At 37.4% G+C, this 64985-nt stretch overlaps 2 protein-coding genes and 2 pseudogenes across 2 annotated transcripts; 2 read left to right on the top strand and 2 right to left on the bottom strand.

Moving 5' to 3' along the window:
• Positions 1–16297: 16297 nt before the first annotated feature.
• Positions 16298–17022, bottom strand: LOC122148250 (cell cycle control protein 50A-like). Its single transcript, XM_042774579.1, has 2 exons — positions 16531–17022; positions 16298–16417 (listed from the first exon to the last, which is right to left on the bottom strand). Exons 1-2 carry the CDS (start codon positions 16750–16752, stop codon positions 16298–16300), a joined length of 342 nt encoding a protein of 113 aa, XP_042630513.1. The 5' UTR covers positions 16753–17022.
• A 4443-nt stretch (positions 17023–21465) lies between these two features.
• On the bottom strand, positions 21466–28468 carry LOC109088035 (filamin-A-interacting protein 1-like). The gene is given in 7 exon segments (XM_042774440.1): positions 21466–22318; positions 22422–22856; positions 22858–22942; positions 22944–25130; positions 26064–26242; positions 26450–26626; positions 28012–28468. Coding segments are annotated over 7 exon segments (3519 nt in total). The 5' UTR covers positions 28258–28468; the 3' UTR covers positions 21466–22108.
• Positions 28469–39560: 11092 nt separating this feature from the next.
• On the top strand, positions 39561–44413 carry LOC122148249 (annotated as a pseudogene).
• Positions 44414–49888: 5475 nt separating this feature from the next.
• LOC109078115 lies at positions 49889–59349 on the top strand (annotated as a pseudogene).
• Positions 59350–64985: the final 5636 nt, after the last annotated feature.

Raw genomic sequence — 64985 nt, 5'->3', positions numbered from 1 at the left:
ACATCTTCAAACACAGACTGCAGGTACAGTGTAAACGTTTTATTACATCAGGGTTGGCGCTTGACATTACAATACAATAACTATGAAGCCATTTGCAATGAGAATCACTGAGGGGCAGGCAGGATCTGGTTCTGAGGATCAGACACATGAACAGAGGAGCGTTTTCAAAGCCCTTCTTCTTGAGGCAGCGCTGCATCAGATCAGTGCATTTACGCACACATAAACGCACCGTGAAGAGAAGAAGAGTGCTGGTTACAAGAGCCAACCCATTTACACCATGGTCACCACCTTTTCTACACTGAAAAGAGCACAAAGTAGAAAACCATATGACTTTGGAACACCCTTACAGACATTTAAGCTACATGAAAGATCACTGGGAGACTTGTATTCGCTGGTATGAGTAACTATAAGCCACTGTACTGCTGTTATTAACTTTAGTAAACATCTACACAGTTTGAGCTCGATTATATACAGTCAGAAACTACAGAGCAGCACAGGCAGAGACAAAGGTATAAACATGTTTTATTCTCAAAAACGTATGATTTTTGCCGTTTGTTTTGTGTCACATGACAAGATGTCACTGTGCGTGTGTAGAAGACTGAAAATCTGGATGCAAACATTCAGCAGATTTCTTCCGAGTCACATGACTCGAGTATAGCACTCAACAAACAGAGTTTCTTTACTGTTCATAGATTGTATGGCAGGATCCAAAAACACATTCTCCAATAATACTATAAAGAATATTAGCAATAAAACAGTACAACGTTTAGGAATAGCGACAATTTTTTCTTCCATGTTTAAGAGTGTCACATTCTTTGCCAAAATTAAAAGTGTTAGAACTTTAATTCGTACAATAATAATAATAAAAGAAATTATATATTTTACTAAATAATTATAAAATGATTAAAGCCAGAACCACAATGAATTACAGAATATTATAATAAATAATAAGTGTGAGAAACCATTTTTGATTAGGAAATTTAATCAAATCATTAAAGTTTAAATCATTAAACCATTAGCCATAATGAAGAAAATGTAAAATAGATTTTCATTGGGCCCTAAATTTAAGAAAATAATTAAATAATTCAACTTTTATAATTACAACAGAATCCCATGAAAAGTGAAAAGGGGGGGGGGGGTGCAATCCAAGCCACACAAAAAAATTCAACCATTAAAAAAAATTTTAAACAAAAAAACAGAACGTTATTAATGGAACATATTTTACTGAAGTGATTATCAGTCGGCTACTATTAACCCCACTGATGTCATTCCAAGATTCCAGATAAATCAAAATGAAAGGCAGTTCAAGTAAGACTACTATAAATGGATGCAAAGAGGCCAGTTAATTATCTACAGCTTACCACAGACCAGTACGAGCCATGGTAGCCCTGTAAAAGAGCGCAGTCTGTCGTGCCGTCCCTTCAGATGAAACCGGCAGCCATTGTCCTTCCTGAAAGAAACACATCAGCATTTGGATACATTCGCGAGCGCACTTCTGGGTGGCCACCAACGAGGTAAAGCGTCAAAACAGGATGAAAAGAAAGAGCCGAATTCTGCATATTAGGAAGTATAGAATTCATGCTACAGGTCTCTTTAAAAAAACTCTATGTTTTTAGAAAAGGACTTGTTTTGGTCAGTCTCGTCTCTGTGCACGGCAGCACCAAACACACACCATATAGAACAGACACCCTCAATCATCGCCAGGACCGCCGTAGACAGAAATTGTGGCCAATGCGGCCAGACAGTGATATCACAGTTATGGAATAAGTGAAGCTTTACTCTACTTGTTCTTAAATTAGGACCTTATTCAGCATGACAGGCAAATGCAATGATTAGTAATTACAGCTTCTATTCAAAGTGAACCATATTAGCGAATAATTGATACTTACTTGGTAATCCATCACTGGACCATCCAGTCAGAACCTGGGAACAAACTGGCAGTCTTAACTTTGGTTGTTGACCATGGGCAGGAGTGCCCAGAGAGGACTGGAAAGAAGACTGTGGCAGCTCAATGGCTGCCAGAAATTGATCAGGACTTAACCTGGAAACATTTCAGCTTGGCCAGGGGACTTTATTCTCAGCTGTCTGCGTGCAGTGCTGGACAGGGTCACTCCGCCTGGAGACCTGCTGTTGGGTTTCTACTAAGGGAAAAGGACTCACATTTATGAGTTTTAAATAACAAATTTCATGCTCATAAGAGGAAAACACTCAAATTTATGAATTAATGGTGCATTATCAAACCTGTTCACACCTCTGTAAGATTATATATAATGCCTCATAAGGCCTCAATAAGACTCAAAAAAAAAAAAAAAAAAAAAATACTACGTGCAGTACAGGTCAAAAAGTTTTTTGGAAACATTACTATTTTTTAATGTTTTTTGAAAGAGGATCTCTTCTGCTCATCAAGCCTGCAATTATTTGGAGTCAAAATACAGAAAAAAAACAGTAAATATTGTGAGAAATATATTACAACTTAAAAATAATAGTTTTCTATTTGAATATACTTTCAACATAAAAAAAATCAATTTATTCCTGTAATGCAAAGCTGAATGCTTAGCATCATTACTCCAGCCTTCAGTTGTCAAATGTAACATACAAGTCTATCACATGATCATTTAGAAATCATTCTAATATTCTGATTTATTATGAGTGTTGGAAACAGTTCTGCTGTCTTAATATATTTGATGATGAATAAAAGGAGTTATAAAGAATGCATTTATTCAAAAAAAAAAAAAAAAAAATTCTAATATTCTATATTCTAATAATATATTTTCTTTACTATCACTTTTATCAATTTAACACATCCTTGCTGAATAAAAGTATTGATTTTATTTAAAAAAAAGAAAGAAAAAAAAATTACTGACAAGTAAGTGTGTATTGTTATTACAACAAGTATTTATATTTTAAAAAACATAAGCTTCTTTTTTTTTTTACTTTTTATTCATCAAAAGTATCCTAAAAAAGTATTACATGTTGCGTGAAAAAAAATATTAAGCAGCAGAACTGTTTCCAACTTGGATATGAATCATATATTAGAATGATTTCTTAAAGGATCATGTGATAATGATCCTAAAAATTCAGCTTTTGCATCACAGAAATAAATGATAATTTAATTAGAGGTATAATAAAATTTTCAAAACAATTATTTTAACAAGTTATAATATATCACAATATTACATTTTTTTCTGTATTTTTGATCAAATAAATACTGCAGGCTTGTATGGCAGCACAAGAAACTTCTTTTCAAAAAACGATAAAAAATAGTAATGTTTCCAAGCTTTGTTTTATAACTGTACTGTATATAATAATTTTAATAAGCGCCACATTTTATTTGTAAAAAAAAAAAACGCTTTCAGGAAACTGCAATGTATACGCACCTATGAGAGAGAATGCGTAAAATTATAGATGGATAAGCACACCAATGTGACTATAGAGTGTTTGCATATTTATAAATCAGCTAAACTAAATAGTATTAAAATAATAAGTGAATAAATACTCGATATCGCTGTTAGGAGCAGGAGGTCAGGTCATGAGCGCTGATGCTAGGCTAACGGCGCTGATCTAACTCTGCTCAGGATCTAATCAAGCTGCGTTATGAGGAGAGCAATCCGATCGCTTTCTTCACATAAATGCAAGTTGAGGACAGGCGTAAAGAGCTTAAATCTCACCCTTAAGTGCCACTAACATGGTGATAATTTTCTCCTTTCCAGCCGCTGCTGTTCAGGAAGCCGGCTACCCAGCACAAAGGGCACTTGAAAATGTCCCTTCCTTCTTCCGCACGCTCGGGCTCTGGCGCGAGAATATAGCAAGCGAGGTGGCGCATTACTGCCGCCTACTGGACAGAACGTTCGAGAGGTGGGGGTTCTTTGAGAGAATGCGGTTCGGTCGGACAGATTCGCGGCTTTCATTTAAATGTCTCTCCCCCCCCCGAAAAAAAAGATTCGCGTCATTTTACTCTTTTTTCCGTCCTTAGCGCGAGAGAACATTTTGTTGTTCGTTGATTGTGTCTTTTTTCATTTCTTTGTATGTGTTGTAGGGGGTGTTAATGCAAACAGCATGCCACATTTCGTCACAAATTTCATATTTCACCCTCATTTCGCTTTCATAAAACTGTTTCACATCTAGGTAGGCCTACAAAAAATAGGTTACACTCAAGATCTATGATGAATAAAAATGTCTCCACTGAAACCTGCAAACTATTTGTAGTCCGCAAAATGCCAGTGCCATTTAAGCATTAAAAATTATATCACTGCGTTGTTAAAAGTACGGTTTTCCTTCTGATTGTCACACATTTTCTCGAGTTTGACCTGTGGAGCAAATACTTGCTTTTTTGCTGTTTAAAATAAATTAATAATAATAATTATTACTATTGAAAGTTCATGAGTTTGGATATAGAATTGAAAATTATGTTATTATAAGTGTGTGGGTATTGGTATGTGGTTTGTTTGTCTGTTTGCATTGGAAATCGTGTTGCAAAGGGTGTGACGTATGTATATTATTTATTTAGCTACTGCACACAAAACTAACAGTGCATCAAAATTAAATGTTATTGCTAATAATTGGCATATGCATGACTGTAATTAATCCCCGGAAAATCTGCATAGCATTAAGTATTTGGAAATGAGATTTTGCTCTATCCACTGAATAGTATTACTGATAAGCTTGTTTATTTTACGACTCACAAGAGAAAGGTTAAAGAGCTTGAGGAGGTTACACCTAAAGACCAAACCTCTTTCTTAAGGTGCTGCAGTGGCACTGCATTAAATACTTGAAGAGGTCTTACACACACTAACTGAAATCTTTATACAACATCTACCCTGTCATTTCCATCCACAGTTTTTTGGTTGGTACAACAGTAGGAACGAGTATTCATGAAATCTACCAAAAAAAAATTGTAAAAAAAGTTGTAGCAACAGGTGTTTTAAAATACATTTCAGTGGGAAATCAAGACTTTTCCAGACAGAAAAGTCAACATCCCAGAGGCCGGTATATTGTGCTAAAGTCCTAAAAGCACCACAGCACCGTCTCAGCACTCATTCGCTTGTTGTTTATTATCACACAACTCTTGAGTACATGACATGATTTTGGCTCAACAACAGACATGAGCTGGATGAAGGATTTCTCAGCAGTTGCAAAACACACACCTATCCTTATTAAATAGGCGACACATTGCACTGAACAAGATTTTCAAAGCACTAAAATAAATAATAATAAATGAACACGTTAGCATTAAGCATATCTAGATGCTCCACAGTTTAGCACTCCAAAAAATACAGTAACACAGTCCTTGTTGATATGAAAATCAATCAAATCAATTCAAACTATCAGAAATAATGCATTCTCAGTATACACAATATATAACTCACTGATTAAAAATCCATTGATGTTGGGATTGTACATGACCATTAGCAATAATCCCCACAAAGCCTGTCAAAGAAACATATTTATGACCCTGGAGCACAAAAAGCAGTCTTAAGGTCTCTGGGGGTATATTTATAGCAATATCTAAAAAAATACACTGCTTAATGGCCGTTCAAAAAAAATATTGATTTTTCTTTTTATCGCCCAAAAATCATTGGGATATTAAGTTATTTTGTAAATTCTCCTACTGTAAATATATATTAAAACTTAATTTTGATTGGTATTATGCATTGCTAAGAACTTCATTTTAGCGAACAATTTAAAAGGTGATTTTTCTCAATATTTATATTAGATTTTTGCACCCTCAGATTCCAGATTTTCAAATAGTTGTATCTGCGGACGAAATATTGTCCTCCTAACAAACCCATACATCGATGGAAAGCTTATTTATTCAGCTTAAATCTGCATCACGCAATATATAAAACGTCATTATTATTATTATTATTTTGGTGTTAAAATATGACCTGGACATGTTTTGTACACGGTATGATTCGTCCGACATATATGACTACAGATCATCTAGTTTACTCAAAATACTTAATGTAGAAAGATCATAGGTAAAAGCTTTGGGTGTAGCCATGAAATAAATGACTTAAAGCACTGCCAGTGCCATACACAATAAGTTTGCAAGTAGTCCCTCCGTGCACCTGTGTGTGTGTGGTTACAGCAGCATGAGCTGTACGACTGGACTGCAGGTGTGCATGATAATTACGTACGTTAATTAGGAATTGTCAGCATTGTTGTTGCGGTTTGCGTAGTTTATGGGTGGATGATCAGTAGCACCACTCCCGGGAAGAAACAACCGGAGCCAACGGTGATGTAGGCAATGCCCAGGAAAGGGTTCTTCCCTCCCAATCCAGGAAACGTGCTGAGGATCACTGCGCTTGCTGGCCATCAAAGCTGCGCTGCTGGGTAATCTCTGGGTTCACATTAGTAAAGAATCTCCTTCGAATTGTTTCAACATCACATTTGTTCCCTTTCAAACATATTTTAACATGTTGTGTATTTTTTGCATTTATTTCATTAAGGAAACATAAAGGAATGACATTCTGTCATCTTTTGCTCACCTGTCATGTTGTTCCAAACCTGTATGAATTTCTTTCTTCAGCTGCACGTAAAAGAAGTTTCACAATATTTTTTTCCATGCTTTGACGTCAAGTGGGAAACAGCACAACGTTTGCGTTTACCAACATTCTTCAAAATGCTCTTCTTTTTGTTTTCCGCAGAAATAAAAGAAATTAGGTACAGGTTTCGGAACACACCTCAACTGTGGGTGTCAGGTAGAAACATGGCAGAGTTTTCATCCCTGTAAGGAAAAACACCACCAACAGGTGAATAGTAGAAATCACTATAACTTTTCCAAGCGAAAATGTTTACATGAAGAGTAGCTATTTTTGCAGAAAATCTGTGTTAAATAAGAAAATCAGGCATTGTCTAATTAAATATGCACTAATTCATATGACAGTTTCCATAAAGCCAGACTCAAAAGTGTTTGATATATGTATGCCCAAGTAGTCAAAGTTTGTACAGGAAGGGGGATTTTGGATTACCCAGCTGGTTTTATCACTCTATAAGTCAGGATTATGCTTTCAATACGTCAGGAAAAAAAATAAATTTTAAGCTTTGAATTTAGAATTTACAGACCCTCTGTTAATAAGCTAGGGCTGCATGAATAAACGCGTGTGATTAGTCAAAGCGCTGTCTAGTCAGTAAAGCCGCGTTCTGTGATTAGAGTAAATCTACCAAGCACATGCTTTCAGATGGAGCGGCATTTACTATATAATACTTTCGAGTTATGCGATATTGCATAGCTTGTCAGCGAACTACAGCTCTGTGTAGTAAATGCTGCTCCATCTAAGAGCACTTGCTTTGGAAATTTACTCCTAATCACAGGAACCGGCTTTACTGACGAGATTGCGTCCTTGACACTCCCATGCTTGTTCTCGTGCAGCCCCAGGATAAACATTTAAGAATAAAGCCAGGGATAAAACTGTTGAATGTACGGAAGCATGTTTCTGCCACTGAATAAAAAATAAAAAGATAATGTGACGACTTTTTATCTCACACGTTCACTGACTTTTTTTCTCCGTCATTGCAAGGTCATACCTTGCATTTCTGACTTCAAAACACACAATTTTGAGTTATAAAGTCAGAATTGCGAGATATAAAGTCGCAATGCTGAGTTTTTTTCTCGCAATTGCAAGTTTAAATGAGAAAAAAGTCAGTTATAAGCGAGTTATATATCACACAATTTTTAAGGGAAAAAAGTCACCTTGTTTTATTTTTTATTAAAGTGGTGGAAATGGGCCTCCATAGGAAAAGTCTCACAGCCTTTATAAGATACTTTTTTTGTTTGTTTTGTTTGTTTACTTTATAGATATGTAATTACTTTATAGATATTTAATCCTACAGACATAAAATAGATAAAAAGTGCAATAACTTTATAAACGAGTAAAGGAGGATTTTGGACCCCAAATTCCCCAGTGCCTGAAAAAAGTTTTTGTCTGTAGTGTCTTGGCTTAAGTTATAACGTGAAAGCTGGTTTAGATTGCATATGCTAATCTCATAGAGACTGTTTCCAACGGCTACACTGAAGAAAAAAACAAAAATAAGTGGTGTAGGATTTATTTTAAAAAACTGTTTTCACTCAATCAAAAAATTGCTAGTAAACTTCACCAAATAATTGCAAAAAAAACAGGCAAGTAAAACTTTGAAATAAAGGTTAAATTTTGAAGTTGAAAAAACAAAATCAAAATATTTTCTTTTTTCAGCATACTAAGTTCTGGTAATTTATGAATTTGACAATAAAACACTTCTTAAGAAAGCCACAGTAAATCCTGAGCATTTTAATCTGAGTCTTCATTTTGGTAATGCGTTTTCTCAAGGATACAACCAGATCACTTCCAGGCTGTTAGTTTCCTGGCACGGTAATATTGGTACGTCATGTTGTCCTTCTTCTTCTGAATGATGCGGTGGGTGATTGGTTAAGTTTTCTGAAGATTGGGGAGGGCAGCGGTTCTCACATCCTACCACGATGAAATACCTGTTGATGAAAACCGTTTGTTGTCAGGATTCAGACGGGTCCAGCTTCGTAAACGGGTTTGGTTTTTTTTTTTTTTTTTTTGCTTTTTATTTTTTTTTTTTTTTTTTATTCAGGTTTACTTTTTTTATCTGTGATTTGACGCCCCGGCTTATAGGTTACTCGTATCTGTGATGGACATTAACAGGTACCAATAGTTAAGACTGAACGGATATTATATTGACACATCGGAGGCTTTTATGGCTCATAATAGAGTCTGACCCACAGTAAGAATATGAACGAACTAAACACCTCGGTTTTATTCAGAGGCTCAACCTAATCAAAAATGTGCACATTTGGTGATATATTATATGACCAGAAAGTAAGCTGAAATTCCGTACTGCGGGTAAGTGTAATTCAATGAGAGCTTTAAAACGAGCTATATTGCATAAAAAAGATAAAATTAGTCATCATCTAAATCTCCCAGTAATATGTTAGATATATTTAACAATGGACCTTGTTTTATGATCCAACACCTAATGCAAGGTGCCACTAAAAATACGCTTGAGAGATGACCAACTCAATGTTCCTTTTACTTGTAGTAAAGTCTACAACTACAATCAGACGACAGAAGCCATGAGCCGATGTGTGTTGCAACGGGTTTTCAGCAAAAGTTTTTGAATATTTAGAGGCCTTCAGGAATATCTGTGTACCAGCAGGATATATAGGGTTCAGCTTTCTGCACTTGGAACACAACTGAGGAGGTTGTTGTTGTTTTCTCCTGGGGTTTATGAACTTCAATGCTTGTCAGTCACCAAAGCAAGGCCCGGGTCTTCCACCAGATGAATAGCTATTCTGCTTCCGTTGGTGGATATAAACAGTCAAAGTTTACATGTGAAAAACAAATGGACAGATGAGTACCTTAGAGCAGATGTCTGTTTCAACACAGCCGTGTTGTAAGCAGTGATATTTCTTTTAAGGCTCATATTACTGGCTACAGCTTCACGATTGCACAGTTAGGAAGCAGCAGAGTTTTACAACCACAAGGCTTAATGCACCGATCCTTTATATCTTCGGAGCAATCATATCTGGAAATTTTTGGGGGGGGGTGGTTTTGATTACACCCTCAGCAAACTGAAGATTCCATGGCTTTCACTATAGCACCTCAACTGACCTTCTGACCTTCGAATGAATCCTTTTGCTTACTTTGGAAAACAAATTAAGCTTCTTTAGCTTTTTATTTTTTAAAAATAAAACATTGAGGAATTTACATCCTTTGAAAGTGCTCAATAGGGCGCTTTTTCAGATTGAAAACTCATCTTAACAATTTACAATTCCAGATTTGCTTTGCCTTCCCCCACCCCCCCGGTGAAGACCCGCACACTTTGGGCTCAAAGAACTTTTGGGGTTACATAGAGCATGACTAAAACAGCGTAGATAGATGGGATATGTATGTTTTATTTTATGGTAATTATTACGCTTTATTATTGTTTCCTTGTTATTATTATGATTATTATTATTATTGACTATACGACTGCTAAACAATGTAAACATATTTAATATTTTATATTTTCATATTAAATAATATATAATAAATAGTTTAAAGTACAACTAAATTTAAAAAAATATATTCATACTTATTACTATTTAAATTCATTTTTAATATTTAAATGTATTTAAGATAACGATTGAGAGATGAACAAATAAATGTTCCTTTTACTTGCTAGTAAAGTCTAAACTATCAATCAGACGACAGAAGGCATGGAGCAGATTGTGTGTGCGGCGGGTTTTTCAGCAAAGAAGTTTTGATCATTTGGTACTTAGGGAATCTGTGTACCACTTGGGATATATAGGGTTCAGCTTTCTGCACCTTGAACGCACAATGGAGAGGTTGTTCTCCTGGGTTCTGAGCTTCACATGCTTGTCAGTCCACCAAAATGCCACGTCTTCACCAGATGAATAGCTATTCTGCTTCCGTTTGGATGGATATAAAACAGCTCCAAAGTATCTACAATTGTGAAACAAATGACAGAACCTTAGAGCAGGGTCTGTTTCACACAGCTGAAAGCAGTGATATTTTGCTTTAAGGCTCATATTAACTGGCTACAGCTTTCACGTTGCACATGTTAGTGAAGCAGCAGAGTTTTACACCACAATGCTTAATGCACAGATCCAATCTTCTGATGCAACTCATATCTGATATGTGTTTGTATTAAACCCTCAGCCAAACTGAAGATTCCACTGGCTTTTACTATGAGCACCTCAAATGACCTTCTGACCCTTCTGAATTAACTTTTGCTTACTCTTGGAAAACCAATAAGCTTCTTTATTGTGTTTTTTTTAAAAATAAAACCTGGGAATTTACATCCTTGAACGTCTAAGTTAGGGCGAATTTTCGCATGAAAACTCTTGTAGACAATGTTTATAAAATTCCAGATTTCTTTGCTTTAGGATGCACAATTTGGCTCAAATTTTGTGGTTACATTAATAAAGCTTAATAAAATAGTTATATTATATTCATTTATGATGTTGTATTATTATTTATTATTATATTACTACTACTACTGTAACAAGGGAAAAATGATTTAATATTTTGGTAAAATTTCAATTTCTTCTTCAGTTTACAAACTCATCACTGAACTTTTTTTTGACAGAATCTGCAGTCATCCTTACAGCTTCTGTATTGTTTACAGCCAGCTGGTTTTAAGCTAGCATTTCTTCAATAAAAACTGGGAAGTATATGGGTTGGCCAGAGAGGAGGGAGTTAGTACATGTTGCAATTCCTCTCTATGAACCATTAACCAGTGAACAAACCCCTCAGAGAAGATTGCCGAGAATCGGATTTTCGTTCTAATTAAGTTGCTTAATCATGTATGTTTAGTCGATTGTTAATCCAAAACCTTCAAACTACAAAAGGTCATTAAATTTTCATCATAAAAGTAATGCCATGAGACTTCAGTGGTTTTAAACCAATCTTTATAAAAAGCCATAAAAGTCTATCTTATTTCCACAAAATACTTTTCTGAATAGCTCTTACAGCACGGTCAGGGTGAGGAATCATGCCTGTTCCCGACGGAGTCGATACAACGCACCCCCAACAAGCACTGCACAAAAAAAATGCATCTCCTCATTTACTGTTGAAACTCTGCAGACAAATGGGAACCCCATGGACCACAAGACCATCATAACCACAAGGTTCCATTTTAATTTATTCATCATCTGAAAGCGGAATAAATAATCTCTCCTCCTGGAGGTAATGGGTTTTGCTTAGGAGTACCATATTTGGTCGAGATACAACTATTGTGAAAATCTGGAATCTGAGGGTGCAAAAAAAATCAAAATATTTGAGATAAATTCGCTTTTAAAAAAGGTTTAAATTAAGTTCTTCGCAATTCCATTTTACTAATAGAAAACTTAAATTTTTAATATATTTACAGTAGGAATTTTTACCAAAAGCTTCAATGGAACATGATCTTTACTTATCTCCCTAATGATTTGGGTCATAACAAGGAAAAATCTATAATTTTTGGGCTATTTGCTACAAATAGACCCCCAGTTGACGTCAGACTTGCTTTTGTGCTACGGGTCCATACAGTATTGGTTACAAAAGCCTGTAGTGTTTGGCTCCATTTGTGTACAGGCGGTGGCTTTTCCTCTGGCTGTAAACAGTGCAGCGCTTATGTAAATGGTTGTGTCACAAGATCATCCATTCACCTGAGATTCTCTTCCTAAACATGCCACCACAAGTGAAGATATTTGTACACTAGCATGGCGAGTGTATATTGCATCTTATGGAACATAGCGTTAGAATTGGTCTGAACCATTGAAGAGACTCGTTTATAAGCCATCCTGGCCCCACAGGGAGGAATGGCCTTCTTAGCACTCGACTTCGAATATGGGATTCACACACGTCTTTACTGTGTGGTTCTGGCAGAACAAGACTGAACACTTGAAACGATTTGACATTCTGTGCTTTCATTCAATGACCCAGTTTTACAAATTTATAAGCTATCCCGCTTGTCATGATTGGCATCACAGGCTCTAAGAAAAACGACAACTGTTTAATGAAACAAAAAGCAAATAAAGAGATTAGATATCGGGACTAGGGCTGGGCGCAAATCGAAGTTTATATGGATACATATTTCTTCCTAATGATATGGAATGAGGCAATACTGTTTTATATCGATATACAGAAGTCTGATCGAAAGTGCATCTGAAAAATAGCAGAATACACATGAGCTGCTGCGGGGAAGAGCGCATAATCCGAATGGTTCTAAACATGAGATGTGCTTTATATTAATGGTCTAAAATAACTGGGTAGATATAGTTAACACGTGTAGTTTAAAGCGGTTTGCCCCATCAGATGCTCTGACAGACTCATGTGCATAACTTACATTTCTCACAGGTATATTCTAAGTCTGTAAAATGTTTGCAATTTATGAAAATATTTCCATTATGCTGTTAGGAGAGCATGAGCCTTCTGTATGCGAGGTCTCCACTCTGTGAACGAGTGTCAATAAAATAGGAGCACAATGAATTCATCTTGACTAAAACATACATTTTGCTAAAATATTTGTAGTTGGACAATAAACGTGCCATATGTAGAATTTTAAACCTACAGTAAGTGTATTTTTATGACATTAGATAACTGTAATGAGGACTAAAACAAATTCTTCTGCACTTTTTGTTTTATTACCGAGATATGATTTTTGGCTATATAGCCCAGCCCTATATCAGACATTTCATAAAAAATATAGTTATAATGTTCAGCAAAACCATGTCATTATACACAACAAAATTAAAGTACATTTACAAACTGAATGCCTAGGAAACCATGTTACTTGTGTTTTAGACAGTCATCCATAAAGATCTCAAATGTCACTCACCAGTATAAGAGCTTTTATCTCCATTCAGCTGACTGTCATCTCTTGATTTGACATAACGTCAGATGGGTTTTGATAGAAGTTGGAGAGTCCATAGTACATAAAAAAACATTACTCTACAAAAATGAAAAGATGTTAAGTGCATACAAAACCATCAGGTGACAAGGCACAAAATCTTTTGTCCTGGGGCTATTTCTGTTATTTAAAGACGCACATTCACAGGCCGTTTGATACATAAGTGTAAATCTGAAACCTGTTAATGTATGAGCGGGAAAACAAATCTATTTTAACCAATTGAAAAGCATATGATCAATAAAATCTCTCTAAAAATGCTAATGCATAATACATGAGAGCTAATGCCACATTAGATGATATTTTTGGCCAGCATAAAACTGTCCACAGACCAAAGTAAATATTGCAACCTAATGGACCTACAGATAAATTATATCCAACTATAAAAAGCTGCCTCTGTTTACAACAGTATAGACAAGAAATGCCCAAAACAGACTCAAAGTTGAGTGATGACCTCAGGCCATGTTACTAGAGGAAGGGGGAAAATAGGAATTAAAACACTACATTGGAAGCATATATCATTTCTAATATATATATGTGTGTGTGTGTGTGTGTGTGTGTGTGTGTTTGTAAAGTGAATTTGACTGAAAAAAAACAATATAAAAATATATATTTACATTTTTAATTATTTATTTTTAATTTAAATATTTTTAATAACCATATGTTTGGTATAATGCAATATTACTTTTGGCCCTCAATCAAGTTTTTTGGACTTTCATATTCGAAAGTTTAGGCACCCCTCTGTTATAGACATACTTGGGCATGCCATATTTAATTTGATTTGAGGTATCAAATGAAATACTGTGGTAATTTTCCCATTCACATTGTGCAACAATTCGAAGTATCACATGTTTTTTATGACTGAAACTTTTTTGGAAAGATAATTTATATAATTTTTATGTTATTTTTGGCGGAAACAATCAATAGCAAAGCAAGCAACAGTACAAAACCAATAAACAGACTATTTACCTTAATGTCAAATTAAATATTGCAGTTCAAGAGTTTGGGGTTTGTATGATTTTTTTTTTTTTTGAAAGAAATTAATACTTATATTCAGCAAGGATGCATTAAATTGGTCAAAAGTGACAGTAAAGACATTTATAATATTACAAAAACTTTCTATTCATCAAAAGAATCCTGAAAAAGTAGACTCACGGTTTTCACCAAAAAAAAAAACAGCAGCACAAGTGTTTTCAACATTGATAATAATCAAAATGTTTCTTTGAGCAGCAAATCAGTATATAGTATATATAGAATGATTTCTGAAGATCATGTGGACACTGAAGACTGGAGTAATGATGCTGAAAATACAAGCTGTGCATCACAGGAATAAATTAGATTTTAAAATACATTATATACACATAGAAAACAGTTTTTTTTTTTTTAAGCAAGTAATAATTGTTATAATATAATGCACACCCAAAGTGCAGATGCAGCCAGGTTGCCAAGCGGAGTGTGCCTCATGTGTGCATTAATTTCTAATAATTCAACCAAACTGGATTCAATTATTCTGCTTATAATACGATTACCACACACCTCAAGACCGTCTTCAGATGATGTATTTCAAGATATTTGTCTTGTGTGTAGGATTCATTTCTTACGCATCTCATCGCACGCCTCTGTTGTTAATTCCAAAACACAATTTCAGCCCTAGTGATGAAGGCTTGAGTCATTGATAGTAATGCAGTTATTAATGCAGTTGTATGAGAGAGAGAGAGAGACGAGAGAGAGAGAGAGAGAGACAGAGATTAATCACCTGAGTCTGTGGTGTCTCTCAACAGCGATCAGGCAGAAAGCATTTCTACTAATAGTGAAACTGTAAAGTTCATCTGCTTCAAAACACCGTTATTACCTCGTTAGTGAGAAATGACAAGTAGCTTTTAAAATGCTAAACTATTTTACTAATAAAATCGTCAAAGCAGCGCTAACAGCACGTTTCTGTGCAAGTGTGTGTTTCCGTGTGTGTGTGTGCGAGTGTGTGTCCGTACTGTATGTGTGTGTGTGTGTGTGTGTGTGTGTGTTTGTATGTTGTGTGTGTGTGTGTGTGTGCGTTTGAGCGAGAGAAAGAGAGTATGTGCTTTCCATACACAATAAAATTTAATTTTCTGGCAAAAACATGGACACAAGTTGTCGTTTATATCCTATTATTTTCTATATTTATTGCTTGGTCAGTGTCATTGTGGCTTTTGGTTCTTTTGCTGTTATAAGCCACAAGGACCTTTGAAATTACTGCAATCATTTGGTGAAGTGATATGGACATGTAATGCGGTCAAGACCTGCCTGGAACTACCTTCGCCGTGCATTTCCCTCAAAGCAAGTGCACACCTTAGATCCAGTGTTGCCAAGTCTGGGGTTTTCCCGCGGAATTGGGCTAATTTAACACTGTTGATGCGGGTGCCTTTTCATGTTCGCAGGTTGAAGCGACACCAATAACGTGATATTTAGCCTCTGGAATGCAAATTTTACTGGAGGATCATCGGCAAAAAACATGTATTTTACCACCCGGAATGTGATTTTTGGGATTCTCTGGGAACAGGGGCTAGTTTTGGGCTAGTTTTGAGTAGCAATTGGGTGGGTTTTGTTGCGAAAACGGCTGGCAACCCTGCTTAGAAAGGCCTGTAAACATGAATTTCTAATATATTTAGAATATCCCAGACTGTTCATCTGAGTGAGTCCACAACACCGCTCCGCTGAAGCTGTTCTTGATGGAGAATGGGTTTGGTTGCTGTTCCGGTTGATCACTCTAATGATCTTTAAGTTACTAATTGGGTCTTTATTTAGTTATAAGAAGACATCTGATCGCCAAGTAACCAAATTTATGCAGAATTACAGAAAGTGTTCAAGTCTTTTCTAGTGTGGTGCAGGAGGATGGTTTATAAATGAGGAAGTGGGTAGTTTACCCTCAAAAGGCTGGTCTAGGGTGAAGGGCACAGAGCAGGTGCACGCGCTCGTGCTGTTCCAGCTGTAGCTCTGCGAGCAGTTGAAACACGGGCCTGAACATGTCAACACCAGTGTAGTCGATCTACAACAGACCCGACACGAGTTACAGTACCACAACACAAGATGACATGCGCCGTGCACGAGCACAGAGCCCTAATCACGCAGTTATGACGTTGCTATGGCGACGGCACGCACCTCAAACTCTTTGATGTTGTTAGAGGTGACGAGGAGTCCGATGCCGATGGGGATGAAGATGAGTCCGATCATGAAGAAGGCGGGCAGGACGGTGCCCGCGGTCAGGATGGGCTGCCAGGCAGGCAAACGCTGCTGTTTAAAGGCCGTGTTGTCGGGCTTCTTGCTCTTGACGGCGCCGGGGCCCGCCGGAGCCCACCGATCCCGGAAGATGACCGTCCTCATCCTTCGCGTTATAGCTGGACGCCATCATCGCTCTTTAATCCTCTAAAGCCGCGAAGACAGCGAGCACACTACACGACAGCTTCAGATATGACGGCTTGATTGACAGCTGTGTGTATTAAATCGCTGCCGTCGCTTGTGCTTATCGCGCCATTGACAGCAATAAAGATTATTTCCGCAGCTATGTTCGCAGCGGACTGGAAGATAAACAAGGAAGTACAGCAGCCTGAAAGCGACGTCGTGACGTCAACAAATGACGCCCCTCCCCCCACGTGTCATCTCTGCAGTGTAAAAAAAAAAAAAAAATTAAATAAAAATAAAAATATCTGGTACTCATGAATTTAAACAATACTGTAATATGGTATATAAATATAAAAACAAAACAAAAAAAAACTCTCAGGACTTCATAACATTATCTGCAAATTTGAAAAAGACAAGTAAACTGTACCGTCTTCACTATTTTAGTTTGTTTTATTTATTTATTTATGTTTTCTTTCTTTCTCTTTCTATTTTTTTTACTTGTAATCTTATGTACTGATGTATTTATATGCAAAGATCTAATTTCTCTCCTTACAATAAAATATCATTGGGAAGGTTAATATTTAAATATAACAAGTTACACATTACAAAATACAATAATTAAAGTAACGGGAAGGTTACTCTGGAAATGTAATAGTTACAGATTACAAGTTACCCTGTTTAAAATGTAATAAGTAGTGTAACTATTTCAATTACTTTTTTATTGTAACTGATTAAATTTGATTACTTTTTGATTACTTTTCTAAATTTCTAACGAATGCTTTCAAATGTTAATAATTTTGAAACATTTAAAGCAGGACTCAACACTAATCACCGTCAGACTTTTGAAAACCTTTAGCACTTGAATTAAGATTATATAATGTAATTATTATTTATTAATTATTAGAGTCAGTTTAATAGCTATGACACTGTTTTTGAAATCAATCTATGACAGGAAAAACACAGGCATCTAACAATTAATCATAAAAAAAAAAAAAAAAAAAAAAAATTTATATACCCAAATAGAAATAAAACAGGTATCATATAAAGATGTCCTATTTTGTGTCCTGGACACCTGAAACATTGGTGTCTCATATTTAAGAGCAGTCGATGAAATTTGGTAAAGAAATCAATCAAATCTGTATGTGGGTGTGTATGATTTTTTTTTTGAAGTAACTGTAATTTAATTACACACTCTGTTACATGTAACTAGTTACTCCCCCAACACTAATAATAACAGATGTATTGTCCAGATACAGTGTTTTAAGTCAGCATTAATAGTGCTGGGTAATAACTGATTATTATGTCTAATCTGGATTGCGTCCAAAAATTAAGTAGTAGCCTACTTGTGATTATATTACATTACATTTTAAAATACTCTTTATCAGTTACTTTTTTATCGATTAAATGATTAAATATTATTCATACAACTGGAATCATTCATATTTTACTGATTCTCCCTAATTCTTCTTTTTCTCCCTAACTCTTCCTTCCTAGAATAGACTGAGGCTGTATAATTACACAGAAAATAGAGAGGTCACAGGGCATTTGACCGCTGATTTTACAAAAATCATTTCAGTTTTAAGAAGTGTTTTGCATCAACTACTGATGAACACATTAATGTTTGTTTGAATTATCACTCAGAGGGTTATTTAACAATGCTTTTGAATGATTTTAAGGTTATAAGTTAATAATAATTAAGTAACACATTACTTAAAAAAAAAAAATATATATTTCACCTTTTTTAGTTGTTATATGAAAATGATTTGTTTTATTTTTACATTTTTATGATTTAATTAATTATTAGCTTTTCGTTAAACTCACGATCCCCCCGCAGTTCCTCCATGAACCCCAGTTTAGGAAACCTCCAAGTAATGTTATGTTCAATGCACTACATTTTGTTAATAACAACGAATGGAATATATTTTCTTTGTCTTTGTGTTTTTAATCTTGTAATCTAAAAGCAATCATAAAGTAGTTTGATTGTATTACCTTAAATGTGTAATGTAATGAATTACGCTACTAACTACAATTTTTTTTCATGTAATTCGGAATCAGTAATGGACTACACTTTGTTAATAATTATTATTTCATGTCATGAAAATAATGGCCACAATACTAAAAGGTAACTGTATTTCACTTGCGTTTTCCTTCTGCAAAAGATAATTTATTATTTATTTGTCTGTTTGTTTGTTTGTTTGTTTGTTTGCTTGTTAATTATTCACTGTACTATTCCGGTCTTAAAAAGAGTGACATTAAAAATCTTTCCTTTTTTTTTCAATATCCATGCAAATATCAAGTGTAATTCAGTACTATTACTGACCAATACCATTACTTCACCACTTTACTATTGTAGTAAACAGACCCTCTGTTTGCTTTTGTGGTGCTACATAGTAATATGTATTTGTAGATTGTAATTTCACTTTTGAAATGAAACTTTTGCTGCCTTAGGTACAATAAGGCTTAAGGGTATGATGGTGATAGTTGAAAGACATTTGATTTTAAGCTTAATGGACTTGTTCACATGATTTGAAACAACTAGGATCAGCAGTGTGTGTGTGTGTGTGTGTGTTATAATGATTTAAAATTAATGGACCTTAACCATTCAGTGTTATTTACACTTTGACTTTTCCAAACTATGGAATGTATGTTTGTAGATTGCTATTTTCTATTTGTTTTAAAAGTGCACATTAAAAGCTGATTGTCTGTTTTCAAGTTATTAAATATATATATATATATATATATATATATATATAGATATATATATATATATATATATATATATATATATATGTATATACAGGTCCTTCTCAAAAAATTAGCATATTGTGAAAAAGTTAATTATTTTCCATAATGTAATGATAAAAATTAAACTTTCATATATTTTAGATTCATTGCACACCAACTGAAATATTTCAGGTCTTTTATTGTTTTAATACTGATGATTTTGGCATACAGCTCATGAAAACCCAAAATTCCTATATCAATAAAATTAGCATATTTCATCCGACCAATAAAAGAAAAGTGTTTTTTAAAACAAAAAAAAGTCAACCTTCAAATAATTATGTTCAGTTATGCACTCAATACTTGGTCGGGAATCCTTTTGCAGAAATGACTGCTTCAATGCGGCGTGGCATGGAGGCAATCAGCCTGTGGCACTGCTGAGGTGTTATGGAGGCCCAGGATGCTTCGATAGCGGCCTTAAGCTCATCCAGAGTGTTGGGTCTTGCGTCTCTCAACTTTCTCTTCACAATATCCCACAGATTCTCTATGGGGTTCAGGTCAGGAGAGTTGGCAGGCCAATTGAGCACAGTAATACCATGGTCAGTAAACCATTTACCAGTGGTTTTGGCACTGTGAGCAGGTGCCAGGTCGTGCTGAAAAACGAAATCTTCATCTCCATAAAGCTTTTCAGCAGATGGAAGCATGAAGTGCTCCAAAATCTCCTGATAGCTAGCTGCATTGACCCTGCCCTTGATAAAACACAGTGGACCAACACCAGCAGCTGACATGGCACCCCAGACCATCACTGACTGTGGGTACTTGACACTGGACTTCAGGCATTTTGGCATTTCCTTCTCCCCAGTCTTCCTCCAGACTCTGGCACCTTGATTTCCGAATGACATGCAAAATTTTGCTTTCATCCGAAAAAAGTACTTTGGACCACTGAGCAACAGTCCAGTGCTGCTTCTCTGTAGCCCAGGTCAGCGCGCTTCTGCCGCTGTTTCTGGTTCAAAAGCACACGCCTGTGCACGGTGGCTCTGGATGTTTCTACTCCAGACTCAGTCCACTGCTTCCTCAGGTCCCCCAAGATCTGGAATCGGTCCTTCTCCACAATCTTCCTCAGGGTCCGGTCACCTCTTCTCGTTGTGCTGCGTTTTTTGCCACACTTTTTCCTTCCCACAGACTTCCCACTGAGGTGCCTTGATACAGCACTCTGGGAACAGCCTATTCGTTCAGAAATTTCTTTCTGTGTCTTACCCTCTCACGTGAGGGTGTCAATGATGGCCTTCTGGACAGCAGTCAGGTCGGCAGTCTTACCCATTGATTACGGTTTTGAATAATGAACCAGGCTGGGAGTTTTTAAAAGCCTCAGGAATCTTTTGCAGGTGTTTAGAGTTAATTAGTTGATTCAGATGATTAGGTTAATAGCTCGTTTAGAGAACCTTTTCATGATATGCTAATTGTTTGAGATACTGTATGATTAGCTGTATGCCAAAATCATCAGTATTAAAACAATAAAAGACCTGAAATATTTCAGTTGGTGTGCAATGAATCTAAAATATATGAAAGTTTAATTTTTATCATTAGATTATGTAAAATAATGAACTTTTCACAATATGCTAATTTTTTGAGAAGGACCTGTATATAGTGTTTTTATTTGTGTGTAGTAAGTGGAAAGAATATCTATGATATATTTTGACTTATCTGAAAGCAAACATTTTTTGACTAAATGAAAACAGTAATAAAACATGTCTTCCGTTACAGATCGTACTCATTGGTGAGGCTCTGATCAATGCATTTCAGTTCACAACAATATTACACAGAAAATGCTTGGTCTGATATGTACATTCCCAGAAAATGCTAAAATTATACACCCATTAAAAATCATAAACAACACTATTAAAACATAATTTAGCAGATATCATTTGTAAATAAAAGTTTTTCGTTTGATATAAACCGTTTTCTTTGATTTGATTTGATATGTCTTTTTTTACTGGATAAATATTCTTCAAATACATTATCTGTTGCCACCAGAGAGGTTTATAATAACTGGAGAGATCTGTTACATGACCTGCTGTCATCTTTGCTCGTGGACACTCAGTTTTGAACACTGAATGGCTGATTGTGTATCAGGTCAGTGGTTAAATCAATCTCAATGTATTGTCATATTTTATTCTTTGATATAAAATATATTGGTTTGTGTTTTTTAAGTTTTTACTTGTCTTGAAAAAGTGTCTAAATGGCACTTCAGAGGTTGTTGGATATTAAATGCACCACACCGAACAGGTAAACTCATCTACATACTAGTCACTTTAACAGCCTCATTGTGTTTATAACTGTGCTCTTGCAAACTATTCTAACTCAAACTTTCAGGGAATTTCTTTTTTTTTTAATAAAGAAGTTAAATCAGGATGATGCTAACTTATGGTTGGCCTACAAAAATATGTCATTATTACTGCAGCATTTGTCCTGCATTAAAACCCCAAGTCTCCTTCCCTATTTCATTCCCGAGAAAAATCAATGTGTCTTGCATATAACAACTGCAGAAAGTGGCAAACATTAAGTTTCTTTGACTGTAGACTTATATGTAAACATGGATGTTATTTGCTCAGTTCTGTCAGCCTTTCCCTCCACCCTGCAGGGCTCCATAAATGACAGCTGGTTTTTTCAGGTCAGTGTGCATGGCTTGATTCTCAGCATTTGTTTCCATTTTAACTCCTGTGGTGATTCCCAAAGCTCCAAGCACAGCTTTACCAGTTTTCATCCCCCGAGACATTGGAATACGACTGAGCCCTGATCGTGCTGATGGGACATCAACGGTGGGCTGCTGTTGAGTAACAGAGAGGAAAGGAACAGGATGTAATTCTTGGCCTTTCTTAAAGTATTGTTTAATCATATCCCCGAATATATGGTTTAAATGAGACACTTACCACTGAGAGTGTAGGTCTGGCTGGTGCTTTAGTGACCTGCGTGATGGTGATGCTGCTCATCGCTTTGCTAGATGTTGATTTGCTGGCAGTCACACTGTGTGGTGAGCGTAGCACAGTTCCAGTAGAAACTTCATTACAGTCAGATGATACGGCAGTAGATTTAACCATGACGACTGAGCCATGATCAGTGGTCTTCTTGAACTGTGATCCTAAGTGAATGTGAATCTTACTGTCTTCTGTGGTAATGACATTAGCGTTTGACTTCTTGATAGGTGTGGGGACCATTCGTTTTTCGGGAGTCTCCTTAAACACAGCTCTACCTGTTATCATGTCCACAGACTCTTGGGAGCTGCTGATGGATGCAGTGGATACACGTGATAAAGATTTGTCCATAGAGGGAGACCTCATGTTCTCTGCACTCTTTACTCTCGAGATGGGAGGCAAAGGTCATTGGTGATCGAACTCTTTCAGGATTATTTGGCTCTTTGGTTCGTTCATTTCTAGGAATGAGGGTTGTCTGGAGGTTTTGAATTTCTTGTGATAGTTTGGGAGAACATTGTGTTTGGTCAAGTCCTCAGAAAGGCCATGCAAATCTCTAAGGTTGCCTCATTGTTCTGAATATCTGGGATCACCTGAGCGTGCAGTGGATGGTTATACTTTTGGGACATACTGACTTCAGAAGATGCAGCCTCCCCACTGGTATCCAAAGAGACTTCAGAAGCGCTGCTGTCTTTCTTCCTCATCCAAGGAATCCAGGACTTCTTCACAGTATAGTCACTGACTGTTGGAGGGTAAAGTTCACGCACTGTCTGTCTCTGCGCTGGCTTCTTTAAGCTCCTCTGTTGCAGACTACTCATGATCCGGTTCTCCTCTTGGACGGACTTCTTGATAAACGCAGCAGGTGTGTCACTGTCAGCTGTCCTATTTTCTACTGAATCGGTTTGTACTCCAGTTGACGTCACTGGAACATCCATCATCCGGCTTCCTTTGGTGCTGGGCCGTAAAGTGCGGCTGTAGCGCTTGGTGACCTCAAGTTCTTTGGTAAGGTTTAGAACTTCAGTGCTTATGCTCTTTTTCTTGTCTTCCTCCTCTAGAAACCTCTGGTGCAGAACAGAGTAATCCACCTGTAGCTGGGATAGCTCGTCTTCTTTGTTCATGAGATCGTGAATCTTCTCCTTCAGGGCTTGCACATCTGCTTGAAGGTCTCTGGTTTTGGCCTCCTCCATCATGAACCGATGTCTCAGCTCAGCCTCTTGACAGCCTTCCTCACCTTGCTCTATAACCTTACTCAATGCTGTTTGACTTATTTCTTGTACCTGCTGTGGGAGAAAATGTGCCTTTTCCTTCTCAGTTGCTAACAAATCATACTCTGGTTTGATCAGGTCTCGCTCAATGGCTTCCAGCTGTTGAAGACGGTTCTTCAACCTTTCAATTTCCAAAGTCAACTCCTTAACTTTATTCTCATCTTTTCCATGTGCATTTGAGACACTCTGCAGGTCCATCATCTTTTGAAAAGATTCCCTTTCTTCTTTGTTCGTGGTACTGTGCTTCATTATACCATGCTTGGAGCTCAGAACTTTACACTGTTCTTCTGCTTTAGTAAGCTTTAGCTTTATTTCATCTCTCTCCTTTACAAGAGCAGCTAACTTCAACTCCATCTCTGACTTTAGTTTCAGACGCTTCTTGCTCTCCTCTATTAACCTCTCAGTAACCTCCATGACTTTCTCCTGCTCTGCCTTGTAGAGTTGGTTCAGTTCATCTCTCTTCTTTTCCTCAGACCTAATTCTGTCTGTCATGTTCTTGTGCTCATTAACCATTATTACAGTAACTGATTTGAGTTTCAAAAGATCCTCTTTTAAATCTAATTCATCCTTTTCCAGTTTCAGCTCAGACGATTCGAGCTCCTTCATACGGATTTTAATGCTCACAAGTTCGTCTGTTAGGTCTTTAGTCAAGCTTTTCTCCTTTTCCAAAGCTGTTTGCAACTGGGCACATTCTGTCCTGCCCATGTTGAAGGTCATCTCTAGTGTCTCTAACTGTGTCATTCTCTGTTGCAGTTTTTCCACCTCTAGCCTCAGGTCCTTATTGTGAGTCTCCTCAACAAGAAGCATCTTCTTCAACTCATTGCATTTGTTCTCAGTTTTGGTGATCTCTGCATCTTTACCCTCCATTTCCAGAATTCTAGTGCGCAAAGTCTCAAGTTCTGCCATCAAATTTGAGCTGCCACATTCACCCTTTCTGATCTTGTCCCTTAACGCCTGGAGCTCCTCTGCTGATTTCTGAAGAGCTTCATTGGTTTCTTCAAGCTCCTTGAGTTTGTTTAACAATTCCATGTGTTTCTGGGACAGCTGCTGATGTTGAGATTCTTGGCTGGACAGTTTTGCAGACATCTCCTCTTGCTCGTTTGCAAACTTAGAAGTTCTTAGCTCCAGCTCAACCTCAAGATCAAGGATTTTCTGGTTGTCTTCCTTTGCTTTTCTCTCTGCCTCATGCAGTTTCTTCTCCTTTTCATCGAGTTTCTGAAGAAGATCTTGTATTTTGTGGCTCTGTTTGTCGATTTTCTCCAAGTGAAGTTCTCGCTCATCAACCATCATGAGTGCAAAGGACTTCAGCTTAACCAGCTCTCCTGATGCTCTTTGCATACGTTTAGAAAATTCTTTTTCCTTCCTGATTTGGTATGTTTTTTCTTGTTTCAGCAGCCACTTTAACCTATTGAAAAATAAATAGTAAGTATGACTGACTTAATGTATTGACTAGTCATGCTTGCATTATCTTATTTTGCAAACACATAATAATTATGAAAAACGAAGAAAAAGGGTAACTAACTGGGCCATGGGTTTGTATTGACGATGTTGTGAGTTGGTAATTTGATTTATGAAATACTGAGCATTTGACGTCCTAGTTACATGGTCAATTAGTAAGTCATGAAATTACCAAAAAGTACCAAGTAACTGGTACGTTGTGTATAAGCTGGGTTACTTTTTATGTCATTGGTTGTGCACACATTCAAGCTTCGAAGATCTTCCATTCTTGGCTCATTTTGAAACAGACTTGTGAATTCACTGAATTGCTAACAGAAGGATTGCTCTGACTGGTTCATTTGAATCAGTGAGTTGTTGACTCGAGAACAGCTGCGATCCAATCAGTCCAATTCACAAATGAATCATTCAGTGCAATTTATGAATTCATTTAACAGGTTCAATGAAAAGAATCAGCTCGTTCATGAATAGGACACTGCTATTACATCTCGGAGTGGGTGATGATTTCTCCAGTTCAAAATAATGAGGAACAACATGTTTTTAAGAGATGTAGTGGAGTTATGCTTTGGAATGTATTGAACTAAAAGTTTCTCAAAATAAAAATACTTTGATAAATAACATATTCTTTAAAAATGGACCTAAGCACACGACTAGATATTACATGTTTAAATATGAAACCTCTGTTATTCTTATAGTACATCCTGACATACTGTACTTCTTTGGCAGATATGTCAGAAGTATATTTATTTTTCTATTGCCACATTGTTTATTCCTGTTTAAACTGTACTAAGTAAGGTTTGAATAATGTCATTTCAGAGTTACATACAAGAAATGTACAATTCAACATTCCGTTTTCTTCCCTGCTATTTCTCTCCTCTCTCACCTCTCTCGTTCCTGCTCCAGGAGGTTGGTGAAGTCATCACTCTTGTTCATGTAGTCTATGTGTTTGCGTTTCTCAGTGTCCAGCTCATAGACAGTGCGCCGGTGGCTTTTTTCAGCCAGTAAGAGCTGTTCCAGCATACGCCGGTATGAGTCCTTCTGCTTATCCCGCAATCTGTCCAGCTGAGACATACAGACAGTAAAAAATATAATTATAAGCCTAACTAACAGAGGGAAGGACTTGCACTTTTTAAGTCTAATTGTTGACTAGAAATAGTTCATCCAAAAATGAATATTCTGTCATCATTTATTCACCCTTGGTCCAAACTATGACAGAATTTTCTTTATTGGGTGAACTAGTCACTGTTATTCTTTTCTCTGTGTGTATACCTCTGCCATTGGCTTATCATACACATTTTCGTGTTGTGCTTGGATGTTGCTGAGCGTTCGGTCTCTCTGCAGGGCTTGCAGAGGTCGGGTCGGCCCCGATAAGCCGTAACAGGACTCCAGCTCCTCTGGTCGACTCAGCAGCGCAGACCTCAGTAGATGGATCACATCTTCTCGTGCCTGGGTGACAAGTAAAATCATAAATGTTTTGGGATATATTCATGATGCGAATTATGGGGGAATTTGACCTAAACATAGAAAATTGAAAGTGTCACTGAATGATCAAATTAACCCTCTTTAACTTGACTTTGTCAAACTATACGAAGTACTGCTTGCTGAAATTTCGACAACATCACCACTAAAAAAGAGCATTACTATCCCAGATAGCACATGTACTGTACGTCTGCAAGATGTCTGTTAAAGATCGATTCATCTGGAAAGCATCTGCTGTGTCCAGACATCTGATAGACATTCATAAATCATGAACATCTTAAAGACATCTTCTAAATGTCTATTTGACATCTGATAGGAAATGTCCTATAGATGTATTGGAGATAAGCAAACACTCTTGCAGATGTAAATGGAGATGTCAAATAGTTGTCTCTGTGATGGACGTGTGCTAACAGGGTATAGCAACAGTTGATTCCTGGCACGGTTTCCAGTTTTCTTTGGTATTTTATAATATGATAACATGGGCTACAGGTTATTTCATTCTGAATCCTACTCTTACCAGACATTAAAAATGTTAATGTTTATTGCAACCCCTTTGTTGGACTCTGATTTGAGAGCAGCACTCAATAAACAAAAACGTCCAAATAATTTTGCTGGACACCAAATGGCACCAGACAGACCTAAACGTCAAACTGGACAGACCATATCAAACCAAATGAAACCATTTATATATTTATAGAGAGAGAGCAGTGTTGCCGGGTCCGTGGTTTTCCCGCGTATTTGTGCTACTTTAATTTTTACTTGGGGAACCCCCAATAAAAAAAAATAAATAAAAAAAACATGATTTTTTTATGTTCAAACTTTGCCTAGTTTTGAATAGCAATTGGGTGGGTTTTGTTGTGAAAACCTGGCAACCCTGAGAGAGAGGGAGAAAGACAGAGATGTTCGGCGTGGTAAAAAACACCTCTTGTTATCAGTGTCAGGGTAAAAATCTTCTAAAATGTGCTACAAGGCATTTAAATGATGAATAATCTCTCCCTCTTCTCTTTTTCGAGCGGTAACAACAGTAAAAATTGCATAGCTTATAAAAATGATACTGACACATTGACTTGTCAAATGGCTTGTGAGAATTGTGGATGAGGATCAATGCCTGACTGGCAGAGGAAGTAAGAGGATCCTGAACCAAAACTTTGTAATAACATTTATGTGACAATGCTACATGTATTAACACATTAAAACAATATCACATTAATACATTTTACATTACAAAATATCTGCAGCTGAGGTACCTCAATCTGAAAGTACCAAAGTAAAAGTTGCACAGATCAACACAGACAGGTTGTGATGACAGATGATAATCTTTCATTTTCACATTTCATGAATAAATATTTTACCTGAATCTCTCCTTCCATGATCCCAAGGAGTTTCAAGAGGTTGTTTTTGGACAGATCTTTGAGCCCAAATATTTGGTCGTCATTGTGTGGTGATTTATCAGCATTATTCGGTCCGATTTTCTCTTCATCATCCACATGTTTAACCCTGCTAGTCTTTTCTGTCTCCAGCATTTTCCCCTCCTCTTCTTCTTTGACATCATGCACATCATTAACCACACTGTCCACTGTGTTATCGTTGGACCTCATTTTCCTCCTGAGGAAATAAACAGATTTTAATGCTTGCCAGTGATGATTTTGTATTTACAAAGTTCCAAAGCAACTGTAGTGCATGCAGATGTTTTTTAGAGAAGTTGCTGATGTTTACATGGCCAAAAAGTAAGATGAAAGATGATCTTTTTAAGAGTATAACAGGCTACTACAATTGTTTTTCTATATGTCCCAATAATGTCTTATTAAGATGATGCCTTATTTGAATGCTTAGTTCTACAATCAAAACTCTGTCATTTTTTATTGTTTTGAATATCAAATATGTATTGAAAACTGTCTAATACAGTACTGCGAAAATAACAATAAGTGCAGTTGAACTTTTGACTCAAATCTTGATAGTAAGATATAACCCATGTGACAACTATCTCTCATTATCTCTCCATTGTTGTTAATTCTGAAGTAAACTGTAAGTGAAAATACTAAAACACTATTCAAGAACATCATATAGACAATAGAGTTTATTAAGGGTGCTGTGATAAACACTGCTTTGGTGCTATTTTTCATTGATCTGTTTAAATCCAACTGGCAAGATAAGGCTAGGAATAACTTGTGTTTATACAGTGCTGCTGTATTAAATATCTGTCCAAGCTCCAAAGTCTCAACAACATGAGTGGACTAGCGAAATGGTTTCTCAAACCTACGTTTATGGTTGTCATTTCTAGTGTGGAAATGTATTCAAAGAATGGTTTAAAAGTTACTATTCAAGCTGTTACACTGGGGCGTATTAATGGAGCACAAGTGGAGCATATTTCTGTCTAAACGATTTGTAAAATTTCTCTTACATAAGTTGTTGCATTCATTCCAGTGGAACAGATTATGTAAGAATGGATTTATGAACAGATCGTTCAGAAATTCATTCTGTTTGTCTTTCATGATAAGGCCCATCTGACTAGAAAAAAAAAGCAATCTATCATCAATATTTTAGTGAAGTTCTGTCAGTTTTTAAGTTAAAGAGGTAATGCTTTGCATTTTTTAAAATTGAATAATGCTTCCTTGGGTGCACTTATAACATTAGTAGGTTTTTTACATCAAAATCTGTTATAATTTAGAAATAAAATGTCATTTTCAACCCTGATTTTGTCTCTCTAATTTAAATACTCTGTTTAAAGGGTCGTGTCTCCTTTAAGACTTCAATGTACAGTACATGCCAATCCCTGCTATGATTGGCTAACACTTTGCATACTGTATGAAGTAATGTGCCCTTAGGGTGCCCTTCAGTCAGAAATATTATAATTACAAGTTCCAAGCATATGGCAAAGTCATATTTATGGGAAATTCAGGAATTCGAGATGATACACAAGTTGTGACATTAGAAGGAGTGTGTCAGTTTGAAACATTACAGGAAATTATTGATCTAGACATCAGAAGACTACAGAGAACTACAGAGAACTACAGAGAACTACAGAGAACGGTTAGGACTGCTGAAAGGATTATTGGTGCTCCCCTGCCCACCCTTCAAGAACCGTATACATCCAGAGTGAGGAAAAGGGCTCAGAAAAACACTCTGGAACCCTCTCATCCAAGTTACCCCCTTTTTGAACTTTTGCCATCTGGCCGGCGCTTCAGAGCCGCAAATACCAGGACAGTCAGGCACAAGAACAGTTTCTTCCCCCAGGCAATCTACCTCATGAACAGTTAATGTTCCCCACTTATGCAATAAAAATGTGCAATATTCTTATATTTATTTGTTACCCCTCCATCCAAGTACATCCCTGCATCTCACTCTATTCTATGCTATTATCATCTATAGTACAACTGTTTATACATTATTAATTATTTGCAATTTTATTTAATTTTTTTTATTTTATTTTTGTGTGTGTGTGTGTGTGTGTGTGTTTGTTGTCTCTGTGTTCTGAAAGCTTATGTCACTAAAACAAATTCCTTGTATGTGTAAGCATACTCGGCAATAAAGCTCTTTCTGATTCTGATTCTGATCTGATCTATACAGATAATGTCATATAATGTATTTATAATCTACAGCATATCTAGAGATCAGTGAGGCAATAGTGAATTACAATGCATGCTTTTTCAGGTTATTTTAAATTTACATCCTGTATTTTAATCATTTTAAAGGGATAGTTCTCCCCAAAAATCACCCTCAAGCCATACAAGATGTGGGTGACTTTTTAATTCAGTAGAAGAGCAAAGTAGATTTTTAGCTGAAATCATGGTCCTTGCTGATTCATAAAATGCCAATGGCTCAATGACTTTGAGAGTCAAAAAAAAAAAAAAGAAAAAAAAGCATAACAGGCAACACAAAATTCATACCCATGGATCCTGACAAAATATTAAGGCCTTATATTAAGTCTGAACATTATTTAAATAATTATTTCCTGTAATTCAGAGTCTCAGGCAAATGGGGAAATTCTTTTCCACTAACAGGTTCTTTCAGACAGTTTGATTCAATGAACTGATTCAAATGTAATGACACACAATTATATTATTAAAGCACCTAATAATGATGTGAAACATGGATGTTTTACATGTTTAAAGTATATAAAGTGAATAGACAAGTCTTAATCAACTCAGCTTTTTTACATAAACAATGAGAACCCTAAAAACTTTAATTTGGCCCCTTCATTCAAGCTCTCGGTTCACACATGCTCATATAATCGGTTCATTGGTCTTCGGTCCGAGTCGAACTGTTTTCTCAGTTCAGTGACTGCTGGAGGAACTGAAGCGCTGTATGAGTTGGCAAAAACCAGCATCACAGGATCAATTACTCCGGTATATTTCAAAATTTAAGTCTGAGTTACAGTTGGGCACATCTGAAAGCTTGTGAACCGGATATCACTCCTGACCGTTTGCCTGAGGCTCTGGATCACAGGTAATAATGTAGTAAATAATGTTCAGTTTCTTGCACAGACCAATTGTTTCATGTCTCACCATGTTATGTGGCCAGGAGCCATGGGTTTTAATTTTGTGTTCCCTGATATGTTTTTTTTCATGTCTTTGAGAGGTGTCAGCACTCATAGTAAAGTGCTATTTATAAACTGTGCCTGACAGTTGCTTTAGCCACTTGTAGTAACTATGTTGGGTGTTTTTAAGACACAGCACTGGGTGAGGTTTCTTGGCAAAAAAATAAAAGTCACAATCATTCCATTTGTTTCATCCAGTGTGGTGTATATCCTATTACTGCTTACAGATTTACACACTGTACATGTAAAGATGTACATATCTTAATACCACAGATAATATAATCCCTAAGAAGGAATTTATAGGAAAGTTAAGCCATATTAACAAACCGCCCCAAAACCTCCTCACACCAGATCTTTAAGACTGAATTTACAACTCATTTATTCACTATGTTGTGCTAACTGATTGTTTCCTTTCATTGTCTGATCATTATTGTCTCCTAATTTGGTCTGCTCTTGAAGATAACCAAGAGACCCAGCTGGTACCAAAACTGGTACTCACAGCTGTCCAAAGTGTGCATTCCTGTCCTGCAAATCAAGAAATGAAAGGTTCTAGAAGATCTATCACATGATGGGTTCAATGTGTCTAAATAAGGGCTAGGAGAGTCATGGCATTTGTGATTGTGGCTTTGGCCAGACATGGAGTCTGCACACATGCATGGTGAACTTAAGGCTGAAGTCTCAGAATTGCGTGCCTGCTTGGCTTTAGAAGGTGTCCATGTAAACATAATCTAGAACCAATCTAGAATACAAAAAAGAAAAGAAAAAAATTTGCAACTTCTGATGGAGACTGCAGTCAGAACTCTGCAGGTAACACAATACACATGACCTGGTTGATGGACACTTGTTCAGAGAGGAGGGAAGAAGGTCAAAGTCTAGTTCCCTTTCACTCTGATAACAGAAAAACAGAGACAGATATTACTCAGCACACAATCTATCTTTTATTATTTTCTTCTATATAATTTTATGATCTGCAAATCAGTTTCTATCACTGTATGTATAAATATTTCCCAGTTCATCTTACTATATACAGTCATCAGCTTCTATTAATATCAGCCATCCATAACTTATGTTCAGTTGGAGCAGGTGTGTTATTGGATTTCATCTTGTAGTATGTATGGGATTACAGGCAAAGTTTTTAAAAGTGCACAGCAGTTTTGGGGACAAATGCAGCTGAACTGATATTATCCAAAAAAATTAAATTATAGAATTCATTATAAAAGCATTTGTGCATAAATTCTAAATGCATAAATTCAAATGTAAATTTATATATATATATATATATTTGTTTCGGTATTCTGTGATGAGTAGAAAGTTCAGAATAACAGCATTTATTGAAAACAAAAATCTTTTGTAACATTATAGATGTCTTTAAATTTAATTTAAATTAAATTTAATGCATTCTTGCCAAATAAAAGTATTTATTATTTTTTGAATCTTAATTACTCCAAAGTTTTGAATGCTTTTGTTTTTTGAATGCTTTAAATGTTATCAACTCCCGAACCCCTTTGCTTCGTGCCAGTGTAAATACCCATCTTTCTTGCTTTCTTTCTGCACTTCATATTTGTTGTTGACCCCCCACCGCCTTTCAAACGTTGGCTACGATATATTACTGATCCTACCCCCATCACTCCTTCGTTATTGGCCCTCCGCCCTGCGTCCCTCTTCAATTGTCCGTCCATATTGTCTCGCTTACGAGAACCATCTAGAATTCTGCGTTCCTAACAATTCCGCTTTGTTTCAATTGAGCTCATATAAGAAGCATGCTGGTCTTTCCACGACCACTTTCTCACTCCTCACTTTATCCTCCTGCCTAACGTTCCGAATCACATAATCGTCTATCACTTTCACATTTGCATCTTATGTCTTTAGTATTTCTGCACAACATTGTGTTTATCTGATCCTTCTACTTAACGTTAACTTTTTGGAAATATCTCAGTTCAGCTGAGTTTGTCGCCCAAAACTGCTGTTGCACTTTCAAACACCCTGTGCCCGGTAATCCCATACCTCTCAAGAATGAAATCCAAACACACCGCCTCCAACGCACATTGTTTATTGGATGGTTGCTATTTCATAGAAGCTGCCCCACATGACTTGTTTTTATTTTATTTTTGAGTATTAGTTTGATTACGTGGGACACCACCCCAACTGCCCCCCACCCCTCCCCCATACAGCCTCCCGATCGCCCCCCACACACTGCACCCTTTGCAAGATACCCTCAAACCATTCCTAGAAGACACAATCCCACTTACAAGCTAGGATTGTGTGCTGCGTATCGTATGTGTCTGTCTCTGGTTTGTTTCTGTTATCATGCATGTGAAAGGCCACTAGACTTGACTTTCCTGCTCCTTTCCTCTTGATTAAAACGTTTGTTCCCTATAACACCGGTACATTGTGTATTGTGGACCTGCAGAGGTCTGGATGCAGTCTTCCATCAGACGTTGCAAACTTTTTTCTTTTCTTTCGGTGTATTCTAGATGCCTGTTCTAGGACTAGCATTAGTTTATAGGACACCTTCTAAGCCACTCGTCAGGCACGCACTCTGACACTTCAGCCTTAATTCACCATGCAGTGTGAGATCCATGTCGGCCAAGCCCAATCACACAATGCCATGACTCTCCTGCCCTTTTTAGACCCATTGAACCCATCCTGTGCTAGCTTCTCTATCTGGAACCTTCATTTTTGCTTTGCAGGACAGGACTGCACCCACTTGGGACAGCCTTCTTGTGAGTACCGGTTTTGGTACCCGCTGTGGTCCTGGTATCTTTTAGAGCATGATCCAAATTAGGAGGACAAATAATGATTCAGATTCCTAATGAAGGCACCAACCACTCACCCCCGTTACGCCACAAAGAGTGACCATATATGAGTGCACAGAATCATGTCAGTCTTAAAGATTCTGGGTTGTATTGGAGGTTTTGGGCCCCCCGCCCGCGGTTTGTTCACTATGGCTTTTTCACGTTCTCTCCCTTCTTCTTAGGGATTCTTTATTGTGGTATTAAGAATGTACCTCTTTTCCCTGTAACATGTGTCCTCTGTCGCCGTACTAGGATATACCCCCCCTGGCTGCAATAACTGGACTGCTTGTGACTTTTATTTTTTTTGCCCCGACACCTCCCCCCGTGCTGTGTTTATACACCACCCCCCATCGTTCTCCCCGTGGCACAGACACAACTGCCGCGCACAGTTTATAAATCGCCTTTACTTATGGTCTGACACCTCTCACAGACCGACTTTGCGTGATTAAATACAATAACCTAGTGCCTGTGTATCACACCTTACACACCCTGGTCCTGCCCCCCCTGGTGAGGACATGTCACTTCCAGTTGGTTCTTGTGCCCCGCGAAATGCACTATTTCCTCACCTTCTCACTTGCCTCCTGAAGCCTCGGCCCCCTACGGTTTCAGGCCTAGTTTGTTCGGTTACCCCCCGCGTCCTCTGGCCGGCTTATCTCTGTACTCCGCGTCCAATTCTGGAATCTACGGGAATGCTCGTGATGCTGGTTTTTGCACCTATCACAGCGCCCATGTCAGTCCCTCCCCGTACTGCCTGACGCCGAAACCCAGTTCGACCTCGGCTCGCACCCCAAGCCCAATGCCAACTTTCTTTTCCCCCCCGCCATTCTCTGAGCTGTCTGTGAACCGATTGATCTTCGCTATCGCTGCGGTATTTCAGGTCTCGTGATACCTCACCGTGTTTGTGGTGTTCTCTCTGTTTCTGTCCCCCGCTGCGTGCATTCGAGCCTTGTTGCTTCATTTTCGCCTTTTCCTATCCCTTCATCCTGTACAACACTCCCCCTGTGTCCCCCCCCCCGCCAACACTTCATTATTAGTGCTTTATACTTGTTTTTATGTGTGTCTTCCATTTGGACTAGTTCCTTGCATCCCAACGTCTGACGCCTGTTCGGGAAACGATAGACTCTTTTCCCCTTTGCTGAGGACTCTGATTACAGGAAATATTCATGTCATCATGGTCGAATTATCGAGTGCTTCAGCTTTCTCGCTACAGGATCTTCCAACGGCGTTGAATTTCGTGTGCGACTGTCTGCTTGTTGTTTTCTTTTGTTGTTTTTTTTTTTTTGACTCTCAATTTTCGAGTTTAATCTGCGCCCAGTGGCCAATTTATGCTTAGCAATGCCCTGATGTTTCTGATACCGACATTCCTTGTTTTACTCGCCTTAACACCACGTACACACACCTACGTATGCGCTCTGCCGGCGTACCCCTTCTCCCCTTTGGCGGCGCACTATCCCCTTAGTAAATGATTAACATTACAGGTGTCCATTTTCACACCTTACCCCCATGAACACCACCGCAGCACCTTGTAACTTCCTAGTGCTCATGTCCTCCTGCTGGGCTGTAGACTTAACCACCCCTCGACCCCGATCTTACTTGTTCTCGTCTTCTCGAATCATGCCTCAGAACTCAGCAAGCAGCTCTCCCTATTCCGTTGGAGCGTATGCTTACACCTACAAGGCATTGGTTTCGGGCCTCAGCTTGTCACCCCACCGACACCACACGCACACCCACCCCACCACCCCCCAACCCCCACCCCAACTACAAGGACACACCACACCTTCAATACACAATTGCAAATCATTCCTCCTGTCTCACCCGTGTCCTCATAGATGCTCCTCGCATAGAACACGAAGAGGAGAGTTGCAGGCCGCCGTATTGGATGGAGGGGTACAACCAATAAACCTTAAGCCCCTCCATCTGCCCTTTTATTGCCTAACGGCGGGGCAACTTCACTGTCCTGCGGTACACCGGACCCGCGCAGACTCTGACACTGGGCGCAGCCAAGAAACTGCTCTCTCTGTGCACCTCGATGTACATTCCCCTCCCGCGCTATTTGGGCTTCCTCGAGCCGCACCACGCCCGATCGGCCAACGTTCCCCCAAAGGGCGGTAACTTGGATGGAGGGATCCGACGGTTTTTCTGAGCCCTTCTTCTCCAAACCTGGATAGTTAACTACAGTTCGCAGTGACCCGGCCCCACCCCACCGTGCGACGCCAACAGGCGCCCCCCCCACCCCGCACCATAATTCATTTCACGCAAGTCCGAACAGTTCTATGTGTTACTCTGTAGTATCTACTGTAGTTCTCTGTCACGTCCACTCCTGTCGTATAGATCAATACAATTCTGTATGTTTCAACCTGGCCACCTCCTTCTAACTGTCACCATGTGTCTCACTCCGAATTCTGAATCTTCCCATCAATCAGACATTTCTGCCAAAATGCTTGGAATGTAATCTCTACATATTTCGACTGACGGGCACCTAAGGGCACAGTACTTCTACCCGCCTGCAACAGTGTTAGCCAATCACCTAGCCAGGGATTGGCATTACTTGGTCCATGCCCTCCAGGGACCGCCCTTTAAACCAGGTCTTTCACATCGCGGCGCCCAACTTCAGGGTGCACCTGGACCTTTTCTTTCTAAATTCTACCCGCTTTGCTTTGTACAAAACCTCCTCAGTTTAGTGCCCCCCGGCACGCCTTTCTTCACTTTTAACCCCTGCAACGCATTACCTTACTTTACCCTGACCGAAACTTCACTAACACTCTGATGATAGATTGCTTTTTTTTCTAGTCAGCTGGGCCTCTCAGGACCGCAAACAGCATGAAAGTTCTGCCCGATCTGTTCTCAACCCTTTCCCCACTCACTCACTTGTTGTTCACCCTCGCGCCGCCGCAAACCCCCCCCCCCACTGCGTTCTCCTTTAGCAACCCACAACCTGGCTAAATGTTTTCCTGTTTTGTATTCCACTATTGATTATAGCAAAACCTTGTACCAACTCGTCCCTTCGACCACTGCCACATACCAGGCTCCACCCCATTGCTGGCCCGTGTCCAATTGAGAAGCACGCCACGTGTACAGCCATGGACCCCCCATAACCCCCGCGCATCTTTTTTTCCACCAAACTTTCTGTCTTGACTGACCTATCCATCCCCCATCAGTCAAGCAAACCCACGGCAACCCCACACCAACTTCGCTACACCTGAAATATACGCTCCGGTTTGCGACCCCTTCGTCGTCACTCCTTTTGTTGGCCTTTCTGGCGCTTGGACAAGCTCTTTATACAGCAGCCCTGTAAAACCCACCGTTATTCCTAGAGCCGTCTCTTGCCAGTTGGATTATTCAAAGTCCCCTGCAACTAGCACACCAAAGCAGGGATTTCCTCCCACCCACGAAAACCTTCCTCCAACCTCTCATTGCCTCCCTCTGACTGTTCACGAGCAGACATAGCCTGTCTTTACCCGCGCTTCCACTTCAGTTTCCTCCGCACACGATATCACCTTAACCAAACAAGCTCGACCGCCTCGACGCAACTGCTGCGTCGTCCTCAGTAGTTGTCCCATTGCGGTCTATCTCTTCCTATCACAGCTTTGTTTTTTCTCGCTCTAGACTGCCACCCCCTACTCCAGTGCGCGACACCTGTCATTATCGTGTTTTGTATTTCTGCAGGTGTGTTAGCCGTACTGGATTAGGACAGTTTCAATACTATTTTGATATTCAACCACAAGACAAAATGAAGAGTTTGTCGGATATACGAGTGTAGAACTTATAGCCTTCACATACGCAATCATTTATAGACATATGGGGGGACATATAGAAAACAACAATTGTAGTAGCGTTATACTCTTAAAAAGATTTCATCTTTCATCTTCTTTTTTGGCCATGTAAACACAGCAACTTATCTAAAAACATCTGCATGCACTACAGTTGCGTTGGCCCGTTTGTAAATACAAAATCATCCTGGCAAGCATTAAAAATCTGTTTATTTCCTCCGGCGGAAACAAAAAAAATGAGGTTCCAACGATAACACCATGGACAGTGTGGTTAATGATGTGCCTGCTGTCCACAGGAAGAAGCAGGAGGGGCAAAAGGCTGGAGGCCAAGAAAAGGACTAAGCCCGGGTTTCCACATGTGGCGCTGAAGCAGGACCATCGGACCGAATAACCGAATAATGTTTTATACGGATAAATCACCTTTATTTCTTTATTTTGCATTTATATGTAGTATACCCCCCTCCTCTCTCCCTTTCTCTACCATTCATCTATTTGCGGCTCAAGATCTGTCAAAAACAAACCTCTTGCAACTCTATTGGGCTCATGGAAGGGGAGATTCCGGTCAAAATTTATCTGAAATGTGACAAATGAACTTCATGACTTATCATTACTGTCCGACCATATAGACATGCTGTTGTGTCTGATCTGTGCTAATTGACTTTATTTTCCTTCTTCTCGGTTACCTTTTCAGATTGAGGTACCCTCAGCTGCAGGACGTTGTATATTTTTATTTTTTTGTATTTTTTTTTTGTTTCTATTTTTGTTTTTTTTTTCAAAACTTCTTTTTAAAGTGTCATTTTGGTTCGGATCTCGACTTCCTCTGCCAGCAGGCATTGATCCTCATCCACTTCTCACAAAGCCATTGGAACGTCAATGTGTCAGTATCATTTTATAAGATAGTGCAATTTTTACTGTTGGTACGCTCGGAAAGAAAGCGGAGAGATTATTCATCATTTAAATGCCTGTGCAAATTTTAGAGTTTTTTTTTACCTGACACTGATAACAAGAGGTGTTTTTTACCACGCAGAACATCTCTGTCTTTCCCCTCTCTCTCAGGGTTGCAAGGTGTTCACAACCAAAAACCCAACCCAATTGCTATTCAAAATAGGCAAAGTGTGAACATAAAAAAATCATGTTTTTTGATTATTTTTTTTTAGTGGGGTTCCAATGTAAAATTAAAGTATAGCACAAATAGCGGGAATACACGGACCCGGCAACAACTGCTCTTCTCTATAAATAAAAATGGTTTCATTTGGTTGATATGTCTGTCTCAAGTTGACGTGTAGGTCTGTCTGGTGCCATTGGTGTCCAAGCAAACTTATTTGGACGTTTGTTGTTGTCTTGAGTGTGCTCCAAGCAGCAGTCCAACAAGGGGTTGCAATAACATTAACATTTTAATGTCTGGTAAGAGTCGGATCAGAATTGAAATACCGTAGCCCATTTATCCTATTATAAAATACCAAAGAAAACTGGAAACCGTGACGAATAAACTGTTGCTATACCTGTTGCAACACGTCCATCACGAGACACACATTTTTGACACTCCATACACTGCAAGAGTGTTGCTTTATCTCCAATACATCTATCGGACATTTCCCTATCAGATGTCAAATAGACTTTAGAAGAGTACTTTTAAGATGTTCATGATTTATGAATGTCTATCAGAGGTCTGGACACAGCAGCTGCTTTCCAGATGAATCGATCTAACAGACATCTGCGACAGTACACATGGTATCTGGATAGTGTAATGCTCTTTTTTAGTGGTGATGTTGTCGAAATTCAGCAAGCAGTACTTCGCGATGTTGACAAGTCAGTTCTTAAGAGGGTAATTTGAGCATTCAGTGGGACAATTGCAATTCTATGTTTGGTCAAATTCCCCATAACTAGCATCATGAATATCCCAAAAAATTGATGAGTTTACTTGTCACCCAGGCACGAGAAGATTAACATTCTAATGAGAGTCTGCGCTGCTGAGTCGACCAGAGGAGCTGGAGTCCCTGTTCCGGCTTACGGGGCCGACCAGACCTCTGCAAGCCTGCAGAGAGACCCCTCGAATACGCCCTCAGCAAAATCCAGCACAACACGAAAATGTGTATGATAAGCCAATGGCCGAGGTATAACACCAGATGAAAAAGAATAACAGTGGGATCGTTCACCCAATAAGAAAATTCGTCATCGTTTGGACCAAGGGTGAATAAATGATGACCAGAATATTCATGTTTGGTGAAACGATTCTAGTCAAACAATTAGACTTAAAAAGTGCCAAGTCCTTCCCTCTGTTTGTTAGCTTATAAATTATATTTTTTACTGTCTGTATGTCTAAGTGGACAGATGGCGGGATAAGCTAAGGACCATACCGGCGTCTGATGGAACAGCTCTTCGGCTGAAAAAGCCACCGGAGCCCATCTGTCTGATGAGCTGGACAATGAGAAACGCAAAACACATAGACTACATGAACAAGAGTGATGACTTCACCAAACCTCCTGGAGCAGGAACGAGGAGAGGTGAGAGAGGATTGAGAAATAGCAGGGAAGAAAAAGGATGTTGAATTGTAAATTTCTTGTATGTAAAACTCTGAAATGCATTATTCAACCTTACATTAGTACAGTTTTTTAAACAGGAAACATAAACAATGTGGCAATAGAAAAATAAATATACTGTGAAAGATCTGCCAAAGAAGTACAGTAGTCAGGAGTACTATAAGAAGACGAGGTGTCATATTTAAACATGTAATATCTGTCGTGCTGTGCTTAGGTCACTTTTAAAGAATCTGTTATTTATCAAAGTATTTTATTTTGAGAAACTTTAGTCTTCAATAACATTCCAAAGCATACTCACTACATCTATTAAGAACATCGTTGTTCACATATTTTGAACTGGGAACTCATCCCCACATCCGAGATTGAATAGCATGTCATATCATGAATTCGAGTTTATGATTCTTTCATTGACCCTGGTAAAGAATTCATTTAAATGCATGATGATTCCAATTTGTGAATTGAGTGATTGGATCGCCAGCTGTTCTGACGTCAAAAACTCACTGATTCAAATGAAACAGTCCGAGCAATCTTCTGTTAGCCAGCAGTGCTCACCAAGTCTGTTTCAAAATGAGCCAAGAATGGAAGATTCTTCAAGCTTGAATGTGGTGCAAAACAATGACATAAAAAGTAAAACCCAGCTTATACACAAGTACAGGACTTGTCCGTTTTGGTAATTTCAGCCTTAATAATGACCATGAACTAGGACGTATCAAAATGCTCGTTATTTATAAATCAAATTACCCAACGCACAACATCGTCAATACAAACCAATGGACCAGTTAGTTACCCTTTTCTTCGTTTTTTCATATGTATTATGTGTTTGCAAATAAGATAATGCAAGATGACTAGTCAATACATTACGTCAGTCAACTTACTATTTATTGTTCAATAGGTTAAAGTGGCTGCGAAACAAGAAAAAACAATACCAAAATCAGGAGGAAAAAGAATTTTAAAAGTTATCAAAGAGCACAGGAGAGCTGGTTAAGCTGAAGCCTTGCACTTCCTGATGGTTGATGAAGCGAGAACTTCAACTTGGAGCAATCGACAAAACAGAGCCACAAAATACAAGATCTTCTTCAGAACTCGATGAAAAAGGAGAAGAAACTGCATGAGGCATGAGAGAAAAGCAAAGGCAAGACCACCAGGAAAACTCCTTGATCTTGAGGTTGAGGTGGAGCTCTACGAACATTCTAACTGTTGCAAAGAGCAAGAGTGAGATGTCTGCAAAACTGTCAGCCAAGAAATCTCAACTCAGCACGCTGTCACCAGAAACAATTGAATTGTTAAACAAACTCAAGGAGCTTGAAGGAAACCAATGAAGCTCTTAAGAAATCAGCAGAGGAGCTCCAGGCGTGAAGGGACCCCAAGATCAAAAAGTGTGAATGTGGCAGCCTCAAAATTTGAGGCAGAACTTGCGACTTTGCCCCGCACTAGAATTCTGGAAATGGAGGGTTAAAGATGCAGAGATACGCAAAACTGCGAACAAATGCAATGAGTTTGAAGAAGATGCATATAATTAGTTGAGGTTGCTATTAGAATCAGCAATTACATAGGGACCTGAGGCTAGAGGTGGAAAAAACTGCAACTAGAGAATAGACAAACAGTTAGAGAACACTAGAGAGACCTTCGAACATGGCAGGGACAGGAATGTGCCCAGTTGCAACCAGCTTTGGAAAAAAGGAGACAAGCTTTACCTAAAGACCTGAACAGACGAACTTGTGAGCATAAACAATCCGTATGAAGGCGCTCGGCATCGGTCTGAGCTGAAAATGGAAAGGATGAAGGTAGATTTAAAAGAGTATCTTTTTCTTTACAACTCAAATCAGCTGTACTGTAATAAATGGGAATTTACTGCAACACAGAAAATGTCTACCACGTCTACAGATTCCAGTGAAAGTCTGAGAGCCACAGAGATAGAGGATGCAACCTTGACAACTCAATCTCTCACAAGGCTCTCTTTGCATTCGTCAGAAAAGTCACGGAGGTACTGAGCTGCGAGTTAATAGAGGAAGAGCAAGAAGACGTTCTCTGGAAACCGCACTAAAGTGGCGAGAATAATGAGTTGAAGGTAAAGACTGCTCTCTGTAAAGGCTTAGCTAGATGTCCCTTCCCAGCTAACAGCTTACCTAAAGCAGAAGAACGTGTACAGTATCTGAGCTCCAAGCAGGGTATAATGAAGCACAGTACCACGAACAAAGAAAGAAGGGAATCTTTTTCAACCAAGATTTCTGTGACCTTTCAGCGTGTCTCCAAATGCACATGAAAAAAAAGTGAGAATAAAGTTAAGGTAGTGACTTTTGGACAATTCGGACAGGTTGAAGAAACCAGAACCGTCTTCAACAGCTGGAAGCCATTGAGCGAGACCTGATCAAAACAGAGTATGATTTGTTAGCAACTGAGAAGGAAAAGGCACATTTTTCTCCCACAGCAGGTACAAGAAATAAGAGACAAACAGCATGAGTAAGGTTATAGAGCAAGGTGAGGAAAAGGCTTATCAAGAGGCTGAGCTGAGACAGTCGGTTCATGATGGGGAGGCCAAAACCAGAGACCTTCAAAGCAGAAATGGCAAGCCCTGAAGGAGAAGATTTCACGATGCCATGAACAAAGAAGACGAGTCTATCCCAGCTACAGGTGGATTTACTCTGTTCTGCACAGAGTTTTCTAGAGGAGGACGACAAGAAAAAGAGCCATAAGCACTGAAGTTCTAAACCTTACCAAAGAACTTGAGGTCACCAAAGCGCTACAGCCGCACTTTACGGCCCAGCACAAAGGAAGCCGGATGATGGATGTTCCAGTGACGTCAACATGGAGTACAACACCGATTCAGTACAAAACTAGGACAGCTGACAGTGACACACCTGCCTGCGTTTATCAGAAGTCGTTCCAAGAGGAGAATTTCTGATCATGAGTAGTCTGCAAACAGAGGCTCTAAAGAAAGCCAGCGCAGAGAAGAGCACAGTGCGTGAACTTTACCCTCCAAACAGTCAGTGACTATACTGTGAAGAAGTCCGGAATGATTCCTTGGATGAGGAAGAAAGACATCAGCGCTTCTGAAGTCTCTTTGGATACCAGTGGGGAGGGCCTGATCTTCTGAAGTCAGTATGTCCCAAAAGTATACCATCCACTGAACACGCTACAGGTGATCCCCAGATATTCAGAACAATGAGGCAAACCTTAGAGATTTGCATTGGCCTTTCTGAGGACTTGACCCAAACAATGTTCTGCCAAACTATCACAAGAAATTCAAAAACTCCAGACAACCCTCATTCCTAGAAAATGGAACGAACGTCAAAGAGCCAAAGAATCCTGAAAGAGTTCGATCACCAATGACCTTTGCCTCCATCTCGAGAGTAAAGTGTGGAGACTGAGAACATGAGGTCTCCCCTCTAATGGCCAAATCTTTATCACGTGTATCCACTGCATCCAATTAGCAGCTCCCAAGAGTCTGTGGACATGATAACAGGTAGAGCTGTGTTTAAGGAGACTCCGAAAAACGAATGGTCCCCACACATGTCAAGAAGTCAAACGCTAATGTCATTACCAACAGAAGACAGTAAGGATTCACATTCACTTAGGATTCACAGTTCAAGAAGACCACTGATCATGGCTCAGTCGTCATGGTTAAATCTACTGCCGTATCATCTGACTGTAATGAAGTTTCTACTGGAACTGTGCCTACGCTCACCACACCACAGTGTGACTGCCAGCAAAATCACATCTAGCAAAGCGATGAGCCAGCATCACCATCACGCAGGTCACTAAAGCACCAGCCAGACCTACACTCTCAGTGGTAAGTGTCTCATTTAAACCATATATTCCGGGGATATGATTAAACAATACTTTAAGAAAGGCCAAGAATTACATCCTGTTCCTTTCCCTCTCTGTTAATCAACCCTGAGCAGCCCACGTTGATGTCCCATCAGCACGATTCAGGCTCAGTCGTATTCCAATGTCTCGGGGGATGAAAACTGGTAAACGCTGTGCTTGGAGCTTTTGGGAATCACCACAGGAGTTAAAATGGAAACAAATGCTGAGAATCAAGCCATGCACACTGACCTGAAAAAAACCCAGCTGTCATTTATGGAGCCCTGCAGGGTGGAGGGAAAGGCTGAACAGAACTGAGCAAATAACATCCATGTTTACATATAAGTCTACAGTCAAAGAAACTTAATGTTTGCCCACTTTCTGCAGTTGTTATATGCAAGACACATTGAATTTTTTCTCGGGAAGAAATAGGGAAGGAGACTTGGGGTTTTAATGCAGGACAAATGCTGCAGTAAATAATGACATATTTTTGTAGGCCAAAACCATAAGTTAGCATCATCATGATTTAACGTTCTTTATTAAAAAAAAAAGAAATATTCCCTGAAAGTTTGAGTTAGAATAGTTTGCAAGAGCACAGTTATAAAACACAATGAGGCTGTTAAAGTGACTAGTTGTAGATGAGTTTACCTGTTCGGTGTGGGCATTTAATATCCAACAACCTCTGAAGTGCCATTTAGACACGTTTTTCAAGACAAGTAAAAAACTTAAAAAACACAAACCAATATATTTTATATCAAAGAATAAAATATGACACTACATTGAGATTGATTTAACCACTGACCTGATACACAATCAGCCATTCAGTGTTCAAAACTGAGTGTCCACGAGCAAAGATGACAGCAGGTCATGTAACAGATCTCTCCAGTTATTATAAACCTCTCTGGTGGCAAAACAGATAATGTATTTGAAGAATATTTATCCAGTAAAAAAAGACATATCAAATCAAATCAAAGAAAAACGGTTTTATATCAAACGAAAACTTTTATTTACAAATGATATCTGCTAAATTATGTTTTAATAGTGTTGTTTATGATTTTTAATGGTGTATAATTTTAGCATTTTCTGGAATGTACATATCAGACCAAGCATTTTCTGTGTAATATTGTTGTGAACTGAAATGCATTGATCAGAGCCTCACCAATGAGTACGATCGTCTGTAACGGAAGACATTTTTTTTATACTGTTTTCATTTAAAAAAATGTTTTTGCTTTCAGATAAGTCAAAAATGTATTTCTACCCTCCACTTACTACACACAAATAAAAACACTTATACATGTTCCTATTCACAAATATATATTAGCATATATTGTGAAAAGTTCATATTTTCCATAGATGTAGATACATGATACTCAAAAATAGCAATTAAAATGTTCATATATTTTCCAGATTCATGCACATAAATTAAACTTTCAACTGAAATATTTCAGGTCTTTTATTGTTTAATACTGATGATTTTGGCATACAGCTAATCATACAGTATCTCAAAAACAATTAGCATATCATGGAAAAGGTTCTCTAAACGAGCTATTATACCTAATCATCTGAATCAACTAATTAACTCTAAACACCTGCAAAAGATTCCTGAGGCTTTTAAAAACTCCCAGCCTGGTTCATTACTCAAAACCGCATCATGGGTAAGACTGCCGACCTGACTGCTGTCCAGAAGGCATCATTTGACACCCACTCAAGCGAGAGGGTAAGACACAGAAAGAAATTTCTGAACCGAATAGGCTGTTCCCAGAGTGCTGTATCAAGGCACCCCTCAGTGGGAAGTCTGTGGGAAGGAAAAAGTGTGGCAAAAAACGCTTGCACAACGAGAAGAGGGGGTGACCGGACCCTGAGGAAGTTGTGGAGAAGGACCGATTCCAGACCTCTGGGGGACCTGCGGAAGCAGTGGACTGAGTCTGGAGTAGAAACATGCCAGAGCCACCGTGCACAGGCGTGTGCCTTTTGAACCAGAAACAGCGGCAGAAGCGCCTTGACCTGGGCTACAGAGAAGCAGCACTGGACTGTTGCTCAGTGGTCCAAAGTACTTTTTCGGATGAAAGCAAATTTGCATGTCTTCGGAAATCAAGGTGCCAGAAGTCGGAGGGAAGACCTGGGGAGAAGGAAATGCCAAAATGCCTGAAGTCCAGTGTCAAGTATCCCACAGTCAGTGATGGTCCCTGGGGTGCCATGTCAGCTGCTGGTGTTGGTCCCACCACTTTTTTATTTTTATCAAGGGCAGGGTTCAACGCAGCTAGCTATCAGGAGATTTTGGAGCACTTCATGCTTCCATCTGCTGAAAAGCTTTATGGAGATGAAGATTTCGTTTTTCAGCACGACCTGGCACCTGCTCACAGTGCCAAAACCACTGGTAAATGGTTTAACTGACCATGGTATTACTGTGCTCAACTTGGCCCTGCCAACTCTCCTGACCTGAACCCCATAGAAATCTGTGGGATATTGTGAAGAGAAAGTTGAGAGACGCAAGACCACAACACTCTGGATGAGCTTAAGGCCGCTATCGAAGCATCCACCTGGGCCTCCTATAACACCTCAGCAGTGCCACAGGCTGATCGTGCCTCCATGCCACGCCGCATTGAACGCAGTCATTTATGCAAAAGGATTCCCGACCAAGTATTGAGTGCATAAACTGAAACATAATTATTTGAAGGTTGACTTTTTTTGTGTTAAAAAACACTTTTTCTTTTATTGGTCGGATGAAATATGCTAATTTTTTTGATATAGGAATTTTGGGTTTTCATGAGCTGTAGTGCCAAAATCATCAGTATTAAAACAATAAAAGACCTGAAATATTCAGTTGGTGTGCAATGAATCTAAAATATATGAAAGTTATAATTTTTATATCATTACATTATGGAAAATAATTAACTTTTTCACAATATGCTAATTTTTGAGAAGGACCTGTATATATATATATATATTATATATATATAATATATATATATAATATATATATATATATATATATATAATTATATATATATATTTTAATAACTTGAAAAACAGACAATCAGCTTTTAATGTGCACTTTTAAAACAAATAGAAACTAGCAATCTACAAACAAACATTCCATAGTTTGGAAAAGTCAAGTGTAAATAACACTGAATGGTTAAGGTCCATTAATTTTAAATCATTATAACACACACCACACACACACACACTGCTGATCCTAGTGTTTCAAATCATGTGAACAAGTCCATTAAGCTTAAAATCAAATGTCTTTCAACTATCACCATCATACCCTTAAGCCTTATTGTACCTAAGGCAGCAAAAGTTTCATTTCAAAAGTTGAAATTACAATCTACAAATACATATTACTATGTAGCACCACAAAAGCAAACAGAGGGTCTGTTTACTACAATAGTAAAGTGGTAAAGTAATGGTATTGGTCAGTAATAGTACTGAAGTACACTTGATATTTGCATGGATATTGAAAAAAAAAGGAAAGATTTTTAAATGTCACTCTTTTTAAGACCGGAATAGTACAGTGAATAATTAACAAGCAAACAAACAAACAAACAAACAAACAGACAAATAAATAAATAAATTATCTTTTGCAGAAGGAAAACGCAAGTGAAATTACAGTTACCTTTTAGTATTGTGGGCCATTATTTTCATGACATGAAATAATAATTTATTAACAAAGTGTGAGTCCATTACTGATTCCGAATTACATGAAAAAAAAAATTGTAGTTAGTAGCGTAATTCATTACATTACACATTTAAGGTAATACAATCAAACTACGTTTATGATTGCTTTTAGATTACAAGATTAAAAACACAAAGACAAAGAAAAATATATTCCATTCGTTGTTATTAACAAAATGTAGTGCATGAACATAACATTACTTGGAGGTGTTCCTAAACTGGGGTTCATGGAGGAACTGCGGGGGGATCGTGAGTTTAACGAAAAGCTAATAATTAATTAAATCATAAAAATGTAAAAAATAAAAACAAATCATTTTTTCATATAACAACTAAAAAAAGGTGAAATATTTATATATTTTTTTAAGTAATGTGTTACTTAATTATTATTAAATTATAACCTTAAAATCATTCAAAAAAGCATTGTTAAATAAACCCTCTGAGTGATAATTCAAACACACATTTATGTGTTCATCAGTAGTTGATTCTTGATGCCCCAAAACACTTCTTAAAACTGAAATGATTTTTGTAAAATCAGCGGTCAAAGGCCCTGTGACCTCGATATTTCTGTGTAATTATACAAACCTCAGTCTATTCTAGGAAGGAAGAGTTAGGGAGAAAAAGAAGAATTAGGGGAGAATCAGTAAAATATGAATGATTCCAGTTGTATGAGCATAATATTTAATCATTTAATCGATAAAAAAAACTGATAACTGATAAAAGAGTATTTTAAAATGTAATGTAATATAATCACAAGTAGGCTACTACTTAATTTTTGGACGCATCCAGATTAGACATAATAATCAGTTATTACCCAGCACTATTAATGCTGACTTAAAACACTGTATCTGGACAATACATCTGTTATTATTAGTGTTGGGGAGTAACTAGTTACATGTAAAAGAGTGTGTAATAAAATTACAGTTACTTCAAAAAAAAAAATCACCTACACACACCCACATACAGATTTAATTTAATTTCTTTACCAACAATTGCATTGACTGCTCTAAAATATGAGACACCAATGTTTCAGGTGTCCAGGACACAAAATAGGACATCTTTATATGATACCTGTTTTATTTTATTTGGGTATATAAATGTTTTTTTTTTTTTTTTTTTTAAGATTTAATTGTTAGATGCCTGTGTTTCCTGTCATAGATTGATTCAAAAACAGTGTCATAGCTATTAAAAACTGAACTCTAATAATTAATAAATAATAATGACATTATATAATCTTAATTCAAGTGCTAAAGGTTTTCAAAAGTCTGACGGTGATTAGTGTTGAGTCCTGCTTTAAATGTTTCAAAATTATTAACATTTGAAAGCATTCGTTTAGAAATTTAGAAAAGTAATCAAAAAGTAATCAAATTTAATCAGTTACAATAAAAAAGTAATTGAAATAGTTACACTACTTATTACATTTTAAACAGGGTAACTTGTAATCTGTAACCTATTACATTTCCAAAGTAACCTTCCCAACACTAGTTTTTACTGTATTTCAGTAATGAGTACGAGATTTTTTTTTATTTTTTTTATTTTTTGCATATGAATGACATATATAACAAAAAGAGATGATACCAACTTTGCATATAAATGCATCAGTACATAAGATTTACAAGTAAAAAAAAATAAGAAAGAGAAGAAAAGAAAAACATAAATAAATAAATAAAAACAACTAAAATAATGAAGACGGTACAGTTTACTTGTCTATTTCAAATTTGCAGATAATGTTAGAAGTCCCTGAGAGTTTTTTTTTTGTTTGTTTTATATTTATATTACCATATTTCCAGGTATTGTTTAAATTTCATGAGTACCAGATATTTTATTTTTATTGTGGACATTTTTTTTTTTTTTTTACACTGCAGAGATGACACGTGGGGGGGGTGGGGGCGTCATTTGTTGACGTCACGACGTCGCTTTCAGGCTGCTGTACTTCGACCTGTTTACTTCCCAGTCCACGGCCGACAGAGCTGCGGAAATAATCATTATTGCTGTCAATGGCGCGCGGATAAGCACAAGCGACCGGCAGCGATATAATACACACAGCTGTCAATCAAAGCCGTCATATCTGAAGCTGTCGTGTAGTGTGCCGCTGTCTGCGCGGCTTTAGAGGATTTTAAAGAGCGATGATGGCGTCCAGCTATAACGCGAAGGATGAGGGACGGTCATCATCCGGGATCGGTGGGCTCCGGCGGCCCCGGCGCCGTCAAGAGCAAGACAGCCCGACAAACACGGCCTTTAAACAGCAGCGTTTGCCTGCCTGGCAGCCCATCCTGACCGCGGGGCACCGTCCTGCCCGCCTTCTTCATGATCGGACTCATCTTCATCCCCATCGGCATCGGAGCTTCCTCGTCACCTCTAACAACATCAAAGAGTTTGAGGTGCGTGCCGTCGCCATAGCAACGTCATACTGCGTGATTAGGGCTCTTGTGCTCGTGCACGGCGCATGTCATCTTGTGTTGTGGTACTGTAACTCGTGTCGGGTCTGTTGTAGATCGACTACACTGGTGTTGACATGTTCAGCCGTGTTTCAACTGCTCGCAGAGCTACAGCTGGAACAGCACGACGCGCGCGTGCACCTGCCTCGGTGCCTTCACCCTAGACCAGCCTTTGAGGTAAAACTACCCACTTCCTCATTTATAACCATCCTCCTGCACCACACTAGAAAGACTTGAACACTTTCTGTAATTCTGCATAAAATTTGGTTACTTGGCGATCAGATGTCTTCTTATAACTAAATAAAGACCCAATAGTAACTTAAAGATCATTAGAGTGATCAACCGGAACAGCAACCAAACCCATTCTCCATCAAGAACAGCTTCAGCGGAGCGGTGTGTGGACTCACTCACGATGAAACAGTCTGGGATATTCTAAATATATTAGAAATTCATGTTTACAGGCCTTTCTAAGCAGGGTTGGCCAGGTTTTCGCAACAAAACCCACCCAATGCTACATCAAAACTAGCCCAAAACTAGCCCATGTTTCCCAGAGAATCCCAAAAATCACATTCCGGGTGGTAAAATACATGTTTTTTGCCGATGATCCTCCAGTAAAATTTGCATTCCAGAGGCTAAATATCACATTAGAGTCGCTTCAACCTGCGAACATGAAAAGCAATCCGCGGCAACAGTGTTAAAGTAGCCAAATTCGCGCCGGGAAAACCCCAGACCTTGGCAAACACTGGGGATCTATAGGTGTGCACTTGCTTTGAGGGAGATGCACGGCGAAGGTAGTTCCAGGCAGGTCTTGACCGCATTACATGTCCATATCACTTCACCAAATGATTGCAGTAATTTCAAAAGGTCCTTGTGGCTTATAACAGCAAAAGAACCAAAAGCCACAATGACACTGACCAAGCAAATAAATATAGAAAATAATAGGATATAAACGACAAAACTTGTGTCCATGTTTTTGCCAGAAAAATTAAATTTTTGTGATTGTGTATGGAAAGCACATACTACACACACACACACTAAACGCACGCACACACACACACACACACACACACACACACACACACACACACACACACACACACACAGTACGGACACACACTCGCACACACACACGGAAACACACACTTGCACAGAAACGTGGCTGTTAGCGCTGCTTGACGATTTTATTAGTAAAATAGTTTAGCATTTAAAAGCTACTTGTCATTTCTCACTAACGAGGTAATAACGGTGTTTTTGAAGCAGATGAACTTACAGTTTCACTATTAGTAGAAATGCTTCTGCTGATCGCTGTTGAGAGACACACAGACTCAGGTGATTAATCTCTCTCTGTCTCTCTCTCTCTCTCTCTCTCTCTCTCTCTCTCTCATACAACTGCATTAATAACTGCATTACTATCAATGACTCAAGCCTTCATCACTAGGGCTGAAATTGTGTTTTGGAATTAACAACAGAGGCGTGCGATGAGATGCGTAAGAAATGAATCCTACACACAAGACAAATATCTTGAAATGCATCATCTGAAGACGGTCTTGAGGTGTGGTAATCGTATTATAAGCAGAATAATTGAATCCAGTTTGTTGAATTATTAGAAATTAATGCACACATGAGGCACACTCCGCTTGGCAACCTGGCTGCATCTGCACTTTGGGGTGTGCATTATATTATAACACATTATTACTTGCTTATAAAAAAAAAAAAACTGTTTTCTATGTGTATATACTGTATTTTAAAATCTAATTTATTCCTGTGATGCACAGCTGTATTTTCAGCATCATTACTCCAGTCTTCAGTGTCACATGATCTTCAGAAATCATTCTATATATACTATATACTGATTTGCTGCTCAAGAAACATTTTGATTATTATCAATGTTGAAAACACTTGTGCTGCTGTTTTTTTTTTGGTGAAAACCGTGATACTTTTTCAGGATTCTTTGATGAATAGAAAGTTTTTGTAATATTATAAATGTCTTTACTGTCACTTTTGACCAATTTAATGCATCCTTGCTGAATATAAGTATTAATTTCTTTCAAAAAAAAAAAAAATCATACAAACCCCAAACTCTTGAACTGCAATATTTAATTTGACATTAATGTAAATAGTCTGTTTATTGGTTTGTACTGTTGCTTGCTTTGCTATTGATTGTTCCGCCAAAATAACATAAAAAATATATAAATTATCTTTCCAAAAAAGTTTCAGTCATCAAAAACATGTGATACTTTCGAATTGTTGCACAATTGGATGTGAAAATTACACAGTATTTCATTTGAAATACCTCAAATCAAATTAAATATGGCATGCCAAGTATGTCTATAACAGAGGTGCCTAAACTTTCGAATATGAAAGTCCAAAAAAACTTGATGAGGGCCAAAGTAAATATTGCATTATACCCAAACATATTTTATTAAAATATTTAATTAAAAATAAATAATTAAAAATGTAAAATATATATTTTTATATTGTTTTTTTTTCAGTCAAATTCACTTTACAAACACACACACACACACACACACACACACACACACACATATATATATTAGAAATGAATATATGCTTCAATGTAGTGTTTAATTCCTATTTTCCCCCTTCCTCTAGTAACATGGCCTGAGGTCATCACTCAACTTGGAGTCTGTTTTGGGCATTTCTTGTCTATACTGTTGAAACAGAGGCAGCTTTTTATAGTTGGATATATTTATCTGTAGGTCCATTAGGTTGCAATATTTACTTGGTCTGTGGACAGTTTATTGGCCAAAAATATCATCTAATGTGGCATTAGCTCTCATGTATTATGCATTAGCATTTTAGAGGAGATTTTATTGATCATATGCTTTTCAATTGGTTAAAATAGATTTGTTTCCCGCTCATACATTAACAGGTTTCAGATTTACACTTATGTATAAACAGCCTGTGAATGTGCGTCTTTAAATAACAGAAATAGCCCCAGGACAAAAGATTTTGTGCCTTGTCACCTGATGGTTTTGTATGCACTTACATCTTTTCTTTTGTAGAGTAATGTTTTTATGTACTATGGACTCTCCAACTTCTATCAAAACCATAGACGTTATGTCAAATCAAGAGATGACAGTCAGCTGAATGGAGATAAAAGCTCTTTACTGGTGAGTGCTTTGAGATCTTTATGATGGACTGTCTAAAACACAAGTAACATTCCTGGCATTCAGTCTGTTTTAAATGTACTTTAATTTTGTTGTGTATAATGACATGGTTTTGCTGAAGCATTATAAAATATGCTTTTTATGAAATGTCTGATATAGGGCTGGGCTATATAGCCAAAAAATCATATCTCGGTAATAAAACAAAAGTGCAGAAAATTTGGTTTTAGTCTCATTACAGTTATCTAATGTCATAAAAATACACTTACTTGTAGGTTTAAAATTCTACATATGGCACGTTATTGTCCAACTACAAATATTTTAGCAAAAATGTATGTTTTAGTCAGAATTATTGTGCTCCTATTTTATTGGGACACTCGTTCACAGAGTGGAGACTCGCATACAGAAGGCTCATGCTCTCCTAACAGCATAATGGAAATATTTTCATAAATTTCAAACATTTACAGACTTAGAATATACCTGTGAAATGTAAGTTATGCACATGAGTCTGTCAGAGCATCTGATGGGGCAAACCGCTTTAAACTACACGTGTTAACTATATCTACCCAGTTATTTTAGACCATTAATATAAAGCACATCTCATGTTTAGAACAATTGGATTATGCGCTTTCCCCGCAGCAGCTCATGTGTATTCTGCTATTTTTCAGATGCACTTCGATCAGACTTCTGTATATCGATATAAACAGTATTGCCTCATTCATATCAATTAGGAAAGAAAATATGTATCATATAAACTCGATATTTGCCGCCCAGCCCTAGTCGATATCTAATCTCTTTATTTGCTTTTGTTTCATTAAACAGTTGTCGTTTTTCTTAGAGCCTTGATGCCAATCATGACAAGCGTATAGCTTATAATTTGTAAAACTGTCATTGAATGAAAGCACAGAATGTCAAATCGTTTTCAAGTGTTCAAGTCTTTGTTCTGCAGAACCCAAGTAAAGAGTGTGAACCCTATCGAACGAGTGATAAGAAGTCCATTGCTCCCTGTGGGGCCATTGCTAACAGTCTCTTCAATGGTAAGACCAATTCTAAACGCTTGTCCCAAATGATGCACTATACACTCGCCATCTAGTGTACAAATATCTTCACTTGTGGTGCATGTTTAGGAGAGAATCTCAGTGAATGGATGATCTTGTGACACAACCATTTACATAAGCGCTGCACTGTTTACAGCAGAGGAAAAGCACCGCTGTACACAAACTGAGCCACCACACTACAGACTTTTGTAAACAAATACTGTATGTGACCCTGGAGCACAAAAGCAGTCTGAAGTCACTGGGGTATATTTGTAGCAATAGCCAAAAATTATAGATTTTTCTTTTATGCCAAAATCATTAGGATATTAAGTAAAGATCATGTTCCATGAAGATATTTGGTAAATTTCCTACTGTAAATATATTAAAACTTAATTTTTTATTAGTAATATGCATTGCTAAGAACTTAATTTAAACCTTTTTAAAAGCGATTTTCTCAATATTTTGATTTTTTTGCACCCTCAGATTCCAGATTTTCAAATAGTTGTATCTCGACCAAATATTGTCCTCCTAACAAACCATACATCAATGGAGAGATTATTTATTCAGCTTTCAGATGATGAATAAATCTCAATGGACCCTTATGACTGGTTTTGTGGTCCAGGGTCACATTTGTCTGCAGATTTCAACATAAATGAGGAGATGCATTTTTTTGTGCAGTGCTTTTAGGGCTGCGTGTATCGCGTGAACAGGCATGATTCTCACCTGAACGTGCTGTGAAGAGCTATTCAGAAGATATTTTGTAAATAAAGACTTTTATGGCTTTATAAAATTTGGTTTAAACCACTGAAGTCTCATGCATTACTTTTATGATGAATTTATGACCTTTTTGTAGTTTGAAGGTTTTGATTACCATAGACTACACGATTAATCACAATAAAACCGAAATCCATCTCTGCATCTGCTCTGAGTTTTGGTCACGTTAATGTGCATTTTGGAATGCAACATGTGCCAACTATCTTCCCAAGTTTTTATTGAGAAATGGCTTAAAACCAGCTGCTGTCAACAATACAGAAGCTTAAAGGCTGCCTGCAGATTTCTGTCAAAAAAAAGTTCAGTGTAAGGTTTGTAAATGAAGAAGAAATTGAAATTTTACCGTTGTGATGTAAAAAATTATGATGATTATTATTATTTTCTTAAATATTTAAATATTAAAAATATTTAAAATAGTATAAGTATTAAATATATTTTTTAAGTAGTGATACTTTAAACTATTATTATTATTATATTTAATATTAAAATATTAAAATATTAAATATTTTACCATTTTTACAGTAGTAGTAGTAATACTAATAATAATAATAATAATAACCAACAATAATAAATGTAATAATAATAATAAATATTATTATGTAGCTTTATTAATATGTAACCACAAAATTTGAGCCAAATGTGCAGCCCTAGAAGCAAAGCAAATCTGGAATTTTAAATTGTAAAAGAGTTTTCATCTGAAAAATCGCCCTAACTTAGACTTTCAAAGGATGTAAAATTCCTCAGGTTTTATTTTTAAAAAATAAAAAAATAAAGAAGCTTAATTTGTTTTCCAAAGATAAGCAAAAAGTTCATTCAGAAGGGTCAGAAGGTCATTTGAGGTGCTCATAGTAAAAGCCAGTGGAATCTTCAGTTTGGCTGAGGGTTAATACAAACACATATCAGATATGAGTTGATCAGAAGATTGGATCTGTGCATTAAGCCTTGTGGTGTAAACACTCTGCTGCTTCACAACATGTGCAACGTGAAAAGCTGTAGCCAAGTTAATATGAGCCTTAAAAGAAATATCACGCTTACACAAGCTGTGTGAAACAGACCTCTGCTCTAAGGTCTCTGTCATTTGTTTCACAATTGTAGATACTTTGGAGCTGTTTTATATCCATCCAAACGGAAGCAGAATAGCTATTCATCTGGTGAAGACGGGCATTGCTTGGTTGGACTGACAAGCATGTGAAGTTCAGAAACCCAGGAGGAAAACCAACAACAACCTCTCCATTGTGTTCCAAGGTGCGAGAAACGCTGAACCCTATATATCTGCTGGTACACAGATTCCTAAGGCCTCTAAATGATCAAAACTTTGCTGAAAAAACCCGTTGCACACACAATCTGCTCCATGCCTTCTGTCGTCTGATTGATAGTTTAGACTTTACTAGCAAGTAAAAGGAACATTTATTGTTCATCTCTCAATCGTTATTTTATTGCATTGCATTATTTTTGATCATAAAACTAAGCATTTAAATATCATCTTACATATTACTGGGAGATTTAGAGTGATGAATAATTATATCTTTTTATGCAAGTATATGCTATACAGTTTTAAAGCTCTCATTGAATTACATTACAAGCATCGGATTTTCAGCTTACTTTCTGGTCATATAAATATCACCAAATGGCCACATTTTTGATTAGGTTGAGCCTCTGAATAAAAACTGAGGTGTTTATTCTTTCATATTTCTTACTGTGTCGTACTCTATTATGAGCCATAAAAGCCTGATGTGTCAAATATAATAGTCTTTCAGTCTGTAATATTGGTAACCAGTGTTAATGTCATCACAGATACGAGTAAACCTGTAAACTGGCGCAAACCCGTTTACGAGCTGGACCCGTCTGATCCTGACAACCAACGGTTTCATCAATGAGGATTTCATAGTGTGGATGAGAACCGCTGCCCTCCCACCCTTCAGGAAAACTCTACCGCATCATTCAGAAGAAGAAGGACAACATGACGCCCACATTACAGCCAGGAAACTACAGCCTGGAAGTGATCTACAGTATCCTTGAGAAACGCATTACCAAATGAAGACTCAGATAAAATGCTCAGGTTTACTGTATTTTTAAGAAGTGTTATTGTCAAATTCATAAATTACCAGAACTTAGTATGCTGAAAAAAAGAAAAATATTTTGATTTTGTTTTTTCAACTTCAAAATTTAACCTTTATTTCAAAGTTTTTACTTGCTGTTTTTGTTGCAATTATTGTGAAGTTTACTAGCAATTTATGAGTGAAAACAGTTTTAAAATAAATCCTACACCATTTTTTTTTTCTTCAGTGTAGCCGCTGGAAAACAGGCTCTATGAGATTAGCATAGCATTATAAACCAGCTTTCACGTTTATAACTAAGCCAAGACACTACAGACAAAACTTTTCATGCACTGGGGAATTTGGGGGTCCAAAATCACTCTTTACTGTTTATGTTATTGCACTTTATCTATTATGTCTGTAGAGTAAATATCTATAAAGTATTACATATCTATAAAGTAAACAAACAAACAAAACAAAAAAAAAGTATCTATAAAGGTGGGAGACTTTCCTATGGGAGGCCCATTTCCACCACTTATAAGAAAATAAAAACAAGGTGACTTTTTTTCCTTAAAATTGTGTGATTATCTAAATCGCTTATACTGACTTTTTTTCTCATTTAAAACTTGCAAATTAAGTGCGAGGAGAAAAAAACTCAGCATTGCGACTTTATATCTCGCAATTCTGACTTTATAACTCAAAATTGTGTGTTTTGAAGTCAGAAATGCAAGGTATGACCTTGCAATTCTTTTTTTTATCGGAGGGGAAAAAGAAAAAATTCAGAATTGTGAGATATAAAAAGTCGCAATTATCTTTTATTTTTTTATTCAGTGGCCAGAAAAGGCTTCCGTTACTTCACCAGTTTTATCCTGTCTTTATTCTAAATGGTTTTACTGGGGCGCTGCACGATAAATCGCATGTGATTGTCAAGCGCATCTCGTCAGTAAAGCCGGTTCTGTGATTAGGAGTAAATTTCCAGCACGTGCTCTTAGAGGAGCAGCATTTACTACCACAGAGCTGTAGTTCGCTGACAAGCTATGCAATATCGCATTAATCGAGTATTATAGTAAATGCTGCTCCATCTGAAAGCATGTGCTGGAGATTGACTTCTAATCACAGAACCGGCTTTACTGACGAGATGCGCTTGACAATCACATGCGTTTATCATGCAGCCCTAGTTTTACAGAGCGGTCTGTAAATTCTAAATTCAAAGCAGAAAAATTATTTTTTTCCTGACTATTGAAAGTATAATCTGACTTATAGGGTTGATAAAAAAGGAAATCCAAAACTCCCTCTGTAAAAACCTTTGACTACTCCTGGGCAACAAATATCAAACAATTTTGAGCCTGGCTTTATGGAAACGTATATGAACTTAGTGCATATAATTAGACATGCCTGATTTCTCTTATTTAAACAGTGTTTTCAAAAATAGCTACTCTTAATGTAATGTACATTCAGCTTGGAAAGTTAGTAGTGATTTCTACTATTCACCCTGGTGGTGTTTTTCCTTACAGGGATGAAAAAACTCGCATGTTTTACTGAACCCCACAGTTGAGGTTGTTCCAAACCTGTACGAATTTCTTTTTTTCTGCGGAAAACAAAAGAAGATCATTTGAAGGAATGTTGGTAACCAAACAGTTGCTGGTTCCCAATGACCTCAAAAAGCATGGAAAAAATATTGTGAAAACTTCTTTTCGTTCAGCTGAAGAAAGAAATTCATACAGGTTTGGAAACAACATGAGGGTGAGCAAAAGATGACAGAAGTCATTCCTTTATGTTTCCTTACTGAAATAAATGCAAAAAAAAATACAAATGTTAAAATATGTTTTGAAAGGGAACAATGTCTGTTGAAAACAATTCGTCAAGAGGGGATTCTTTTTTTAATGTGAACCCAGATTACCCAGTGCGCAGCTTTGATGGCAGCAAGCGCATGATCCTCAGCACGATTGTCTGGATGGGAGGGAAGAACCCTTTCCTGGGCATTGCCTACATCACCGTGGGCTCCGTGTGTTTCTTCCTGGGAGTGGTGCTACTGATCATCCACCATAAATACGGCAACCGCAACAACAATGCTGACATTCCTAATTAAATACGTAATTATCAGCACACCGCAGTCTGTGTATCTCATGCTGCTGTACACACACAGGTGCACGGAGGGACTACTTGCAAAATTATTGTTATGCAATGGCAGTGTTTTAAGCATTTATTTCATCCGACACAAAGCTTTTAATTTTATGATCTTTCTACATTAAGTATTTGTAGAGTAACTAGATGATCTGTAGTCATATAGTATGACGAATCCTACCACAAAAACCATGTCCCAGGTCATATTTACTCCCCCAAAATAATAATAATCAATAATGCCGTTTTATATTATTGCGTATGCATATTTAAGATGAATAAATAAGGCTTTCCACGAATGTATGGTTTGTTAGGAGGACAATATTTGGCGAGATACAAACTATTTGGAAAATCTGGAATATGAGGGTGCAAAAAAAATCTAAATATTTTTTTTTTTGAGAAAATCACCTTTTAAAATTGTTCAAATGAAGAGTTCTTAGGCAATGCATAATACTAATCAAAAATTAAGTTTTAATTATATTTACAGTAGGGAAATTTACCCAAATAACTCTCTACATATCCTAATGATTTTGGCATTAAAAGAAAAATCAAATATTTTTGACCCATACAGTGTTATTTAATTTTGGATATTGATATAAAATATACCCAGGGAAGAACGATACAGACTGCTTTGTGCTGCCAGGGTCATAAATATGTTAATTGACGAGAGGGCTTTGTTGGGGATTATTGCGTAATGGTATGTACAATCACAACAGTCATGGATTTTTAATCAGTGAGGTATTATACAGTATATGAGAAATGCATTATTTCTGTATAGTTTGAATTGATTTGATTGATTTGCATAATCAACAAAGACTGTGTTACTGTATTTTATGGAGTGCTAAACTGTGAGGGGGAGCCTCTAGATATGCCTTAACTCGCACTAACGTGTTCATTTATTATTATTTATGTTTAGTGACTGTTTTGGAACATCTTGGTTCAGTGCAATGTGTCGCCCTATTTAATAAGGATAGGTGGGTGTTTTGCAACTGCCTGAGAAATCCTTCATCAAGCTTCATGTCTGTTGTTGAGCCAAAATCATGTCATGTTTACTCAAGAGTTGTGTGATAATAAAACAACAAGCGCAATGAGTGCTGAGAGACGTGCTGTGGTGCTTTTAGGAACTTTAGCATCAATTATAACAGCCTCGGGGCAGTGTGACTTTTTTTCTGGACAAAAGTCTTTGATTTCCCACTGAATGTTATTTTAAAAACCTGTTGCTACAACTTTTTTTACAAATTTTTTTTTTTTTAGATTTTCCAATAACTGCTCCTACTGTTGTACCACAACCAAAAAAACTGTGGGATGGAATGACAGGGTAGAGTTGTATAAAATTGTTTCAGTTAGTGTAAAGACTCAGGATTTAATGCAGTGTGAAGCAGCAATTTAGAAAGAGGGTTTTGGTTTTGAGGGGTAACCTCCGACGCTCTTACCTTTCTCTGTGAGTCGTAAAATAAAAACAAGCTTATCAGGAATCCATTCAGTGATAGGCCAAATAGCATTTCAAAGACTTCACTGCTATGCAGAAGATTTTCGGGGGATTATTACAGTCATGCATATACTTAATTAGTTAAGCAATAACTAATTTCATTTGAGCACTGTTAGTTTTGTGCAGTTAGCTAAATAAATATAATATATATACTCACACTTGCACAGATTTCTCAATGCAAACAAACAAAACAAACCATACATACCAATACCACACACTTATAATACTTATAATTTCAATTCATATATTCAACTCATAATTTGCAATATAATAATGCATTATTATTAATTTATTTTAAAAAGCAAAAGCAAAGTGTGCATTTATGTCCATACAGGTCAAACTCGAGAAGTACCGTGTGCAAATCAGAAGGAAAAACACTTTAACAACGCAGTGTATAATTTTTATGCTTAAATGGCACTGGCATTGCGATAAAATGCTGCGGTTTCAGTGGAGAATTTTTATCATAAGATCTTTGATGTGTACACCATTTTTTGTAGGCTCACTACCTAATGTGAAACAGGTTTAGTGAGAAAGGAAATGAGGGTGGAAAATATGAAATTTGTGACGAAATTGTATGCTGTCATGCATAAAACACCACACACACATACAAAGGAAAAAAAAAAAAAGACAAAAACACAACAAAAAATGTTCCTGCTAAGCGGACGGAAAAAAAAGAGGAAAATGAACGCGAATCTTTTTGTCGAGACATTTAAATGAAACGCGAATCGGTCCCCGACCGAACCCGATTCTCTAAAAGAACCCCACCTCTCGAACGGTTTCCTGTCCAGTAGGCGGCAGTAATGCGCCTTCTCGCCGCTTATTCTGCGCCAGAGCCAGAGCGGGAGAAGGAAAGTGAAGTAGTGGACATTTTCAAGTTTCCTCGTGCTGGTGCGGCTTCCCTGAACATGCAGGGGCTAAAGGAGAAATTAATCACCATGTTTAGGCAATCCTATAGGTGAGATTTAAGCCTTTACGCCTGCCTCATCACTGCATCATGTGAAGAAAGCGATCGATTGTATCTCTCATAACGCAAAGCCTTGATTAGATCTGAGCAGAGTTAGCAGCGCCGTTAGCCTAGCATCAGCGCTCATGACCTGATTCCTCCTGCTCCTAAACAGCGATATCGAGGATTTATTCACTTATTATTTTAATATATTTTAGTTTAGCTGATGCTGTATATAATATGCAAAACACCTCTAAGAAAGTACATTGGTGTGTAAAATCCATGTAATAATTTTTTTAACCAGTCTCTCTCAAGTGTCGGATACATTGCAGTTTCCTGGAAAGCGTTCCAAGGTGTTGGCGTTTATTAAAAATTATTATATACAAGTTTTTTTTTTTTTTACAGGTCAACGTTTGGAAACATTACTATTTTTAATGTTTTTGAAGAAGTTTCTTCTTGCTCATCAAGCCTGATTTATTTGATCATCAAAAAATACAGAAAAAAAAATGTCAATATTGGGATATATTGATTACAATTAAAAAATAATTTTTTAAATTTATATACTTTAAATCATTATTTTCTGTGAGCAAGCTGAATTTTTAGATTATATCACATGACCTTTAGAAATCATTCTAATATGATGATTAATTATGGAGAAAAGGTGGAAACAGTCTGCTGCTTACTATTTTTTCAGAACATGTGATACTTTTTAGATACTTGATAATAAACAGTAAAAAAAAAAAAAAGAAGCTAGTTTTAAAATATAAATAATTTTGTAATAACCACTATACACTACTGGTCAGTTAATTGGGGGTAGTATTTTTTTTTCTTTCTTTTTTTTAATAAAAATCAAACTTTTATTCAGCAAGTGGATGTGTTAAATTGATAAAAACGTTATAGTAAAGAAAAATGTGTTTATATGTATTAGAAATATATATAATTAGAATTTTTTTTTTTTTTTTTTTGAATAAATGCAGTGCTTTTTACCCTTTTATTGTCATCAATATATTAGAACAGCAGAACTGTTCCAACCACTCATTAAATAAATCAGAATATTAGCAAGATTTCTAAATGATCATGTTTGATAGACTTGGATGTTACATGTGACACTGGAAGGCTGGAAGTAATGTTGCTGAAAATTCAGCTTGGCATTACAGGAATAAATTATTTTTTTTAAAGTATATCTTCAAATTAGAAAAAACTTTGATTTAGAGTTGTAATAATTATTTCACATAATTTTACTGTTGTTTAATTATCTATTTTTTTTTTGTTTTTGTTTTTTTTTTTTTTGTTTGGTGTTATGATTTTCTTTTATTTTCATCTGTATTTTATGATCAAATAAATCAGGCCATTGATGAGCAGAAGAGACTTTCTTTCAAAACCATTAAAAACTAAGGAATGTTTCCAAACTTTTGACCTGGGGACTGTACGTGTATAGTTTTGTTGTTTTTTGTTTTAGTATTTGAGAGGGGCCTTATGAAGGTCAATTCTATATATATCTTAATACAGAGGTGCAGGAACAGGTTTGATAATGACACACCCATTAATTTCATAAATTGAGTGGTTTCTCTTATGAGCATGAAATTTGTTTAATTTAATACTCATTAAATGTGGTTTTGTTTTTGTAGCAACCCTGCAGGCAGGTCTCCAGGCGGACCCTGTCCCACACTGCACGCAGACAGCGCTGGAGAATAATAGTCCCCGTCAAGCAGAAGATGTGTTCAGGTTACGTCCTGATCAATTGTCAGCCCAGTGATGCTGCTACTCTTTTGGTCCTCTTGGGCACCACTTCGCCTCATGGTAATGTTAAAGTTGAAGAACTGCAGTTTTTGTTCCCAGGTTCTGGGACTGATGGTCCAGTGTGGGAATGAAACAGTATAAGTAGTCAAATGATTCGCTAATATAGGGTTCACGTTGCCATAGTTAAGATGTAATTAATACTAATCATTGGCATGTGCTGTTCATGCTGAAATAGAGCTAATTGAACAAGTAGAGTAAAGACTTCACTTATTTCCATAACTGTGATATCACTGGCTTGGACGCTGGCACATTCTGCATTACGGCGGTTCTGGCGATAGATTGAGGGTGTCTGTTATATATGGCTTGCTGTGTCAGTGTGTGATGCTCGTGGCACCAGGAGGAGAAAATGACCAATCACAGGTCTTTTCTAACAAACATGAGAGTTTTTTTTATTAAACGGAGACCTGTAGCATTATTCTACTTCCTAACTCTGCACAGAAATTCGGCGCTTCTTTATTTTTCAACTGTTGACGCTTTACACTCGTGGGCCACCCAGAAGTGCGCGCAGATGTATCAAATGCCATGTGGTTTTTCAGGAAGACAATGGCTGCGTTTCACGAAGGGAGGCACGACAGACCGATCTTGTAAGGGCCTACCAGGCTCTACTGTCTTGGTGAAGTGTAGGATCAATTAACGTGCCATCTTGGCATCATTTTAGTATTTTTACTTGAACTGCCTTTCATTTTATTATTGGAATCGTGGGATTTACAATCAGTGTGGGAGTGCATAGTATCCCTAATGATTATAACGTCAGTAAATGGATGTTGACATTAATACGTTTGTTTTTTTTAAATGTTTTTTTAATGTTTAATTGTTTTGTGTTTCTGATTGGACACCCCCCCCCCCTTTTCTCTTTTCAGGGATTCTGTTTTAATTATAAAATTCTTTAATTAATTCTAATTATTTTATTAAATTTAGGGCCCAAATGAAATCTATTTAAATTTTCTTCAATTGATGGCTAATAATGGGTTTAATGAATTAAATTAATGATTTGATTAAATTTAATAATCAAAAATGGTTTATCAACTTATTATTATTATTAATATTATGAATTATTATGGTTATGGCTTTATCATTTTATAAAATTATTTAGTAAAATATATAATTTTATTTATTATTATTATTTTTAAGAATTAAAGTTTAACAATTTTTATTTTGGCAAAAAAGAATGTGAAACTCTTAAAACATGGAAGAAAAAATTGCGATATTCCCTAAAAGTTGTAATGTTGTTATTCTAATAATTATTATTATCATATTTATTGGGAGAATTGTTTGTGGATCCTGCCATACAACTATGGAAACAGTAAAGAAACTCTTGTTTGTTGAGTGCTATACGTAGAAGTCATGTGACTCTGAAGAAATATGCTGAATGTTTGCATCCAGATTTCAGTCTCACACGCCAGTGACATCTTGTCATTGACACAAACAAACGGACCAAAATCATA

The sequence above is a fragment of the Cyprinus carpio genome, chromosome A17 (assembly GCF_018340385.1).
Source record: "Cyprinus carpio isolate SPL01 chromosome A17, ASM1834038v1, whole genome shotgun sequence".
NCBI lineage: Eukaryota > Metazoa > Chordata > Actinopteri > Cypriniformes > Cyprinidae > Cyprinus > Cyprinus carpio.
The sequence above is the reverse complement of the archived record's forward strand: the minus strand, read 5'-3'. Positions and strand labels throughout refer to the sequence as shown.

What these genes read in the sequence shown, in the direction of transcription:
- LOC122148250 (XM_042774579.1), bottom strand. Translation starts at nt 16,752, where the DNA reads ATGAGGACGGTCATCTTCCGGGATCGGTGGGCTCCGGCGGGCCCCGGC. An exon ending in ACAACATCAAAGAGTTTGAG is followed by an intron (nt 16,418 to 16,530) that starts GTGCGTGCCGTC and finishes GGTCTGTTGTAG; the next exon opens with ATCGACTACACTGGTGTTGA.